This window comes from Schistocerca americana, chromosome 7 (assembly GCF_021461395.2).
Source record: "Schistocerca americana isolate TAMUIC-IGC-003095 chromosome 7, iqSchAmer2.1, whole genome shotgun sequence".
Lineage (NCBI taxonomy): Eukaryota > Metazoa > Arthropoda > Insecta > Orthoptera > Acrididae > Schistocerca > Schistocerca americana.
In genome coordinates, this window is record NC_060125.1 from 592018826 (window position 1) to 592090914 (window position 72089).

The window sequence follows — 72089 nt, forward strand, 5'->3', positions numbered from 1 at the left end:
CCACAATGCAAACTATGGAAAAATGATCGTTTTGTCGAAATAGATGGATTATTGTACAAAATCACTAGTAAAGGAAACCTCCTAGTTATTCCAGAAAGCATGAAAGAACAAATCATGAGAGAACAACACGATTCTTCATTATCAGGACACTGTGGTAAAAAAGCAACAAACATTAAAACAGCTCAAATGTTTTGGTGGTCGAGCCGCAAAGCTGACCTTTTCGAGTTTGTTTCACAATGTGATTCCTGTAACAGACGGAACAATGTAGGGAAAAGTAGAGCACCATTGCAAGAACTGACAGACACAAGTGAACCATTTGAACGAGTAGGACTAGATGTCGTAGGGCGGTTGCCTAAGAATAAAGATGGCAACAAATACATATTGACAATGTTAGACCATTTCGTATATACTTCCTCATGGTACCAATACCTGATCAGAGCGCTGAGACTATGTTGTTGTTGTGGTCTTCAGTCCTGAGACTGGTTTGATGCAGCTCTCCATGCTACTCTATCCTGTGCAAGCTGCTTCATCTCCCAGTACCCACTGCAGTCTACATCCTTCTGAATCTGCTTAGTGTATCCACCTCTTGGTCTCCCTCTACGATTTTTACCCTCCATGCTGCCCTCCACTACTAAATTGGTGATCCCTTGGTGTCTCAGAAGATGTCCTACGAACCGATCCCTTCTTCTTGTCAAGTTGTGCCACAAATTCCTCTTCTCCCCAATCCTATTCAATACTTCCTCATTAGTTATGTGATCTACCCATCTAATCTTCAGCATTCTTCTGTAGCACCACATTTCGAAAGCTTCTATTCTTTTCTTGTCCAAACTATTTATCGTCCATGTTTCACTTCCATACATGGCTACACTCCATACAAATACTTTCAGAAACGACTTCCTGACACTCAAATCTATACTCGATGTTAACAAATTTCTCTTCTTCAGAAACTTTTTCCTTGCCATTGCCAGTCAACATTTTATATCCTCTCTACTTCGACCATCATCAGTTATTTTGCTCCCCAAATAGCAAAACTCATTTACTACTTCAATTGTCTCATTTCCTAATCTAATTTCCTCCCCATCACCCGACTCAATTCGACTACATTCCATTATCCCCGTTTTGCTTTTGTTGAGGTTCATCTTATATCCTCCTTTCAAGACAATGTCCATACCGTTCAACTGCTCTTCCAAGTCCTTTGCTGTCTCTGACAGAATTACAATGTCATCGGCGAACCTCAAAGTTTTTATTTCTTCTCCATGGATTTTAATACCTACTTCGAATTTTTCTTTTGTTTCCTTTACTGCTTGCTCAATATACAGATTGAATAACATCGGGGAGAGGCTACAACCCTGTCCCACTCCCTTCCCAACCGCTGCTTCCCTTTCATGTCCCTCGACTCTTATAACTGCCCTCTGGTTTCTGTACAAATTGTAAATAGCCTTTCGCTCCCTGTATTTTACCCCTGCCACCTTCAGAATTTGAAAGAGAGTATTCCAGTCAACATTGTCAAAAGCTTTCTCTAAATCTACAAATGCTAGAAACGTAGGTTTCCCTTTCCTTAATCTTTCCTCTAAGATAAGTCGTAAGGTCAGTATTGCCTCACGTGTTCCAATATTTCTACGGAATCCAAACTGATCTTCCCCAAGGTTGGCTTCTACTACTTTTTCCATTCGTCTGTAAAGAATTCGCTTTAGCATTTTGCAGCAGTGGCTTATTAAACTGATTGTTCGGTAATTTTCACATCTGTCAACACCTGCTTTCTTTGGGATTGGAATAATTATATTCTTCTTGAAGTCTGAGGGTATTTCGCCTGTCTCATACATCTTGCTCACCAGATGGTAGAGTTTTGTCAGGAGTGGCTCTCCCAAGGCCGTCAGTAGTTCTAATGGAATGTTGTCTACTCCCGGAACCTTGTTTCGACTCAGGTCTTCAAGTGCTCTGTCAAACTCTTCACGCAGTATTGTATCTCCCATTTCGTCTTCACCTACATTCTCTTCCATTTCCAGAATTGTGTCCTCGAGTACGTCGCCCTTGTATAGACCCTCTATATACTCCTTCCACCTTTCTCCTTTCCCTTCTTTGCTTAGAATTGGGTTTCCATCTGAGCTCTTGATATTCATATGAGTGGTTCTCTTTTCTCCAAAGGTCTCTTTAATTTTCCTGTAGGCAGTATCTATCTTACCCCTGGTGAGATAAGCCTCTACATCCTTACATTTGTCCTCTAGCCATCCCTGCTTAGCCATTTTGCACTTCCTGTCGATCTCATTTTTGAGACGTTTGTATTGCTTTTTGCCTGCTTCACTTGCTGCATTTTTATATTTTCTCCTTTCATCAGTTAAATTCAATATTTCTTCTGTTACCCAAGGATTTCTACTAGCCCCCGTCTTTTTACCTACTTGATTCTCTGCTGCCTTCACCACTTCATCCCTCAGAGCTACCCATTCTTCTTTTACTGTATTTCTTTCCCCCATTTGTGACAACTGTTCCCTTATGCTCTCCCTGAAACTCTGTACCTCTGGTTTAGTCAGTTTATCCAGGTCCCAGCTCCTTAAATTCCCACCTTTTTGCAGTTTCTTCAGTTTTAATCTACAGTTCATAACCAAAGTATGTGGTCAGAGTCCACATCTGCCCCTGGAAATGTCTCTTACCATTATATAATCTATCTGATAACTTCTAGTATCTCCAGGATTCTTTCACGTATACAACCTTCTTTCATGATTCTTCAGCCAAGTGTTGGCTATGATTAAGTTATGCTCTGTGCAAAATTCTACCTGGCGGCTTCCTCTTTCATTTCTTAGCCCCAATCCATATTCATCTACTACGTTTCCTTCTCTTCCTTTTCCTACTGTCGAATTCCAGCCACCCATGACTATTAAATTTTTGTCTCCCTTCACCACCTGAATAATTTCTTTTATCTCATCACACATTTCGTCAATTTCTTCGTCATCTGCAGAGCTAGTTGGCATATAAACTTGTACTACTGTAGTAGGCGTGGGCTTCATGTCTATCTTGGCCACTATAATGCGTTCACTATGCTGTTTGTAGTAGCTAACCCGCACTCCTATTTTTTTATTCATTATTAAACCTACTCCTGCATTACCCCTATTTGATTTTGTATTTATAACCCTGTATTCACCTGACCAAAAGTCTTGTTCCTCCTGCCACCGAACTTCACTAATTCTCACTATATCTAACTTTAACCTATCCATTTCCCTTTTTAAATTTTCTAACCTACCTGCCCGATTAAGGGATCTGACATTCCACGCTCCGATACGTAGAACGCCAGTTTTCTTTCTCCTGATAAAGATGTCCTCTTGAGTAGTCCCCGCTCGGAGATCCGAATGGGGGACTATTTTACCTCCGGAATATTTTACCCAAGAGGACGCCATCATCATTTAACCACACAGTAAAGCTGCATGCCCTCGGGAAAAATTACAGCTGTAGTTTCTCCTTGCTTTCAGCCGTTCACAGTACCAAAACAGCAAGGCCGTTTTGGTTAGTGTTACAGGGCCAGATCAGTCAATCATCCAGACTGTTGCCCCTGCAACTACTGAAAAGGCTGCTGCCCCTCTTCAGGAACCACACGTTTGTCTGGTCTCTCAACAGATACCCCTCTGCTGTGGTTGCACCTACGGTATGGCTATCTGTATCGCTGAGGCACGCAAGCCTCCCCGCCAACGGTTAAGGGGGGGGGGGGGGAAGAGGGGCTGAGACTATAGCGAAAGCTTTTGTAAAAGAATGGATTCTCAAGTCTGGATCACCATTAAGTATGATTAATGATCAAGCAACGACTTTTATGAGTGAATTACTTAAAAAGACTTGCAAGCTCATGCAAGTAACTCAGTTAAGGACTACATCAGCACACCCTGGAAGAGTCGAGCGAGTCCACAGAACAATTATTAAAATCATTAGTCATTATGTGAGCAGCAAACATGACAAATGGCTCAAATGGCTCTTAGCACTATGGGACTTAACATCTGAGGTCAGCAGTCCCCTAGAACTTAGAACTACTTGAACCTAACTAACCTAAGGACATCACACACATCCATGCCCGAGGCAGGATTCGAACCTGCGACCGTAACAGTCGCGCGGTTCCAGACTGAAGCGCCTAGAACCGCACGGCCACACCGGCCGGCAAACCTAAATTTAGGCAGTGTTTCTATTAAATGTGATTCCATACAGCATGCAGTGTTGACAACGCCATCGCTTTCCTTCTAATTTTCTGAGTTGTTCGATAAGATATATTAAATACAGTGCATTTACATAATCTGCAAATATCTGTGAGTGACTACACTAAACACATCCTCTTACATTGTCCATGGTAATATAATAAGCTTGTTGGTGGTCTGCCATCTGTTTTACCCACGATTGGTCACTCAACTTCATATCCCACCAAACTGCTTGCTACTCACGGGTATCTAGATGAGTTGGCTCATTCCAGTTGAAGCTCACTCATGTTGCAGTCACAGAATACGTCATTTAGTGAAACGCAGGTTTGCATATCTAAATGCTTGAAGGAAGTTGCTAAATGTTGTATCGTTTTAAAATCATATCAAGATCTTTTTTGCACACTTGAGGTTTCTATTACGCCATCTACCCTAAAATCTATAGCTTGAAACGTATCGCCATACGAATTTCGCGCACGTGTTATAGCTTTCACTTCGGAACAACGTGCAGTTCATCGAGAAACACAGATCCTCGGTTCACTCCCCCGCCCCCACTACCCTGTTATCACCTGTTGTGCAAGTACCAATATTATTCTCTGGGACTCCACACAAAGGATAAAACGCCTAAATTAGAGCTGCACAGCTGTTAGTCATATGTTGTTGTGGTCTTCAGTCCAGAGACTGGATTGATGCAGCTCTCCATGCTACTCTATCCTGTGCAACCTTCTTCATCTCCCAGTACCTACTGCAGCCTACATCCTTCTGAATCTGCTTGGTGTATACATCTCTTGGTCTCCCTCTACGATTTTTAACCTCCACGCTTCCCTCCAGTACTAAATTGATGATCCATTGATGCCTCAGAACATGTCCTACCAATCGATCCCTTCTTCTAGTCAAGTTGTGCCACAAACTCCTCTTCTCCCCAATTCTATTCAATACCTCCTCATTAGTTATGTGATCTATCCATCTAATCTTAATCATTCTTCTGTACCACCACATTTCGAAAGCTTCTATTCTCTTCTTGACTAAGCTAGTTATCGTCCATGTTTCACTGCCATACATGGCTACACTCCATACAAATACTTTCAGAAACGACTTCCTGACACTTAAATCTATACTCGATGTTAACAAATTCTCTTCTTCAGAAACGGTTTCCTTGCCATTGGCAGTCGACATTTTATATCCTCTCTGTTTCGACCATCATCAGCTATTTTTTTGTTTCTTGCTCAGTATACAGATTGACTAATATTGAGGAAAGGCTACAACCCTGTCTCACTCCCTTCCCAACCACTGCTTCCCTTTCATGCCCCTCTACTCATATAACGGTCAGTATTCATGCTGCAGATGGTCAGGGAAGCTGTGACTTCAAACGTGAACAAGTCATTGTATGTGGTAACTGAGATTTGGGGTAACTGAGATTTGTGACACAGTTCAAGCTCACACCCTATCTTCCCTACACTTTCACTGTTAGGCAGTAGTCGTAGGTCATGAACTGCAGCGCCTAGAACCACGTGGCCACCACGGTCGGCGCAAACATGACAATTGGGATGTCTGTTTAACATATTTTATAAGTTGTTACAATGCCAAAACGCACAGCTCAATTGGCCTAAGTCCATATGAGATCGTCTACGGAAGAAGAATGCATTCACCCTTGGACTTTGCACCATCGACTGCCGGAATCAGTAATGAACACGTTAGGGATCTAGCACGCAAGCTAAAGGAAGCATGGAAGGGAGTGAAACAGCGAAATCATCAATCCTTTCTTCAGCAAGCAAGACAACATGACAGCCAAGCTGCAGTGCCACTGTATCGAGTTGGAGATCTTGTGTATCTGAGCAACGTGGTGTTAAAGCAGAGTCAAATCAAAAAGTTTAAGAAGTTTTGGAAAGGACATTATTCAATCTTGGAGGTGTTTTCGCCAATCACTCTTAAGCTTCAACTGCCCTTTCGTTCTATTGTCGTTCATGTCAGTCGTGTAAAGTCATTTCTGGGTAGATTTCCTGTAGCATCGCAAGACGACGAGGACCGACCGAGAGGCAGACCTGCTTTTCTCAAACCCAGGAAGCGAGAATGGTGAAGTCGTGGTCCAGACTTCGAGGCCGAGGCATCGCCACGTTCCGAGCGATCCTGTTCCAGACACCCTTACAATCTGCGTAAACGTGTGTAGTGTGTGAGAGTGCAATGCATAAGCTTATTTCAGCCATGTGAGTATATGAATGTGTAGCGAAAATTTAGTATTGAAGCTATTGCACGAGTGCACAGTGAAACTAAATCTTTTATTCCACAGGGTACCACAAGAAACTCATTTATTTTATGTTTATTGTTAACTCTAGTATTTAGAGCTAATTAACCATGTTCATTTTTATTCTAATGATTGCTGTGATAGCGTATTCTACTAATGCTGTAGTAATCATTCCACAACCGCAATACCAGATCGGATACGTCTAGCACCTTGGCTGTACCTTTACATAACACAAAATCTTTCTCCGTGTCATTCTCCATCTCAGCCATACGACTATGGAACGCGCTCCCCTGTGATCTGCGTCTTATCCAAAACCACTCAACATTCAAGAGGGAACTTAAGACTTACATATTAGGGACGGTATAGCCACCATTGTTGTGCCCCCTCTCATCTTTTTCTTTCTCCTCTCCGTCATAGCTTCGAATTTTACCATTCTATTTCTCTTCCTCTAACCTATCTACCTCTTCTATATCTCTCTCACCCCATTCCATCCTCTTATGTCTCTGCTTGGTGAGAATAACTCACAAGCTGCAAGAATACAACGAGAAAATTCCCAACTAGCAATAGGACTGACACTCATAAAAGAAAAATATGTTTACTTTCATATACATAGTCATTATTATTATTATTATTATCATTATTATTATTATTTTTATTATTCTTGATTGTTATAATTATTTTTTGATTGTTATAATTATCATTGTACTACTTTTATAATCTCTATTTTTTTTCTTTAATATTAATACTGTATAACATGTTATATGTCCTAATTTTCTGTAGACTCTGAAATTTGTTGAATCTGAGTATGCCTGGTTAGGTGTAAGAGAGGGCCTGAAGGCCCTAATCTTGACAGGTAAAATAAATGCATAAATATATAAATAAATAATAGTACCACAGAGTACAGGTGTTTTGTTTGAACCACGATCAGACATGACAGTTTCAACAACTTGTCCTCAAGTACAATCTGAGTGAAATCCAGCTACAGTTCAATTCTGTAAAGAAGCGAATTGATCTAATTCGTTCTGTTAAAGGTAATGATACAATTTTGGAAATGGGTACATCTTGGTATAATAACTGGATCACAGCTAAAATGCAGGTAGAGTTTACATTTGCCGATTATGAGCAAGAGATTTACTGTTTTTAAAGCTTTTGCAACACAAAACTTTAATTTGGCATAAACGTGCCTGGTTTGATTTTGGAGGGAGTATCCTTTGTCCGTATTTGGTAATTTAACTAGTCGAGATCTACTGGAGGTTAAAGGCAAAATATTAGCGCTTGAAGAATAGTCCAGTACAGATTCAACTAACATCTCTAATGAAATTATCGTATTAAAGAATATGCAAAGAAACATTACTAACCACACAGTTCTCATTGAACAGATTGTAAAGCAATTTATCTCACATTTCCACGAATTCGTAATGAAACTAACGAAAATATCCAAGAACTATTCCAAGGATTAAATGCTGTGAGTGCACACTTAGATTTAAACACTCTTTTGTTAAGGATTACTGATAGTTTACCAAATGCTATAATTGATGCCCTTAAGTTAAGAACAGCCTTAGAAAGTAGTTCAAATGATTGTTTGAGCTGTGTACTACTACATCCAGAACAATTTTTACCGATCCTACTATCAATTGAGCGAAAGCTAGATGCAACCTATACTATGATTTACCCTGTTTTAACTCTTACAATTTATACGATTACTATAAGTTAACCACCACACACTCTTTAATGAGTGAAGATGAATTAACTGTTATTGTTTCTATTCCCATTTCTAGATCAAAGCACGATTTTGAAATGTGTAGGATTTATACTTACCCTGTGAAATGGACACAGGCAGGTACTTGTGTAAAGTACGTACTGAATGATTATCTACTGATCAGCAAGGACTGAAGATATTTTGTGTCCCTAAATTATAATGATTTGCTTATGTGTAAATGTAGTCATAAGTTAATTGCCCTGAATCGGCAGTATTCTTAGACAGTAGAGTGTACAGCTGTGGGAAAGAACTGTTTATGAATCATCCTCCAAGAGATGACTGCCCTAGAATTTTAATGCAACTTTATGATCAATTTCTTAAATGATGTTCTGAAGGTATAATTTTCTCATTTAACTCCACCCTTGATGTCACATTTACATGTAAAAATTATGATACACCTGAGCTACCCTTTACACTCAAACTGAATAACAGCGGATTAAACTTGAATGCCACACATTGTGATTTATCATGTGAACTATTTGATATGCCTAGTGTATTTCCAACTACATTTCATGCCACTGGACATTTGCCATTAATGAGAATGTGATCTGTTTATTACAATGATTCATATGCATTAACATATGGAAAGCAATCCTTATCAAGTTTTTTAGAAGACAATAATTTAATTAAGGACATCCATGAAAATGTCATCTCTTCCAATAATGAGTTAAACTTCATTGTAGCAGCGAATAGAATTAAGTCCTTCGATTCATCCAGCAATGTTAATGCATTTTGGATTGTCAGTATAGTGTTTTTATTGCTCTTATTAATTTGTCTTTTGTCAACAACATTTGTCATGTATGAAATTGTCATCCTGAAGGCACGCTTCTCTGTTCCGAAAGTTACTGTGTTTGCAAATGAAATACCAGGTGATCAAAAAGTCAGTATAAATTTGAAAACTGAATAAATCACCGAATAATGTACATAGAGAGGCACAAATTGACACACATGCTTGGAATGGCATGGGGTTTTATTAGAACCAAAAAAATACAAAAGTTCAAAAAATGTCCGACAGATGGCGCTTCATCTGATCAGAATAGCAATAATTAGCATAACAAAGTAATACAAAGCAAAGATGATGTTCTTTACATGAAATGCTCAATATGTCCACCGTCATTCCTCAACAATAGCTGTAGTCGAGAAATAGTGTTGTGAACAGCACTGTAAAGCATGTCCGGAGTTATGGTGAGGCATTGGCGTCGGATGTTGTCTTTCAGCATCCCTAGAGATGTCGGTCGATCACGATACACTTGCGACTTCAGGTAACCCCAAAGCCAATAATCGCACGGACTGAGGTCTGGGGACCTGGGAGGCCAATCATGACGAAAGTGGCGGCTGAGCACACCATCATCACCGAACGACGCGCGCAAGAAATCTTTCATGCGTCTAGCAATATGGGGTGTTTTTTTTTATTCTAATAAAACCCCATGTCATTCCAAGCGTGTGTGTCAATGTTTACCTCTCTATCTACATTATTCCATGGTTTATTACGTTTTCAAATTTATACTAACTTTTTCGTCACCCGGTACATGTTGCAATGCCTTCTGATGCTGCAAATGGCGAAATAGATTCATAACGCCCAGGAGGTCATTTTGAGCCACCTATGGTTGTTCTTTTTCTCTGGGGAGAGTGATGTAAGGGTTTATGTGTTGCGCACAGCCATACGGTACGTAACACGCGCTCACCAGCCGACCTGTCTGGAATGCTGACAATTTGCTTGGTCAGTAGATGAGCGTCCAGCCGCACTGCAAAGCAGAGTACGCAACTGGCCGCCATCTGCAGCGTGCAGTATTAACTAGCGTGCCCTCAGGCCCAAATATGTCTCTTTTCTTAGCTCACCATGGAGCCTTTCGATGCGACCGTAATTAGCCTCTGTTAGGATGTCAGACACAGTGATGATAGGTGCACGTAGCATGCGTGTTTTATAATCCGCCTTTGTTAATAAAACTGTTTAAACTTACTTGTTGTATTCGCATATTGCTGTACCTCAAGCACCCACCACTTACAAATCCTTACAAAATATTAGTATAATTATCATCTGGGGCAACAACACAAACTATCCACTTATAATATTTATTTTCATGTATTTATTCAATTTTTATAATGATGTGGAATGGTATTGGAAAACTGAAACCACAAACATAAGTTTTGAAGAACATTCCGTTGCAACCATGCACCTTTCTCTTGATGTACTATGTTCAAAATACTGGAAGAAATTGTCCTTGTCCTGCTTGTGAAATTGTTTCCGATACACTACAGTTCTTCACAATTTAACAACAGCCTTCCCCAAGTTGTCACCCTGCAGCATACCGGCGAAGGCTTTGGGGGTGTTTTGAAACCCTTCTGTTACAGTCTCACAGTATTTGATTTTTCCCTCTCGGACCCATTGCGTCAGCTGGGTAATGCCCTCTTCCCAGTGGTCGTGCCACCGTGAATACAGGAACCCCTCCATGCGGAGCTGCTTCAATATGGCTGCGGGCTGGATGATGGTAGCCTTCGGGAGATTAGATTCGTTGTATCCAGATATTGAGCCGCACACGGAGATGCGGCAACACTCTCGCATGCTGTTGATGACTGCGCTGCTCAGCTCACCGCCCACGTTGTCGAAGTACACGTCGACGCCGTCAGGTGCCGCCTGCTTCAGCGCCTCTGTGACGTCATTCGTCTTGTAGTTAAATGCGTGATGGAATCCCAACTCCTCTTTCAGCCACTTCACCTGCGGAAGAGAGGCCAGTTACGCAGCTAGAAGCGTGAGTTCTCAATTTTCGTAAATGGTTATTGAAATAGTACTAACTCATTTTGCTTTGTAGGTGACTGTTCAAAATCGTTCGAGGCGAATGTTTGGACTGTTCTTACTAATAGGTCCACAGTCAACACCTTCCCCTTTCTATCTCCATAAATAATACCTCTAAAGTGTGGTAGATTTTTGTACTATATTATTATTATTATTTCCAATTGCGCTTTATTTTTCATTCTGGAATAATAAGGAGCAGTCAAATAGAAATAAGACAGATGGGAAAAAGTAGATCAACTGTTTATTATTTCAAAATCAATCAACGTAACTGTTAACACATTTACTCCACAGTGAGACAAAATCGTCGTTCCTTTCGTGGATAAGCGTTTGCGATTGCCTACAGAATCTTGGTTATACTGAGGTGTGCATCTCTCCATCTGAAGCAAATTGACAGTCAAGAATGTCTTTCTTCAGGGCTCCGAAAAGGTGGAAATCGCATGGGGAGAGATTTAGACTCTATACAGGATGTGTGAGGGTCTCCTAGCGAAACTTCTGCAGCGAAATCGAAGCAATATGTGGGCCTGACCCTTGGCAAGTTGCCAAGTTTTTTTTTTTCCAATGGGCTGCAGAAGTTTCTCTGGGAAGTCCTCACACATCCTCCATACAGTCTCAATCTCTCCCCACGCGATTTCCACATTTTTGGAGCACTGAAGAAAGACATTCGTAGCCGTTGCTTTTCTTCGGACGGAGAGGTGCACGTCTGGTTACAACCAAGATTCTGTAGGCAACCGCAAACGTGTCTCCATAAAGGCAACGACCGTCTTGTCTCACAGTGGAATAAATGTGTTAACAGTTACGTCAATTAATTTTGAAATAATAAACAGCTGACTTATTTTTTCCCCCTTCTCATTTCCATTTGACTGCTCCTTATTTCGCTGAAGGTAGTGACCATCTTTTCCCACAGTGGTCTACACGTATTGGCAGTTACTCCGATTACTTTTTAAGTTATGAAGTATACTTGCTTTTTTCCATTGGAATCATTTTTGCTTTTTTCCATCAGAATCATTTTCATTTGACTAGCACTTATAAAAGTGATATTATTAATGTAGTAGTGTTCTCTATTTTGACTATTTTCTTTTAATAACTTCCGGATATGTTATGATGTATTCTGTTCCATAGGATCAGCATAGATCGTTGTTCCTAAAAAGCCGATAGGGCGGTGACATTCGAGTAGTTGTAGTTGGCTGTACTCTCCAAGATCAAAGACATTTATAACTCTGTAACTAGATCGAGAGAAAAAGGAATTCCGGGTATGTGAAATTTCCGCCCAATAAATAGTTAATCGCTTGAAAATGATTAAAAAATGTGTTATCAATACAGTATACAGTGAGGAAACAAAACACTCTTCATCATAGCTAATTCATCAGTTAAAAAACCTCCATACTCATGTAGACGCTGAGTTTCAAGTTTGTCCTTACAGGGCTATTACAAATGATTGAAGCGATTTCATAAATTCATTGTAGCTCCATTCATTGACATATGGTCACGACACACTACAGATACATAGAAAAACTCATAAAGTTTTGTTCGGCTGAAGCCGCACTTCATGTTTCTGCCGTCAGAGCGCTCGAGAGCGCAGTGAGACAAAATGGCGACAGGAGCCGAGAAAGCGTATGTCGTGCTTGAAATGCACTCACATCAGTCAGTCATAACAGTGCAACGACACTTCAGGACGAAGTTCAACAAAGATCCACCAACTGCTAACTCCATTCGGCGTTCGTATGCACAGTTTAAAGCTTCTGGATGCCTCTGTAAGGGGAAATCAACGGGTCGGCCTGCAGTGAGCGAGGAAACGGTTGAAAGCGTGCGGGCAAGTTTCATGCGTAGCCCGCGGAAGTCGACGAATAAAGCAAGCAGGGAGCTAAACGTACCACAGCCGACGGTTTGGAAAATCTTACGGAAAAGGCAAAAGCAGAAGCATTTCTTAAACAGGAGATTGGAAAACCGATGGATCGGTCGTGGTGGAGATCATGATCAACAATTCATGTCATGGCCTCCACGCTCTCCCGACTTAACCCCATGCAATTTCTGTCTGTGGGGTTATGTGAAAGATTCAGTGTTTAAACCTCCTCTACCAAGAAACGTGCCAGAACTGCGAGCTCACATCAACGATGCTTTAGAACTCATTGATGGGGACATGCTGCGCTGAGTGTGGGAGGAACTTGATTATCGGCTTGATGTCTGCCGAATCACTAAAGGGGCACATATCGAACATTTGTGAATGCCTAAAAAAACGTTTTGAGTTTTTGTATGTGTGTGCAAAGCATTGTGAAAATATCTCAAATAATAAAGTTATTGTAGAGCTGTGAAATCGCTTCAATCATTTGTAATAACCCTGTACTTTCTTTCATGTCTTCATTGATAACAATACATGTCCAATACTATGTGCCTCAGATATTCATTACAGCTCTCAGCCACAATATTCAATTAAGTGCATATCAGATGCTATACCACGCAGCTTCTACATCTGCATGTACATGTATAATCCACTGTGATTGTAGGGCCCTACATTGAGCACAATGCGTTCGTAGATCTACCATATTCTCAGTCAGTACATATACTCGTTTCATTATTTTTTGTCTCTCTTCTAATGAAATCTGGATAAATAACACCCAGCAGAATTGGTAGTGACACTGTATGTTAAGCTAACCCCATCTGGACCTTTTCATCATCATCATTAGTTGGTTCACTCATTACTGATTATCGTCACCTCATTTCGTCATTTATTTCTTAAGTAACTGAATCTTCGACCAGACGTCTCCATCCACCTCGATCTTTAACTCTCTCTAAAATAATGTAGAGAGGTAGAGTGATAATCTTCCTCACATGATCCAACCACCTCTTTCCCGCTCTTTCTCGTAGTCTTTTGCTTACGATTTTGCCTTACTAGACGATCCTCCCTAAACTGCCTGCTTGTATTTTCAACTTCGCCCGCATCTCGTGGTCGTGCGGTAGCGTTCTCGCTTCCCACGCCCAGGATCCCGGCTTCGATTCCCGGCGGGGTCAGTGATTTTCTTTGCCTCGTGATGGCTGGGTGTTGTGTGCTGTCCTTAGGTTAGTTAGGTTTAAGTAATTCTAAGTTCTAGGGGACTGATGACCATAGATGTTAAGTCCCATAGTGCTCAGAGCCATTTGAACCATTTTTTTTGTATTCTCAAAATGTGCCCAAAGACCTAGAAATATTTTTGAATGAGATGGGAAGATAAATTTCTTATGACTCTAAGTTCTTCTATAATGGAAGCATTGGTTCTTCTTTCTGTTCATGATACGTATAACGTCTTCCGCGACCGGATATCGAAGGTATCAGATCGAGTATTGCCACTAGCTTTCACGGCCCACGTCTCACGACTGTACAAGAATGATTCCACCAGACGCATCTTCATTGTTTTGGATATTGCCCGGTTCTGCCAGACCTTAGTGAGTTTAACCGTCGGGACCAGGAAATCCGGTTCCTCACTTAAATTCTTTATCACACTGTCCTGTGTCATTTGTCAGAGACCGTAAACAGATATAGTCATTCAGTACATTCAGATCTGCTAAGCAGCCTGCTAGTTGCATTTGATCTATATCTTGGTGTATTATAACTATTAGTTTGGGCTTTTTTGTGGTTATCTAGAGACCTAAATTTAAACAAGTAGTCTTCACTCTGGAGAACAGATCAATAAGTTCCTCCGCACTTCCAACAATAAGCGCTCTATCATCTGCAAAGCGTAGATATTACATTTTACTGCGCTCAGCATCGCTGCACATTACCGTCGTGACCACAGCAAGCTGTCTGTATGTGAATGGGGAAGAGGAGGAAACTGCGAACACAGACCATTTAAATGGTAGTGCAGTCGCAATGTATACGACTTGCTTTTATATTTCACGTTTCCCAACAACAAAGATCACGAACGAAACAATTTTTTGTGCTTTGCAATTATGTTTGACGCGCTGAAAATATAATATAATTTTTGTGCGGTACAAATTCTCGGCGTAAGGGCAGACACCGACAGATTCACAGATTTTCGCACTCAGGTTGCTGTAAATCATGATTCGCTTAGTTTGATAATAGAAAATATGTGTTTCTCACAATTATGCCGGTCGAAATATTGTAGCACTTTTCCAACCTCATTATGGAGACTTGGAAATTCTACGAGGGGAAAGCAATGTAGACGTCCTAGACAGTTTTAACGCAAAAATATTTCTCATTAGAACGGGAACTACCTTTCAGGTCAGTCAGATACAGTTAATTGCACATGCACAGAAGCGCTTTCAACTGAGACGGCAAACGTCCTCGATAACACCTGTAAGACAGACAGACTGTCGTAGGACACTATCCCTGTGATTCTTTCATAGGCACAATGAATTCTTCAAACCTCGCGTTTTCCTTAACAGCAGCGAGCTTAGGGTTGGTTGGTTGGTTGGTTTGGGGAAGGAGACCAGACAGCGTGGTCATCGGTCCGAGCTTAGGGAATTGGACTGTGTTTGTCTGAATATGTCCCTTCTATAATCCGATCTTCTTTTTGAATGCATTCCCATAAAATCAGAAGAAAGATGTTTCTCCCTTGCAATGTCTTATTGTGGGCAGTGTGCAGTCAAGTCCACTTAAAATACTAGGATGATCCACTTTTCAAGCCTCCTCTCCAAACCCCCCCGTCCTCCTCTTTTTCATAAATTCAGCAATAGCGTATTGACTTAATCGACGTACTTTGTAGTGATATATAAAGTCTCCATACCTTCGATCAGTTCCATGGAAAACTGCTACAACTGAGAGTGGAATAATGTGAGCGACTTCAGCAACTTTACTACTCGTACCATTCATTTGTACCAGTGTGGCATGCCTGTACATGTAGCACAAAAAGCTTCTTGATCTGCAGAACAGTGAATTCCGTCTGTCGATTGTTGTAATTTTTCGCTCTTTCATTGTTCGCTAATTCTTTAAATTGTTTCTGCATGGTATTGTAATATACAAGAAACTGATATAGGCATGCGTATTCAAATAGGGAGATATGTAAACAGGCAGAATACGGCGCTGCGGTGCCAATGCCTACATACGACAGAAGTGTATGGTGCAGCTTTTAGATCGGTTACTGCTGCTACAATGGTAGGTTATCAAGATTTGAGTCTGGTGTTATAGTCGCCGCACGAGCGATGGGACACGGCCTCTCTGAGGCAGCGATGAAGAGGGAATATTCCCTTACGATCATTTCAAAAGTCCATCGTGGATATCAGGAATTCGGTAAAACATCAAATCTCCGACATATTTGCGGCCGGAAAAAGATCCTGCAAGAACGAGACCAACGACGACTGTACAGATTCGTTCGACGTGACAGAAGTGTAATCCTTCCCCAAACTGCTGCAGGTTTCAGTGCTAGGCCATCAACAAGTGTTAGCGTGCGAATCATTCAAAGGAACATCATCAATATGGGCTTTCGGAGCCGAAGGCCCACTCGTGTACCTTTGATAACTGCATGACACAGAGCTTTACGCCTCTCCTGGGCCTGTCAATACCGGCATTGGACTGTCGATGACTGGAAACATGTTACCTGGTCGGACGAATCTCGTTTCAAACTGTATCGAGCGGATGGACGTGTACGGGTATGCAGACAACCTCATGAATCCATGGACGCTGCATTTCAGCAGGGGACTCTTCAAGCTGGTGGAGGTTCTGTAATGGTGGGGGTGGTTGCAGCTGGAGTGATATGGGACTACTGATACGTCTATATACAACACTGACAGGTGACACGTACGTAAGCATCCTGTCTGATCATCTGCATCCATTTATTCCCATTGTGCATTCTGACAGACTTGGGCAATTCCAGCAGGACAATGCGATACACCACGTGTCCAACAGAGTGACTCCAGGAACACTCTTCTGAGTTTAAACATTTCAGTTTAGTTTCACAGCAAATTTGCTGTACCCATCACTTATGCAAATGCATAACACATATTGGGAATAATAATCCCTATCTTCTGTCATCCCCATTCCTTTTTAAAGGCTTGTGACGATGGATTACTAGACTGCTTATTTTGTGCTAACAGCCACTGGACCTGTGAACGTCTGTCATACCACAAACAAATAGCGGACGGTAGACAGCGCTGACACCATGATTCTGACCAGCTGTAAAGAGTCGTGCCGACCAGCTTATGACACACTGCAATACTACGCTACTGGCCATTAAAATTGCTACACCACGAAGATGACGTGCTACAGACGCGAAATTTAACCGACAGGAAGAAGATGCTGTGATATGCAAATGATTAGCTTTTCAGAGCATTCACACAAGGTTGGCGCCGGTGGCGACACCTACAACGTGATGACATGAGGAAAGTTTCCAACCGATTTCTCATGTACAAACAGCAGTTGGCCGGCGTTGCCTGGCGAAACGTTGTGATGCCTCGTGTAAGGAGGAGAAATGCGTACCATCACGTTTCCGACTTTGATAAAGGTCGGATTGTAGCCTATCGCGATTACGGTTTATCGTATCGCGACATTGCTGCTCGTATTGGTCAAGATCCAATGACTGTTAGCAGAATATGGAATCGGTGGGTTCAGGAGGGTAATATGGAACGCCGTGCTGGATCCCAACGGCCTCGTATCACTAGCAGTCGACATGACAGGCATCTTATCCGCATGGCTGTAACAGATCGTGCAGCAACGTCTCGATTCCTGAGTCAACAGATGGGGACGTTTGCAAGACAACAACCATCTGCACCAACAGTTCGACGACGTTTGCAGCAGCATGGACTATCAGCTCGGAGACCGTCACTGCGGTTACCCTTGACGCTGCATGACAGACAGGACCGCCTGCGACGGTGTACTCAATGACGAACCTGGGTGCACGAATGGCAAAACGTCATTTTTTCGGATGAATCGAGGTTCTGTTTACATCATCATGATTGTCGCATCCGTGTTTGCCGACATCGCGGTGAACGCACATTGGAAGCGTGTATTCGTCATCGCCATACTGGCGTATCACCCGGCGTGATGGTATTGGGTGCCACTGGTTACACGTCTCGGTCACCTCTTGTTCGCATTGACGGCACTTTGAACAGTGGACGTTACATTTCAGAAGTGTTACGACCCATGGCTCTACCCCTCATTCGATCCCTGCGAAACCCTACGTTTCAGCAGGGTAATGCACGACCGCATGTTTCTGGATACAGAAAATGTTCGACTGCTGCCCTGACCAGCACATTCTCCAGATCTCTCACCAATTGAAAATGTCTGGTCAATGGTGGCCGAGCAACTGGCTCGTCACAATACGCCAGTCACTACTCTCGATGAACTGTGGTATCGTGTTGAAGTTGCATGGGGAGCTGTACCTGTACACGCCATCGAAGCTCCTTTTGACTCAATGCCCAGGCGTATCAACGCCGTTATTGCGGCCAGAGGTGGTTGTTCTGGGTACTGATTTCTCAGGATCTATGCACACAAATTGCGGGAAACTGTAATCACATGTCAGTTCTAGTATAGTATATTTGTCCAATGAATACCCGTTTATCATCTGCATTTCTTCTTGGTGTAGCAATTTTAATGGCCAGTGGTGTAAATGAAATGTCGTGCTGTACCGGGTACTTCCAGAAAGGAATGATCAAATGCAAGAAGGACCGGACCAAGCCTTGGCCTGCAAAGCAGCCAGCACGAAGTGTGGCAGGCTGCGGCCGGCCCTGGTATAGAACCTTGACTGACTCCATTTGTCACGTCTAAGCATTTAGAGTATTCACCATCCACCTTTATGGTTGCGGTATGACTGCTACGAAGATCTTTCAATAATGACACTAGGTACTTCTAAACCCCAAAATCATTGAGCACATGCCTCTACTCGTCCCACATGACACAAACAAAGGTGTTTTTTATAATCTAGGAAAAAAATTTAAGCAGGGCACAAAATTCACGACATTTTCCAGTTACCTGCCTCAAATTCAGGCTTGTCTCTCGAGTAGTTTTACTTGTGACAGGACCTGCTTGTTCTGCAGAAATCTGAGACTGCAGGAAGAACAGATGCAGTCCAGTTTTAGGCATTCGCCAGTCTGCTTGGTGGCATTCTCGATTCAACTAAACAGAATATCAGGTACCATGTCTGAATTCATGTAAATGTTCTCCTCCTCGAAGTTACGTTCTTTGCAATACAGTGAAGCGAAACCAAAATGGGATAGTGTCTTACCTTAGCGTCTGATCCCGCGAAGCCAATTACTTTGCACCCCTTGAGGCGCGCTATCTGCCCGACTATGGACCCCACAGCACCTGCTGCCCCACTGACTACGGCGACCTCTCCCTTCTTTGGCTTGCAGACCTCAAGCAGTCCAAAGTAGGCCGTGATTCCGGGCATGCCCAGCACCCCCAGAGAGAGGGAGAGGGGCAGCTCCCCCAGGTCTGGCACCAGCATGGCCGGAGACATGAAGTAGGGCGCGTCCGGCCCCACGTCGGCCACGGTGCGGTCGCGCCACCCCCAGTAGCCGACCACGTACCGCCCCACGGGGAAGCCCGCCGCACGGCTCTCCACGATGCGGGCCACCTGTGGGCAGAGGATAATATTCTGTTACCTGCATATCACTGCATAACAACGAATAAACACCTCACCACAAACATCTACATCTACACAGATACTCCACAAGCCACTGTACAGTACGTGGTGGAGTGTACGTTGTACCACTACAAATCGTTTCATTTCCTGTGCCACTCGCATATAGGGCGAGGGAAAAACGGTTCTCTACATGCTACCGTATGAGCCCTAATTTCTTGTATCTGATCATTATGGTCCCTACGTGAAGTGTATGCTGGCGGCAGGAGGATCGTTCTGCAGTCAGCATCAAATGACAGTTCTCTAAATTTTCTCAATAATGCTCTTCAAAAAGAACGTCTCCTTCCCGCCAGGGATTCCCATTTGATTTCCCCAAGCATCTGCGTAACATTTACCTGTAGTTCGAACATACTGGTAACAAATATAGCACCTCGCCTCTGAATTGCTTCAATGTCCTCGTTCTATCTGACCTGATGTGGATCCCAAATACTCGATCGCTATTCAAGAACAGGTTGCACCAGCATACTGATTGCGACCTCCTTTACAGATGAGCCATACTTTCCTAGAATTCACCCAATGAACCAGAGGCTATTATTCGCCTTCCTTACCAAGTCCTCACAGCTCGTTCCATTTCATATTGCTCTGCAACGGTACACCCAGATATTTAAACGAGGTGACTGTGTCAAGCAGGATTTATGCTGCATCCGAACATTGCGGGTTAGGAGTTTCTATTCATCCGCATTAACTTACATTTTCTCACATTTAGAGCTAGCTACGATTCATCACACCAACTAGAAATCTTGCCTAAGTTATCTTGTAACCTCCTACAGTCACTCAGTTTCGACACCATACGGTACACCACAGCAATCTTCAGTAAACAACACCAGATTGCTGCCCACTGCGTCCGCCAAATCATTTATGTATACTGAGAACAATAGCGGTCTTATCACACGTCCCTGGGGCACTGCTAACGGTATGATGAAAACTCGCTGTCTGTTAGTTAAGAAACCTTCGAGCCACTCACGCAGCTATGAATTTAATGTATATGCTCGTATCTGCATTAATAGCCTGCACTGGGACGCCATGTCAAATGCTTTCCGGAAATCTAAAAATACGGAATCTGTCTTTTGGCGTTCATCCGTAGTTCGCAGTATATTACGTGAGAAAAGGACAAGCGATGCTTCTAAAACTATGCTGATTCGTGGGCATTATCTTCTCGGCCTCAAGAAAATGTGTTATATTCGAGATGAGAATATACACAACAATTCTGCAGCAAACGGCAGTTAGGGATATTGGTCTCTAATTTTGCGGATCCGTTCTTTTACCTTCTTATGTGCAATAGTCACCTGCGCTTTTTTCCAGTCTCTTGGCGAGAGATCGCAATAAATGCAAGCTAGGTAGGGGGCCAGTGCCTTAGAGTACTCGCTGTAAATCCAAATTGTGATTCCATCCGGACCTGGTGACTTATTTACTTTCAAATCTTTCAGCTGTTCCCCAACACGCCACAGATACGTATTACTGTGTCGTCCACGCAGGCATCTGTCCAGTGCTCAAATGACGCCACGTTTGTGCGATTCAGCTGCGTGATCGATTTCTCGAATGCGAAATTTGAAGCTTCGGCTTTCGTTTTGCTATCTTTAACTGCCACAGAAAAAACTGGTCAACAAGGGAATAAATGAAAGCCTTAGATATGCTTCGCGATTTTACATGGGGCCAGAAATTTGTCAGGTTCTCTGCCAGACCTTTTGCAAAGGTATGACAGTGGCAGATGTTGCATGCTTCGCGCATTATCTTTTCACAGACCCACGAATCTCTACTAACCTTTGCTTGTCGATATTTGTGCGCTCTCTGACTTAATGATATAATAACATTTATTTCTCTCTCTCCTTTGTTTATTTGTAACATACCTATCCTTTATTGTTCTTAAGTGCTAATTTGTATATCTGGAATAGTCACACCACTAACAGAAGATATATTGTGATGCTCTTCTGTTAGAGATTCACGGCCTTAAATAATATCGCTGCAATAGACAGACTTTCAATAGAACAGATATTGGACTGCCCAGGCCTAGAATAACCTTAAACGTTAAAAGTTATGCCTACTTCAGGCTAAAGGATAGCCAACACTTAAGGATCACGTTTCGATGAAAATCGAGAAAAATATAACTTATACAAATTATTGCGCTTGTCTTACTTCCCAAAAGCATATTTTCTTTAATTTTCACTTCTCATGACGCGTTTCGGTGTCAGCATCATCAGATCTTACTTCGATAGATATTATCTTCTCACTTTGTGAACATTCCTTCATATCACTTCACTTACATCATGAAGAAATGTTTATAAAATGACAAGATACCTTGTATCGAATAAGATCTGAAACACATCATGAGAAGTGAAAAATAAAGAAAATGTATTTTTTTGGTGACCAAAACAAGTGTCATATGAAACTATAATATTCCAGAAGAGACCTTTTCAAGTGTCAAACACACAAGCAACAAATGAAATTTTCTACCAAGGCTGGGGTTTGAACCCAGGTCTTCTGCTCACTAGGCAAATGAAACTAACCACTGTGCACAGTGCTTAGCGCATCTGCCTAGTAAAGCCTTGATACAAATTTTCATTCGCACTTCAGTCTCCATATATATATATATATATATATATATATATATATATATATATATATATATATATAGCATAGATGTTTGGGACTAGGAACCTTGTGGTTTTATTTGATTAAAGCACATATGCCTGGGTTTCAGACAGGTCCTCCCAGGTCGTTTGACACTGAGATGCTGTTCCAATACAGTTGGCGAGCCTCTGCAATCCTCTTCGACTTTAGGGGGAATACCAAGTGAGTTGAGGCGTGAATGGGAATTGTAATTGAGGAGAGAAGCGTGCTGGGGTAGACTGTGCAGTTGTGCAACACCACTGTGCCAGGGTGGCGTAGTTGCTAGTGAGCAGGAGGCCCGGGTTCGAATCCTGGCCCTGGTACAAACTTTCACTCATCGCTTCAATCTGCATATACATACACTGAAAACCCAAATAAAATGGTATAGGGATGCATATTCAAGGAGATATGTAAACAGGCAGAATACGGAACTGCGGTCGGCAACGCCTTTATAAGTCAACAAGTGTCTGCCGCAGTTGGTAGATCGGTTACTGTTACTACAATTGCAGGTTATCAAGATTTAAGTGAGTTTGAACGTGGTGTTACAGTCGGCGCACGAAAAAAATGTGTGTGAATTCCTAAGGGACAAAACTGCTGAGGTCATCGGTCCCTAGACTTACACACTACTTAAACTAACTTACGCTATGGGCAACACAAATACACACCATACCCGAGGGAGGACTCGAACCCCCGGTGGGAGGGGCCGCGCGAATCTTTACATGGCGCCTGTAACCGCGCGGCCACACCGCGCGGCTCGACGCACGAGCGATGGGACACAGCATGTCCGAGGTAGCGACGAAGTGGGCATTTTTCCGTATGACCATTTCACGAGTGTAACGTGAACATCAGGAATTCGGTAACACATCAAATGTCCGACGGCGCTACGGCCGGAAAAAGATCCTGCAAGAACGGGACCGACGAGGACTGAAAAGAATCGTTCGACGTGACAGAAGTGCAACCGTTTCGCAAATTGCTGCAGATTTCAATGCTGGGCCATCAATAAGTGTTAGCGTCCGAACCATTCAATGAAACATCATCGATGTGGGCTTTCAAAGCCGAAGGCCCACTCGTGTACACTTGATGACTGCATGACACAAAGCTTTACGCCTCGCCTGTGTCCGTCAACACTGACATTGGACTGTTGATGTCTGGAAACATGTTGTCTGGTCAGACGAGTCTCGTTTCAAATTGTATCGAGCGGATGGACGTGTACGGGTATGGAGACAACCTCATGAATCCATGGACCTTGCGTGTTCTGATCGTTCTGTGTCGGAGCTCCCGCCCGGTCGCTCCTTTAATACGGTCTTCCGACCTTGTTTAGCGCCGTACGTGTGTGGGCTACGTCACCGCGTTTAGCTCCGCGCCCCGCGCTTCATTGCGCAACTCCGGTTTTGCTCTGCACGGTCATTGTCGAGGCTACGCTGATCGTTAAGAGCTTAGTGACTGGCGTAACGTGCGACACATTCTGGCGGCAAGGGACAGCGCTTGAGGTTACCGAACTAAAATCGTTTAATTTTCACAATCTCGCGTCACCGCCATTCTCCTATATAAAACATTGCGAATTTAAAAAAAATATATTCCGTATTTTGAGAGGTGGCAGTAGCGACCAAAACACGAAAAAATGTCCAGTAAACATAGGCTCTAAACACATACCTTAGGTGCTCTAAGCATTTGTTAATCGTCGCTGCTGTGAAAGACTTCTCTTGTACTGCAAGTTCTTTGCTATTAAGAAAGACATAGCACAGTCTAATACATACGTACCGTCACGACACACTCTGGTGCGAAAATCGTTATCGTTTGACAGTTGTAGCAACGCTAGCGCTCAGTCGGTGAGAAAGCAGTCACATGCGTCGTAAGCATAATGTTTGGTTGTAATTATTTTCTACTTAATTAACGAAAAGAACATATTTTTGTGTACCAAGAGACATGAATTATCATGAAATACATGTATAAACAGCCAATAACACTGCTTTATAGACATAAGCTATAGCTTACTCACGAAGAAATACTTTCGAATATGAGTATACTTGGAGCTTACTCCGCTTTAAGCGAGAGAAATTAAACACGTATTTCATGCAAGAGAAGCATCTATTTCTATTGATGTTTGTTATTATCATACGCACTCTCCTTGATACTTAAAATTTTTCGTGGAGTCTAATGATTCGTCCATTTTTACACTTCGGTCGACTTCCTAATACACGAATATTTTTGTAAATGTTATTACTTTTGCTTCAAAAGCGAATGTGTTGAAGGTTCTTGCCGTTCGTGGCTCAGATTTATCAAGTATGGAATTGGTTTCTTCATTCTTGGGAAACAGTGTTATTGCTTTTGACGATTTATTATCATACCTGTCGAGCTTTCTCTTAAGCTACAGTCCGTGGTGGCTTATTTGGTGCGTTAAATAATGTAGGTATTACATTCTATACAGGTGACCCAGGTTCCACATTCACTGATTTGGATGAGAATGTAGGGAGCAAAACTCCGCTTTGTTTGGTATACTTATGACGTCAACAGGTCCTCTAGAGTTTATTATCAATTTTTTTCTTAATAGAGGAGAACGACATTATTCAGTAAATATCCGAACGTTACAAGAAAATCGTAAGTAAACTGTCCTGTAATATACCGTTTCATACCTCCAAGTATCCTTAGGAAATTTTCTTATCACAATTAAAGTTCGATAACTGTTTTCGATTGCTATCTGCAGCCGTCTTCAGATCGTTCAAAATATGAAAAGACGGTGAATAAGCATTGGAAAGCATCGTCAGCTGTAGTCATGCAACGACATACATTCGTAAGTACCAAAACAATACTTGTACGTAGTTGAAAATGTCACCGTGAAGAAGCCAGGTTGTAGGGACGGTAGTTTCGCAAGTTGACCGTCATATAGAAAATTGTCCAGTTGCGTGAGTAGTAGTTGGGTCAAAAAGCTCATTACTTGCAGTAGTATATAACGGGTATTATCGTGAGAGCAATATATCCGGCGGTTCCAAAAACGATCAACTGTTCCGTAGCCTGGCTTACACAAGACTGATCCTTTGTGGCGTATAACGTAGTCATGTTCATAAAATATGTACAGATTGAAGGATAATATGAGAACGCTGCACAGTACAAGTATGACAAGGCAAGTTCTCTCGTGATTCTTGAACAGAGCATTCGCTATTACAGTGTGAAATATACTGCAAAACTCAATTAGTCTTTCTCCTCTCCCGTTCCTTCTGCCAAGCCCATAACACCACGTAAGTCTTTCTTCTATTCTTTCCCCTACAACGGCGTTCCAATCACTCACGATTATTAGAATTTCATCTCCCTTTACGTAGTGAATTACCCGTTCATATCTTCATGTACTTCTTTATTTGTTGCTGTTGGTATGCTGGCGAATCTGATAAGAACAACCGTATCGCGTAACTGCCCACAGCAGCTAACTCTCTGTCCTTGTTTCCTGTTCACAACGAATCCTACTCCCGTTATATAATTCTCTGCTGCTGTTGATATTACCATATATTCGTCTAACCAGATATCTCCGTCGTCTCCCCTTTTCACTTCCCTGACCACCCACTATATCCTGATTTAGCCTCTGCATTTTCCTTTTACATTTTCTACGTTTCCTGCAACGTTCAGACTTCTGGCATTCATTGCTCCGACTCGCACAATGTTATCCCGTTGTTGGATATTCCATGTGTCCTTAAGGTCACCTCCACCTTGGCAGTCCCCTCCCGGAGATCGGAATGGGGGACTGGACAGAAATCATTTGCCAACGAAGAGACCATCATGACACTTTATCAGCTTGATCATACCTTATTTGCTTTTAATGAAGAGGTTTTCATTGCCTTCTGCATCCTCATTGCTGATTCTTCCGCCGTTTTGGGACAGTTTCCCACGGCAAGGGCAAGAGGGTGCCTGAAACCTCTGTCCGCTCCTCCGCCTTCTTTATTGGCTATGAACAGTCAATGAAAATTGTAGAAAGGTAGGAAACTAAGGAGGTGGAATCTGGATAAGTTAAAAGAAACAGAGATTATTGACAGCTTCAGATGGAGCATTAGCCAACGTTTGACTAAACCAGGGAAAGGAAATAGAGCGGAAGACGAATGTGTACCAAATGAAAAATTAAACAGTGAAGGCAACAGAATAACTGATATGTAAAGAGACAAGACTTAGCAAAAATCCTGCGAAAACACAGGAGATTCCGAATTTAGTTTAAGAAAGAAGAAAATAATAAACTGTAGCAATTAACGCAGGCGAAAAGGAATGTAGACGTCTAAAAGTGAGACATGCAGAATGTGCTAAATGGTTAAGCAGGAAAGACTAGAGAAGAAATGCAAAGCTGTAGAAGCATGAACGAATAGAGCAAAGATAGATACCACCTATAGGAAGAATTAAGATACCTTTGTAGAAAAGGCAAGCAGCTGTATGAATGTTACATAGCAAGCTAGTGGTAGGCAGAGAAAGGGAAGCTGAAAAATGGAAGGAGTGCGTAGAGGAGTTCTAAGAGAGAAATTAACTTGGAAACAATATTATAGAAAGGGAAGAGGAAGTAGATGGATCTGAGATAGGAGATATTATACAGGGAGAAAACTTTGACAGAGCATTGAAACGTGTAAGTCCAAACAAGGCCCCTGGAGTAGACATTTGCTCCGAATTATTGGGATCCGTGGGAGACGCAGCCGTTACGAAACTATTCCATCTTGTGTACGACATATATGAGACTGGCGAAATACCCTCAGGCTTCAGGAGGAATGTGACACTTCCAATTCCATATGAAGCACACGCTGACAGGTGTAAATATTATCGAACTATCAGTGTTGAAGGTCAGAGTTGCAGAATACTGACCGAATTACACGGAAGTGATGAAAGTCGTGGGACAGGAATATGTAGATATACAGATGGTGGTAATGTGGCGTACTCCAGGTATAAAAGGACAGTGCATTGGCGGAGCTGTCATTTGTAGTTAGGTGATCCCTGTGAGAAGATTTGCGACCTGATTATGGACGGACGACGCGAATTAACAGACTTTAAAACGCGAAATGGCAGTTGGAGCTAGACGCTTGGAACATTCCATTTCGGAAACCGTTCAGGAATTCAGTATTCCGAAACCCACAGCGTCAAGAGCCTGCTGAGAATACAAAATTTCAGGCATTATATCTGAACGAAGACAACGCATTGGCCCACTGCCTTCACTTAACGACCGAGAACAGCGACGTTTGCATAGAGTCGTCAGTGCTAATAGACAGGCAACACTGCGCGAAATAACCGAAAAACATATCCGTAAGGATAGTGGGGTGTAATTTGGGGTTAATGGGCTATGGCAGCAGACAACCGACACGAGCGTCTTTTCTAACGGTGCGACATCACCTGCAGCAACTCTCCTGGACTCATGACCATAATGGTGTGCGGTGCGTTTACGTGATCACTGACTGGAAATGGTTATGTTCGGCTACTTGGAGACCATTTGTAGGCATCCGTTTTCTTCATGTTCCCAAACAACGACGAAATTTTTGTAGATGACACTGCACCCGGTCACAGAATCACAACTGTTCACAATTGGTTTGAAGAACGTCATGGCCAATTCGAGCCTATGATTTGACCGCCCAGATCACACAACATGAATCCCACGGATATTAATCGGACATAGTCCAGAGGTCAGATGGTGCACAAAATCTTGGAGTGGCAACACTTTGGCAATTACAGACGGCTACAGAGGCAGTGTTCCTCATTGTTTCTGCAAGGGGCTTTCAACGACTTGTTGAGTGGATGCCAGGTCCAGCTTCTGCACTACTCCAGGCAAAAGGAGGTGTGGCACAACATTAGGAGGTATACCATGACTCTTGTCATCTCAGTCTATTTACGGAAGATTGGGATACGTTGTAGAAGCCATCCTCAGGGAAGGTCAGTTCTTCTTGTGCCACGGAAAAATGGAAATGAGCATATGGCATCATTGGCCGGGAGGCCCCATCTGGAGAAGTTCGGCCGCCAAGTTCAAGTCTTATTTCAGTCGACGCCACACTGGGCGACTTGCGGGTCAGTGATGAGGATGAAATGATGATGGAGACAACACAAGTCCACGAATGGAGAAAATCCCCAACCAGGCCCGGAATCGAACCTGGGCTCACTGCATGGGAGGCAAGCACATAACCTCCCAGTTGAGCAGGCGGACTGTTCCTGGGAAATTTTGGACCATGCGAGGCAACACTGCCCTTAAAACTGCCCTCGCAAGTGGCAAGATAACTAACATTGATGTGGATGCGGACAGGACATCCAACCTCACGAAAGACGGCGCCATCGGCACACGGGACGAGCTAGTAGACGTGTTTTGATCCCTCAGCACTGTCTAGCGGCCGCTGTCGGCTTTATCTGGCTCGCAGACCGCACACTTTCTGTGCGAAAATGGATGTGATTAAAATAACTGCGTAAACTCTGTTAGCAACTGGCAAACAAGAGTCTATAAAATCGCCAAGGAAATTCTGGGTTCTTATGTGGCTTGAACAGCAAATTTCTGAAAGAGGATTGCTACATAACGCTGTACAGCGATCGGAGATACACACAGTAGAAGTTACTCGTTAACTCAATTGAATTTTCAACCCATTTTAGTTTTTATGTTGAATACAGTGAAGGCACAGTATCTAATGTCAGTTTATATGCCAGTGTCACTTGGATTTCCGCTCCTCCCATATTCTATAAAGCCCTCAACCCCTAGAACGCCACACACTCCAATTCGCCTTTCGTATCGTCATTCCGTTCCCCATGTGGATCCTCTACGACCTCCTCCCCTTCCCACATCTTCTTCTTTTCCTCGAACATATTTGCACCCTGTACATCGTTTGCTGACTCGATCCCCCACCCCCTGGTATCTTCTATCCTCTCTACCCCCAGCCTGTCACCACGCCTTTTCCGTTGTGTCCCGCCCTCTCTCCATTTCCACACTCTGCACCTCCTTTCTCAGCGCCTACTCCTACTGCATGATGAGCTTCACACTGACCTCCACCCCTCCTACCAAAGCGCCACCTTCCCCCATCCTACTCCTCAATGCTCCCTCTCCCCTCCTCTTCCCTTCCCTTGAGCGGTTTTCCTCCCTCCTGGACCCCCTCCCTTTCCCGTGCCCCTTCTGTGTCTCTGCACTCACTCCTCATTTACCTTCCCACTCCATCTCCCACCCCGACCGTCTCCTGCCAATCCCCCCTTTTTTTCTTTTTCTCCCACCCCTTCAGCCTCCTCCCCCACTGTACCTCCCACGCCCCTCTTTTTCCCTCCTCTCTGGCCTCCTCTCCCTCTTCAGGTCCCTGCCGGCAGTTTGTATTCTTCATGTGTGCCCCATCGCTTACAGTGATCTTTTAAGTGTCCCTCATTCTGTGTGTTTTTATACTGTAGCTGTCTCTTAACTTGTGCATGTGACTCCAGTATATTTTAAGTGCTTCCCGACTCAGCAACTGTGTTCTTTTAATTTTATGTGTACTTTTTTTAAGCTGCCCCCCCCCCTCCCCCCCCCCAAATGAACGTTCCCATGTCAGTGTATCCTTTACCTCCAACTGTCTCCACTTATTATATTTTTATGTCCCCCTTTTGCCGCCTTTTTCTGTATAGTTTCCTATTTTTATTTCATTGTAACATCACTCGGCTGAAGAGCGGCGGATTGTGCCCATATGGGGCGGGGGAATGAAACCACAATAAAGAAAAAAGAAATTTCAGTTTGCGCATATATAATATCCATATTTTTGATGCTGCACTGACCACTAACACCCTGAAGCAACAAATGTCATCACATAGTTTTCAAGATCACGATTCGTTACGTAATTTCGTTGAAATGTGAGAAGAGATTCTTTGAGAATCTGCTCACCACAGTAAAAAGATATTTATCGGTGAAATACAAAAATTACTCTGTCATAAGCCTAGATATTGGTATATATATTTTACAGAAAGTTTCTTAACAGTAAAAACTTCCAGAGTGGAACTTGTGTCTACTTTCAGACACACACCGGCAGTCACGTTCAGATTTCTGTTCACCAGGGAATCATCCCAGTCGTTGGCCTTTCCAATAATAACTGCAGAAAATAGATCATTTATACGAAATAACATCGCTTTTGAGATAATTTATCTATCAAACGAAAGAAAAAGACCTAAAGACGTAGAACCTTTAAGGAAACATAGGGCGAAAAGATATTTTGGTAGGAGGTAGTGGACAACTAGAACCTGCAACATCACCCATCATCACTCTGAGTGCACGATGTTATCAACTATGCTACAGCCCCGACTTAGCAAGCGTATACGATACGCACTATCTAGACACTGTATCTATAAATGTCATTATTTGAAACTTAATATGTAAATCATACCAAAAATACTCGATTTTGATAAATCATCATTCTGTCGTAGCATTGAAATGGTATACGTTCGTAGTCATTTTATTATAACAAATCGTAGCCAAAACGACGCATTTTCGAGGTATCCTCAATTCGCTGAGGCTTTGAAACAGCTTATATTCGTACAACGTAGTCTACGAGAAAGAAAACTGAACACATACCATGTTTACCGCCATACAGTATGGCACCTCCAGTGCTGTGCTTGTAACATAAAACTAGGTCGCACCTCACTGGCCACATTCTCCTCCACCGTTCAAAAATCCGACATGCCACATACGTTATTTCACGCTACGCAGTGTAGTGGGACGTAGAATTCCATACTGTGACGTCACCAGCTCCTCGGCCGCATGCATTTTCACATCCCGTGGGACGATGGCTTAAGATTTATCTTAGAAGATAGCTTAAAGAAACGCAAACCTACGTTTATATTATTTGTAGTTTTACAGATGTCTTCTGACAGTGTTGGCTTGAATACATTCTTTTAAGTTCTAAAGGTAGCAGGAATGAAATACAGGGAACTAAAGATCGTATACAGCTTTTACAGAAACCAGATTGTGGTTATTTGAGCCTAAGGACATGAAAGGGAAGCAATGGTTGAAAAGGGAGTGGGGCAGGGTTGTAGCGTATCTCCGGTGTTATTCAATTTGTTCATTGCGCAAGCAGCACAGGAAGCCTAGGAGAATTTTGAAAAGGGAATTAAAATTCAGGAAGAAGAAATCTTAACTTTGAACTTTGGCGATGACATTGTAATTCTGTCAGAGATAGCAAGGACTTCGAGGAGCAGCTGAAAGGAGTGGATAGTCCCTTGAAAAGAGATTACAAGATGAGCATCAACATAAGTGAAACAAGAGAAATGGAATGCATTTGGACTAAATCAGGAGGATGTGAGGGAATTAGGTTGGGAAATGAGACACTGAAAGTAGTTCTTAATTTCAAGATTTTAAACATATTATATTTATCTTCACAATAAAGGATGGCAGCCAAAAACAGTTGCAGGATAGAATTTTTTTTCATTATTATTTTTTTTATTATTATTAATTAATAATTTTATTATTATTAATAATAATAAAAAAAAATAAAAAAAAATTCTATCCTGCAACTGTTTTTGGCTGCCATCCTTTATTGTGTAGTTCTTAATTGTTAATATTTGGGCGTAAAGGAACTGCCGATGGTTGAAGTAGAGGGAATATGAAATACCAACTGGCTACAGCAAGGAAAGCATTTTTAAAAGAAGAGGAATTTGTTAACATCAAACATAAATGTTAGTTTTCGGAAGTTCTTTCGTAAGGTACTTGTCTTGAGTGAAACCTTGGAGAGAAGCGGAGCGTGGACATTAAGCACTTCAGACTACTTTTGAAATGTAGTGCTAAAGAAGAATGCTCGAAAAGAGATAGTTGCACCATGTAATTAATGAGAAATACTGAATCGAACAGGAGAGAAAAGAACTTTATGGCACAACACCACTAAAAGAAGGGATCGGCTGTTAGGACACATTCTTAGGCATCAATGAATTGTCAACTTGCTGTTGGAGGGAAGTGTGTGTGCATGGGGTGGGGGAGTAAACATTGCAGAGTTTGACCAAGAGACGAATACAGAAAACAGGATCAAATCGATGTAAGTTGCAATTGTTATTCAAAGGTGGAGAGCTTTGCACAGGATAGACTAGAGACGAGAGCTGCATGAAGCCAGTCTTCGGATTGAAGACCACAACAACTACTTATGTTACAGTCGATTCTGCATAGCGATTTATGCCCAGTTTCACTGCTAAACATAAACATTTGTAAACTCAGCAAGATTTACGAAAAGAGTATACTGTCGTGCAGTGATTTCAAATTAAATAATTTCGTTGTGCATGTGTTGGGAAGTAAATTTTGCTTTTATTAATTTACACTAATTTTCTTTAAAGAATGATGAATATTCGAGCAGTTAGTGCGACGTTTTCCAAGTTAGAAGACTGTTATGGAATTTGCACAACAGACTATACTCAGCCGGCCATAGTGGCCGAGCGGTTCTAGGCGCTACAGTCTGGAACCGCGCGACCGTACTGGACCAAGTTCGAATCCTGCCTCGGGCATGGGTGTGTGTGATGTCCTTAGGTCAGTTAGGTTTAAGTAGTTCTAAGCTCTAGGGGACTGATGACCTGAGAAGTTAAGTCCCATAGTGCTCAGAGCCATTTGAACCAAGATTATACTCTTTACGTGAATTACGATAGGAACAGATGCTCGATACGAAATATCATTGACATCGAGAGATTGTGGAATAAAACACTAGTCACACTCGTGTCTGACAGTTCTGCATATTGTCCATAGCTCCTTGTTTTTACATAACTGTCACCGTTTAATTTTTAATACGAACACTGTTTGCGAAAATTACATAAAACAATTTGATATCTTCCCATAAATCGAGAAGGTTGGACAATGTTCAAAACAAAACGAAATGTTGTTACTGTCACTTCGGACTCTCATTTCGAAATTTGGAAATTTGTGGTAAGTGCTACGGGACCAAACTACTGAGATCATCCGTTCCTCAGCTTACACACTACTTGATCTAGCTTAAACTAAATTACGCTAAGGAAAACACACACACCCATGCCCGAGGGAGTAATCGAACCTCCAACAGGGGTAGCCACGCGAACCGTGACAAAGTGCCCCTGGCCACGCGGCTACCCCTCGCGGCACTCTCATTTGAATAATGCTCATCCTTATTGTACTTTCACCGTAGAAGTTGTGTTTGATTGCTTTTGCGGCATCGTTGTAGTCGATGGAGCTGGAAATAATATGAGGGTCGCTCGAAAAGAAATGCACCCTATTTTTTTAAACCCATCTTTTATTCTACATGTTTGAAAGTTTTACAGTGTGTAGATACATCCTTAGGAACAATATTTTCATTTCTCCACATAATTCCCACAACTCTCAACTGCCTTACGCCATCTTGGTCCAGCGCCATTATACCCGCACGGTAAAATTCTGGACCACCCTGTTGGAGCCACTGTTTGGCAGCGTGCACAAGGGAGTCATCATCTTGAAACCTTGTTCCACGAAGTCTTTCAGTTTCCCAAAGAGATGATGGTCACATGGAGCCAGGTCAGGATTGTAAGGCGGGTGTTTCAGTGTTGTCCATCCAAGTTTTGTGATCGCTTCCATGGTTTTGTGACTGACATGTGGCCGTGCATTGTCGTGCAACAGCAAAACATCCTGCTTTTGCCGATGTGGTCGAACACGACTCAGTCGAACTTGAAGTTTCTTCAGTATCGTCACATATGCATCAGAATTTATGGTGGTTCCATTTGGCATGACGTATACATGCAACAGTCCTTCGGAATCGAAAAACGCCGTAGCCATAACTTTTCCAGCAGGTGTGGTTTTGAATTTTTTTTCTTGGGTAAATTTGCATGATGCCACTCCATTGATTGCCTCTTCGTCTCTGGTGAAAAATGATGGAGCCATGTTTCATCACCTGTCACACCGCACCCGTGTACTCCGAGCTGATAGTCCATGCTGCTGCAAACGTCGGCGAACTGTTCGTGCATATGGTTGTTGTCTTGCAAATGTCCCCATCTGTTGCCTCAGAGATCGAGACGTGGCTGCACGATCCGTTACAGCCATGCGGATAAGATGCCTGTCATCTAGACTACTAGTGATACGAGGCCGTTGGGATCCAGCAAGGCGTTCCATATTACCGTCCTGAACCCACTGATTCAATATTCTGCTAACAGTCATTGGATATCGATCAACGCGAGCAGCTATGTCGCGATACGATAATCCGCAATCGCGATAGGCTACAATCCGACCTTTATCAAAGTCCTAAACGTGATGGTACGCATTTCTCCTCCTTACACGAGGCATCACTACAACGTTTCACGAGGCAACGCCGGACAACTGCTGTTTGTGTATGAGAAATAGGTTGGAAACTTACCTCATGTCAGCACGTTGTAGGTGATGCCAACGGCGCCAACCTTGTGTAAATGCTCTGAAAAGCTAATCATTTGCATACCACAGCATCTTCTTCCTGTCGGTTAAATTTCGCGTCTTAGCACGTCATCTTCGTGGTGTAGAAATTTTAATGGCCAGTAGTGTATTATTGTTATTATTGTTATTACTACTGAAACATCGCGGCAGATTAAAACTGTGTGCCAGATTGGGTTAACCTAAGCGTTCAAATGTTCAAATGTGTGTGTGTATTCCTAAGAGACGAAACTACTGAGGTCATCGGTCCCTAGACTTACACACTACTTAAACTAACTTATGCCAAGAACAACACACACACCCATGCCCGAGGGAGGACTTGAACCTCCTGCGGGAGGGGCCGCGCAGTCCGTGACATGGCGCCTCAAACCGCGCGGCGAACCTAAGTGTCTTGCCGGCGAATGCGCTTCACACTGAGACATCCAGGCACGACTCACGACCCACGTCCATAGCTTTACATCTACCAGTATATGCTACTAAAGTTTTCTTTATGATTTTCTTGCTGGAATATGAAAGTAAAATTAGTGTGACCCATAGTTTTATATTTATAACTATTGTTTTTAATAATGTCTGGATGTACTCTGAGGTATCTGGTATCTATTGTTATTGACACACTGTTCCGATGACCCAAAAGTTAAACTTTTTTTTTTATTATTTTAATACTGGAATGTGAAAGTATAACTAGTGTCCCACAGCTTTATATTTATAACTTTTATCTTTTCACTATACCTGGATGTATTTTGATGTATCTGTTACCTAGTGTCATTGAGACTGTGTTCGAATAGCTCAAAAGCTAAATAAATGTGTATGTTATTAAAACGTGTTTTTTAGAATATCGGAAGTTTAGTTTGCAAAACATTCTGTTTACAATATTCTTCCGGGTATTTTCCAGCTTTATCAAGCTTTTATATCGAAGACTGGCAGTGTATAAATTGCCTCAAAAACAACAATCAATAGGCAAAACTGATAGAAATAGTAATTACTACCTTTTTTGTTAGTTTGTAAAGTGATCCGTACATCTTATTCCACCATCTTTCGAGCGTATTCGGAATAGTGTTAATTCACGTCTGATATCGAGGCTGATAACCGTAGCTGATAGCCATGACTGATAGCCATCTTCAAGGTGAGTCGCTGGCAGAATATAAACCACTTGACTTAACACGTGGAGTAGGATCACGAGTACGACTGAGATGACTATGCTAACAACAAGAGTGTCAAGTCATAGATAAAACTTCATGAGTCTCACAAAGGGACCGCGCCTCTTCGTCATCACCGTTTTCGTCTAAATTTATGGTACATGCAGGGCTCGGCCAAAAATGGAAGTGACAGATGTGGGTGCTACAGATGGCCAAACGCTTAGAAAAGAGTAGCATTTTTGGCGCGGATCGGGTGAGACACGAGCTGTTTATGTTATCGTACTTTCTCCGCAGCAGTTGGCGCAGCGGAAAAGAGTACTGAACAGTCAGCCGAGGGCCGTGGGATCGTCTCTCTGTGTAGGAACTTATTTTTATTTTTAGTTTTTATGTTCCTTACACTGCAAATAAACCTAAACAATCACTCACTCACACACTCGAGAGTCCGTTACCGCAGCAACGTATTATCGCCATCTGTCCCTGTCTTGGGCTATTTCCTTCCACTCCGCTTCAGTACCTAGGCTCCTCAAATCAGCCTTCACATTGTCCTCCCATCTACGCCTCGGTCTCCCCACAGGACGTTTTCCCTCTAAGTGCCCTACCAGTACTCTGCTCGCTGCCCTGCCCTCATCCATTCGAGCTACGTGACCCGCCCATCGCAACCTACGTGATTTAATAATGCTGATTATGTCAGGGCTTGAATAGAGTTCGTAAACCTCTTAGTTACGCAGGTTTCGCCACTCTCCGATAATGTCATCCCTTTTTGCTCCGAATATTTTCCTCAAAATTTTGTTTTCAAATACCCGAAACGGCTTTTCATTTTGCACAGTGAGAGACCAAGTCTCACACCCATACAACATAACTGGTAGAATAATAGTTTTGTATATTCTAATCTTTAAATTCCTAAACAGTATCCGTGATGAAAGTAATCTATTCAGTGAGAAGTAGCACGCATTTCCCGTCCGTAATCTCTTCTTCAGTTCGGATTCAATCTCATTTCTCGAAGCCACGCCTAGATACTTAAATGTGTTAACTTTTTCAAACTGCGTGTCTCCCACTCTTAACATTTCCTGATCTACTGGTGTTGGCATTCTAGTAGTAGGCAGGTATTTAGTTTTGTCTTTACTTATCCTTAGACCTACACCTTCACTAGCCTTGATTAACGCATTCGCATTTGCTGTAACAAATTCTTCCCTATCGCTAATGATGTTTAGATCATCTGCAACTCGCTTCTATAAGTCTAACATACTTCTTTGGTATTCCAAGTTCCAAAAGAATTCTGTACAATGTTGATTGTAATACTGAATCATATGCTTTTGTAAAATCTATGAAAAGATTATGAACTGGTTTATTGTATTCCCATTTCTTTTCCAAAAATTTGACGCGGGGTGAATATTTGGTCTATAGTTGATCTGTTCCTCCGAAAGCCAGCTTGGTAATCCCCCACATTTTCATCTGCATGTGGGGTAAGCCTGCTTAGCAGAATATTCGAGAAAATTTTGGAACATAATGGCAATAGCGAAATTCCTCTATAATTACTACAATCCGTTTTGTCGCCCTTCTTAAAAATTGGGATCAGAATCGACTCCTGCCACTCTTCAGGTATCATCTCTGAGTTCCATACTTTAGTTATCACTTTGTGAACTACTTCCAACAATTTCTGTCCCCCATTTTTAACTAATTCTGCAGTTATGCAATCTGATCCTGGTGCTTTATGGTTTTCAATTTGTTGATTGCATCTCTTACTTCCTTTAACGTTGGCTCAGGTATCTGGGATTCTGCTGTATGTATTTCGTACGCCTGCTCATTTCCTGCTTCCTGGTGTACATTTAATACATGCATCCCCTCGAAGTGCATTTGTCCTAGCCTTGAACCCCTTCCTATAACCATTTATGTCCAGGTAAAGTCCCCTAGTGTTTTTTGTTTTACTGTTTGTTTCCGTTTTTTTTAATTTGATTGTTCAAATAATCCCTCTTCTTTGCCCGTAGCCTACGACCAACTTCCCTTCTCATGTTCAAGAACTCCTCTCGTTTTCTGTCTCCCATTCTATTCCAATCTAATCGCGCTTTTCTCCTTTCCTCTACCAATTTCTTGCATTCCTCACCAAACCACGATTTCCCCCTGTTCTTAATTGTACCTATAGTGACCTTCGGTACCTCTTTGATATTATTCCTCACAGTGATCCACAGTTTATTTACATCCTCGTCTTGATCTTCGTGTGTCCTGAGAGCATCAAACCTATTTGAAATTTCTATAATGTACCTTCTTCTAAAGTTTTCATCATTTAGCTTCTCAGTGTCGAACCTAACATGTTCTGCATTGTGACACCTTGATGTTGCTGTAGATAGCCGTTGGTGAACGTTGGCAACTACAAGAAAATGATCAGAATCGCAGTCTGCTGCCCTGAAAGTCCTAACATTTTCTTTACTAGTGTGCCATCTCCGATCTACAAGAACATGATCAATTTGGTTTCGGGTGTGTCCATCCAGACAGACTCAAATTGCTTTATGAATGTTCTTCCTTTTGAAAGATGTGCTCTCAGCAATCATGTCTTTTGAAACAGCATAATTAACCACCCTTGTGCTATTATCATTCGAAATGTTATGCAAACTTTATTTCCCAATTGTAGGCCGGAATGCTTCCTCCTGCACTATCTTCGCATTAAAATCACCTATGATTAATTTTGTGTGGTACGAGGAGAACTCATCAACCTAAATAATGCTCACTGTATTGTATTTGTTGATATTTTCATAGAACAAAGGGCAAAGGAAAATGTGGGATTGCAATTAAATTTCCAGAAGTGGTTGTAAGGCGTGCACAAAAACTTCGTATATAAAATTAGACACTTATTTTTTTTTTTGCAGTTGATGATTTCCACATACTGGACTAACGTTCATCGTAAAAACAGGGAAATCAGAAATTTTCGCGGCGTCTTGCACTCCTTATAAAGCCGTTACATTGTTATTTTACAGTTGCTATAAAAAAATACTCGGCTTACATTCATAAAAGTTTGTCTCTCATCGCGTAGTTCGTCGGCAAACCACACGTAGCGCATCATTTCGCCAAATATTCTTGAGAATAGCTAGTGACGTACAGCGGAATGTATTTTGAAGCAGTCTGCTCAGAACGTGATTTTTTTTTCTCTGGACGAGATAAGAGCAGTTTTGATGCTCTTTGGTCAAATGTTTTAGCAGACGATAAAATTGGATATCGCAGGATGGCTCTAGCGGAGTCCATTTGGAGGAGAAGGGGGGGGGGGGTGGGGAATTACTTTTCCAAAATCCTCGTCGTATAATTGTGAGTTTGATGCCCTCCCCACGAGTCATTCAATAGAAGAAATTTGTTCTCCTGCGCGTAGGGTTTCATCACATCAAATACACTATACTGAGCGTTATCTCGATTTGCTTCCGGTGTAAGTAACGTAGAAATTGAAAATAAAAAGCAGTTACCGGACAGGGAATCGATGCCAGGATCCTCAGATTGCCGTTCTGTACTCTTCCCGCTGCTCTAACTGCCCCCTGAAAACTACGCCAACACAAAGGGCTCATGTCTCGCCCGACCCGCGTAAAATTTCTATTTTTTTCATACGCGTGACCACCTGGAACGTCCACTTCTGTCTCTTTCATTCCTAGCCGAGCCCTGAATGTGCAGCGAATTCGGTAGAAATCGGTGGTGACGAATTGGCGCGGTACCCTAGTAAGAGTGAAATAAAGCAGAGTCAGCAAATCCACAGAGCTCACTAATTATGAGCATGATTATTAAAATGGACTGCATTTGTTGGAATGCCTGGCAGTGAAGACTCGGAACAATATTCCTCCAGCGGCGCAGACGTGAAATAAAGGGTTTCCATGATTTGTCGAACTGGAAACTCTCCTCTCGGTTGAGTAGGCTGTCTGCTAATCGTGTTTGCGCAGCTTCCTGAACTACTGAGTACCGATAGGATGAGGCTGTGGCCTGTACCTATACGTCCCCGTAGTCCACCGAATGGCCAGTGCGAGTACAACGTTGAGCCGCTGCAGAACGCTGGTGTGTCGCTGTTGACCTGTGCACCGCTCTCGCGTGATGCGTATTGTTTGTCCTACGTACCTCTTACCACAACGACAAGGCATTTTATTTGTACCCGCTTTTGTTGAAAGTAGACCATTTTTCACAGATCTCAGAAGAGATGCTATCTTGGCCCGTGGCAAGATCATATGTACTTTATGTACTTTATCATTATTCTGGCAGTTTGGGTAAAAACATTTCCCACAAACGGCAGAAAAGCCGTAGATTTTTCCATCTCTTTCTTCTTGCTTTTTCTTTGGATGGTCTGACGTTCTCGCTTGTAGAATCCTATAAATTTGACGGTTAGTGCCTCCATTTTAAATGAGTACGTTTTTGAAGGGTACCAGTTCATCCTATAGGCTGTCAGCGTCGCACATTACATATGCCCTTCAGCAGGGTTGAAAGTTTATCATCCGCAATACCATAAGAAGAAATAATAATATCCCAGACGCTCCCCTGCAAGATGATGAACTATTCTATCCGCTGGGAAAAGTGCAAGTAACGCATTGTCATTACATCGTTTGCACGAAGTATTATAGTAATACGAACTCCTGAAAAACACTGGGGAGAACATAATATACACAATTTATTGCAAGCTACATTAACGATCCTCTAAAATGAATTTTCGATCGTATACAAAAGAAACTCCGCCTGAACAGTCCAAGAAGGCCCAACAGTACCGACCGACCGCCGTGACATCCTCAGACGGCCTCAGTAGCCGTGCGCTTCTAGGTTCTACAGTCTGGAGCCAAGCGACCGCTACGGTCGCAGGTTCGAATCCTGCCTCGAGCATGGATGTGTGTGATGTCCTTAGGTTAGTTAGGTTTAAGTAGTTCTAAGTTCTAGGCGACTGGTGACCGCAGAAGAAAATGTATTGTGAAGTGGTTTTTTAAGTTTGATAATGCCGTTGAAGTGCAACGCCAATGGAGACGGGAGTTTGAATCAGAACTACCAACCTGCTTAACAATTAAACGTGTCACTGTCAAGATTTAATTGCATAGGACGATTTGCGATATCCACAAAGGAAGATCAGGAAGACAGCATACAGCTACAAGTCCTGCATCGGCGGCTCTCGTGTTGGAAACGTTTGTTAATTTTTCACAGAAGTCTGCTACGCAATGTGCACATGAAGTGGGGGTTAGCAGTACTAGTCTAGAATGAGATTTTCACTCTGCAGCGGAGTGTGCGCTCACATGAAACTTCCTGGCAGATTAAAACTGTGTGCCGGACCGAGACTCGAACTCGGGACCTTTGCCTTTCACGGGCAAGTGCTCTACCAACTGAGCTACCCAAGCACGACTCACGCCCCGTCCTCACAGCTTCACTTCAGCCAGTACCTCGTCTCCTACCTTCCAAACTTTACAGAAGCTCTCCTGCGAACCTTGCAGAACTAGCACTCCTAAAAGAAAGGATATTGCGGAGACATGGCTTAGCCAGAGCCTGGCAGAAGTGAAGCTGTGAGGATGGGGCGTGAGTCGTGCTTGGGTAGCTCAGTTGGTAGAGCACTTGCCTGAGAAAGGCAAAGGTCCCGTGTTCGAGTCTTGGTGCGGCACACAGTTTTAATCTGCCAGGAAGTTTCATAGCAGTACCAATGTACGAAGAATTCTGAAATCTGCAAAGTGGAAAGTTTACATTCCACGATTACTGCACGCGATTAATGATGACGATCCTGATCGCCGAATCCAATATTGCGAAGGGCATCAGCAAATGGTGATTAATGAGGAACAATTTGTGACGAAGAAGAGTGGAGTGACAAGGCACAATTTAAACTTAATGGAATCGTGAAACGGCATAACAGTTTGTACTGGGCACCGGAAAATCCGCATGTTTATGTGGATAAAACAGTCTCTCTACCGGGCGTTCACGTGTGGTGTGGACTATCATCTAGAGGCTTAGCAGGACCCTTTTTCTTTTATGCTACTGTCACTGGAAAAGGGTACCTGGAAATGTTATGCACCTCAATTTTGCCGGGTATACGTGCGCTTTATGGAGCTGATGAAGTGGTCTTCTTCACGGTCGCCAGATCTAACACCTATGTACTTGTGGGAAACTCTGAAAGATAACGTCTATTGATACAAGCAACGCATGCAGGAGGAACTTCGCCAGGGGATTACAGCGACATGTGCAGCGGCTTCCACTGACGTAGTTGCCGCGACCGCTCATCGTTCTGTTATTGCGTATAGCCGCCAGCGGTGAACATTTTGAATATTTAAAGTAACCATGTGCTAAACTAAAGGTTATACAACATGTGCGATCAATTATTATATGTAAAATAAACACATAAGTAATAATTTTCCTTTCTTACAGTGAGTATACATTTTTCTGGCGGACTCGATATTTTGGGATTTTCCGCAAAGCTCGATAGCAACTCGGTTTTCGAATCATCGTTATATCATAATTCGGCAGATTTTTTTTTTTGATCGCAGAAAACCATTTGATTAACAATTACATAAAAAGTCTTTGTTTTTACCTTAGACCTTATTCCGGGCACGATTTTACATCATCCTTAGCCGTATCTTCCACGCCGTACTCTGACAGCTTACATACGACTGCCATGCTATGTACTCTGGCCAGAGAGTTTCGCTTTCTGTTCTGAAACTGCTAGACTTCTGCGATGCCGCTACTCTTCTCTAAAAATCTTGCGTACAAGTACATTAATACCGTGCTTCCAAAAATCAGGTCACTACTCTGAAACTCCAAACAAACAAAAACCATTATTACTTTATTTTGCAGGATTTGTCCTTGTTCTTGATAGCAGAAGTATTTGTTCATTAACACGCGGACATATAAGAATTTCAAATTCTTAGCAGAAATATTGGCAACTGTCATCGGTTGGTGGTTAAACATTCGTCAGCTTATGATACTTCCGTTTTACCATTAAAAAATACCTTCTAAAATGCGACTGTGTTTCACGTACAGAATACGGTTTCAGACTCTTGCTACAATTCATAATAAAAAAACTAACATTCCAGTCATTCTGCATTTTCACTTTTCTTCCCCACTCGAGATACAACGTGAATTCTATTGTAGTTGCTTCCAACGTTACGAATTTCTAGAACATAAGAAAAAAACATGAACCTCATTTTACCAAAATCACGAAGTTAACAATATATAATTATCACAGATAATTCTGTACAAGGAGTAAACAGCTAATTCATGCAACGGAGAGCTCATCTGAATAAAATTAATTCTATGGTACGTAGACTAAAATAAATTGTTGTTCCTTCTCCATTGTTAATGAAATCTAAAAAGGTGCTTAGATTAAATATTTATGATTAATTAAAATTTTCCCATACCAAGCGTTATGATCTTCGAACTTTGTCTTGAAGAGACGTAATCAGCTTGAAATTATCCTTTCCATTTGTCATTGGATCTGATCAAATTTCGGGGAATTTTAAGATTCGTGAGCAAAATTATTTCAAGCTGGATTTCAGTACATTGTGATTTTAGTGTGACCGAACGATCTTGCACAATGATTTATCAAAATAGGTGTAATCTCAGGCATCTGTACGACCACTCCAAGATCACATAACGAATGTGGAGGTATTGAATAGAATTGGGGAGAAGAGGAGTTTGTGGCACAACTTAACTCGAAGAAGGGATCGGTTGGTAGGACATGTTCTGAGGCATCAAGAGATCACAAATTTAGCATTGGAGGGCAGCGTGGAGGGTAAAAATCGTAGAGGGAGACCAAGAGATGAACACACTAAGCAGATTCAGAAGGATGTAGACTGCAGCAAGTACTGGGAAACGAAGCAGCTTGCACAGGATAGAGTAGCATGGAGATCTGCATCAAACCAGTCTCAGGACTGAAGAACACAACAACAACAATATTTGATTCTCGATGGATTTTACAAAGCACGAATGTATTCTCATTTCTGAAAGAGTTTTGATTATTATCTACGACTTTGATTGCGCCAAAAGAGGAAAATCCCAGTCTGTTTTGTTTGAGTGGCGTTATCTGTTGTGTCAGCACATATGCGGCACACAGCCGGGGAGCGAATTAGCGCGGCTAACAGATGGCACGGGTGCTACGTCATCGTTCTCTCCACCTGCACGACTTGCAGTAATGGACGTGGTGTACAACTAGAGTACCGTCTGCAAAACCTACTTTTCGATTGCGCAAGAACATGTAACATAGTTTGCAATAAGCTAGTATCTCGTCAGTTCGACATAATATAGAGGTGCAGAGGAATTTTAACACCCTCGAAACAAATATCACATATACCGAGTTCATTTGTTTGAGTTGTTTCTAAAATAATGTTACTTTGCACTTGTAACATTAAACCTGTAGAAGTGTTTCGATGCACTACTACGTCTGAAATTGCTGTGCTGTTCGGCTGATGTTTCGTAATGTCCGCTAAAGCTTCCTAACCGTTTATCGCAAATTCGTGGTTGGATCCTTTGTAAACGGCCGACCTCCTTTCCTACTCTCCACCAACATGCGCACCAAAGTTCTCTTGTCACCTAACGACCTCGCCGTCTGCCGGACGTTAAAATATAATCACGTTTCTTCTTTAAGTCATGTTCCGATTACAGATGTTCATCGGGAAATGAGAACGGGTACTCGCTTAGCGAGATCTTGACTACCCGACACCAACACGCTACATGTATCAACAGCTGGACCTAGTGTCAAAGGCACAAGGAGAGTTCTGCCGCCTCCTACCCATGATAGGGCAAGAGAAACCAAACTACATCTACATGATTACTCTGCAGTTCACTGTTAAGTTCCGCCCAGAGGGTTCACCGAACCACATTTAAGCTATTTTTCTACCGTTCCACTCTTTAACGGCGTGCGGGAAAAACGAACATTTAAATCTTTCAGTATGAGCTGTGTTTTTTCTTATTTTATTATGATAATCATTTCTGCCTATTTAGATGGGTACCAACAAAACATTTTCAAACTCTGGGGAGAGAGTTGGAAACTGAAATTTCGTGGGAGGATCCTGCCACAACGAAAAACGCCTTTGTTTTATTGATTGCTATTTCGATTCGCGTATCATACCCGTGGCACTCTCTCCCCTGTTTGGCGACAGTACGAAACGAGCTGCCATTGTTTGAACTTTTTCGATGTGCTCCGTCCCTGCTACCCGATGCGGATCCCAAGCTGCTCAGCAATACTCCAGAAGACAAGCGTAGTGTTGAGCGGTCTTTTTAGTAGACCTGTTGCATTTCGTAAGTGTTCTGCCAATAATTTGCAGTCTTTGGCTTGCTTTCTCCACAACGTTATCTACGTGATCGTTTCAATTTAAGTTATTTGTAACTGTACTCGCTAAGTTACTTCAATTTACAGCCTTTAGATTTGTGTGACTTATCGTGTAACCGGAATTTAACAGATTTCTTTAGCACTCACATGGATGATTTCACGTTTTCATTATTTAGAGTCAGTTGCCAGTTTCCGCGCTAGCTTATATCTTGTTTAAATCATTTTGCAATTGGTTTGGTCATTTGATGGGTTGACAAGACTGCAAATGACAGCATCACCTGCAAACAATCTAAGAGGGCTGCTCGGACTGTCTCCTAAATAGTGTATGTAGATCAGGAACAGCAGACGGCCTATAACACTTCTTTGGAAAACGACAGGTATCACTTCTGTTTTACTGAATGATTTTTCGTTATATACCACGAATTGTAACCTTTCTGACTGCAAATCACAAATCCTGTCGCGTAACTGAGACGATACTCCATAGGCATGCGGTCTGACTAGAAATCTTTTGTGAGAAACAGCGTTAAAAGCCCTCTTGAAATGTAAAAATCCGAAGTCAATTTTTCACCCCATGTCGATAGCACTCATTACATCGTGAGAATAAAGACCTAGTTGTGTTTCACGTGAACGATGTTTACTGAATCCGTTCTGACTAGCCGGCCGCGGTGGTCGAGCGGTTCTAGGAGCATCAGTCCGGAACCGCGCGACTTCTACGGTCGCAGGTTCGAATCCTGCCTCGGGCATGGATTTGTGTGCTGTCCTTAGGTTAGTTCGGTTTAAGTAGTTCTAAGTTCTAGGGGACTGATGACCTCAGATGTTAAGTCCCATAGTGCTCGGAGCCATTTGAACCATTCGTTCCATTTGTCAATAAACCTCTTTCTTCGAGGTAAGTAATAATGTTCGAACACAGCATATGTTCCAAAATCCTACTGCAGATCAACGTTGGTGATATGGATCTGCAATTCAATGTATTACTTCCTTTTTTGGGTATTGGTGGGACTTGTGCAACTTACCAGTCTGTGGATACGGAACTTCCTACGAGCGAGTGGTCGTGTGTGATTGCTAAGTATGGAGCTCTTGTCTCAACGTACTCTGAAAGGAACCTGATTCGTGTACAATTTGGTTAGCATGCTTTGCGTTCATTAAGTGACTTGAGCAACTTCGCTACACCCACGACATCTACTAAGTTACTCATGTTGGCAGTTGTAGGATGTTTGACATTAGAGCGGATTATTACAACCGTGGTTACTCGCGGTCAACAACAGGATGTGCTGTGCAATGTGTCCATGGTTGATACTATAGCAATGTGTAGTAGACTAATAACCTGTTATCAGTGTTATTCTACGTGTAACTAATGTTCATAGTGCGTTTTAGCGGCAGAACGCATGTCTTGTACCTTAATTCATATACAGGTTTAGAGCGCAGTATTACGGTAATTCGCCTCCATCTCTTCTGTGGCATCCGCCGAGAGGTCGGACATAGACTTGTCTTCTGTGGGCTCGTGCCTATTTATAGTTTATGTTTTGGGTATTACCAGGATAATACGCCAAATACGTGTGCTAAACCCTCAGTAGCAAACGTATTGCAACCCTGGGCAAGCCACTGTGGGGGCTGTCGTATGAATTCCATATTATCGTACATACACTGGTTAAATGCTCAGCATTCAGGAAAAGTAAGCACATTGCAGAAAATACCGTTCTTGTGCAACACAACTAGTTCTTTATTCTCATGAAGAAATGGGTGCTATCGACAGGGGATCTCAAATTGACAGCATATTTTTAGATAGGTTTTTGACACCGTGCCTCAGAAGAGAATTCTAATCCAATTGCGTACCTATGGAGTACCGTCTCAGTTGTGCGAGTGTCTTCGTGATTTTCTGTGAGAAAGGTCACGTTTCGCAGTAATCGACGGAAAGTGATACAGTAAAACATAAGCAATATCTGGCATTCCCCAAGCTAGTGTTATAGGTCCTTTGTTGTTCCTAATCTACATAAACCATTTAACAGACAATGTGAGTAGCGCTCTTAGATTGTGTGCACATGCAGTACTCATTTACCGTCCAGTAAAGTCATCAGAAGATCAAAACCAATTGCAAAGTGCTTTAGAGAAGGAATTTGTATGGTGTGAAAAGTGGCAATTGACCCTAAATAATGAAAAGTGTGAGGCCACCCTCACGAGTACCTGCTAAAAGGAATTCGTCACTTTTCGGTTGCACGATAAATGACACAAATCTGAAGGCCGTGAATTCAAGTAAATACTTAGGGGGTACAATTACGAACAACGTAAACTGGAACGATCACATAGACAATGTTGTGGGGAAGGCGAACCAAAGACTGTGATTTACTGATACATCATTTAGAAGGTGCAATAGAAGCCTACATCTCACTTGTCCGTTCTGTGCTAGAGTACTGCTGTGCGGTGTGGTCATCGAAAAAATTCGAAGGGCAGCTCGTTTTTTACTGTCGCGAAATAGGGGAGAGTGTATTATGGCTAAGATACACGAACCAGTGGTGGCAATCATTAATACGAAGGCATTATTTGTTCCGGCGAGATTTTTTTCACGAAATTTAAATTACCAACTTTCTCCTCCGAATGCAAAAACATCTTGTTGACGCCCACCTACATAAGGAGATTATCGCAATGAAACAAGAGGAATCAGAGCTCTCAGGGCAAGATTTTCGTTTTCTTTTTGCCCACGCGCTGTTCGAGAATGGAACGGCAGAGAAATAGTGTGAAAGTGGTTCGATGTACCCTCTGCCAGGTGCTTAGTTGTCAGTTGCATGGTAGTCACGTGAATATAGACGTATATTACTATGAGAACCATTTTCAATGAAATCGGTTTTAATCTGTAGATCAACTTATTATTAGCTGCGAGAAAGCCTCGTTTCTTCTCGTTCGCCTACGGTAGCCGTTAAAAACTGGTTTTAGAATTGAAAAACCCGTCAAATACTAAATCCGTTATAATAATAAATGAAAAGCACCAGTTTGCTTTTGTTCTACAATATTACTTTTATTGCTAACCGGTTCCCGGCTTACAAGGCCATCTTCAGACATTTACTTGTAAGCCGAAAACCGGTTAGCAATAAAAGTAATATTGTAGAACAAAAGCAAACTGGTGCTTTTCATTTATTTTATAATGTTGTTATACCAAAAACCGATGGAAGATTCTGTCAATATGACTAAATCCGTTCTATAATCGTGTTCTTAGTGGCAAAGAATCTCAAAGCTAAAGATACCAATTGCGAAATTTGTACTGTATACTTACGGAATCTCGTCGTCAACATCTTCCTTAACAAGGCACAGCCTACTGCCTTTACCCACCTGTTTTTCTATTCCGCTTGTAGTTCAGGATCTAGGTGAATTCTACGACTTGTGATTCTCATGAGGTGTTGTCTCCAATTTTCATGATTCTTTTGAATCTTTTTAGTGCTGAAAATATATAATTCTGTTCAGATATCTTCATTTATACATAACTATGTCTCTTCACGTGCAGCCCTTCGTCCACCCGAGGCGGAATTCTATTGCATTTTTTCTTAATTTTTTGGTAACGCCGTTTTCGCTTCCGTAGGATAAGACAGGAGCCGCCATCACTTCATAAATTTCTTGGTGATCTCTTATTGTGGTTTATGGCTTATTGCTCTGCTAATTGTACCACTGGGAACTTGAAATCTGTTATTTTCAATATTGGAGTCAAAATCAAAACGTAAATTGCAGCCCAAGTACGAGAGTCGAGAGACTTGTTCTCAAACTGAATTATCTAAAACAGTTTTTGATCTGACTGTATATTTCCCTTGCATTGCCAATACCTTCGTTTTATTACCATAAATTTTAAATTGCTTGCATATTTCTTTCAGCTGGTATACTGATCATTGTGCGTCTTTCTCATTCTTGTGAATGATAACGATAACATCAGCGAACAGAAGAACATTTGTGATCTTAATTCCTTTGTTTGTATTACATTTTCATTTACAAAGAGTGAAGCCACTGTAAATATCAGAATGAATAGCAGATGGCACGTCCTTTTCTTACACCTTCGTTAATACCTATTTCTTCTAATACATACCTACCTATGTTTGTTACAAAGCGTGTATTTTTAAAGACTTTTCACTACCTCTGTTAGGTGATAAAGGTTATCCACATTCAGGAGCAATCTTCCTTTGGCTATCATGACTGACGTGGTCGAAAGTCTGCTCAAGTCCAAAATGGCCATATGTGTTTCTCGATTAACATCACTGTGTTTTTCTAAAATCTTCTTAATTACAAACACATTGTCCATGAATGTATGATATGATATAAATCAATTTCGTTTCCCAGAAATAACAGCTTCTGTAATATTTTTCTTGTGGTCATTAACTATCGTTGAGTATAGCTAATAGCCAGAGTTGAGAAGAATGACGCCACGATAGTTTCCGTAGATATGTTGTGCATCATTGCTGTCCTTCGTGTAGGAGTGATAACACGGATGTTCACAGCGCTGACAGAAGTTGAAGGCGGGCTGTGCTATTTGCCATGACGATTTTCTGGAAGTTTTGGCCCTAAATGTGAATGAAGTTACGAATTTGATAAATGTATTCAGTCTCTGTAATATCGATAAAATCATATTCTTTGTAAGACTGTGTTTGACACCGGCGATGTCGGTCAGAGAAGTTAACTTTGCTTTGTCAGAGTACGTCGGAAAACAGCAGTTGCAGAGTGTGTTGAATAGTCACGCAAAGTATTTGATTTGAAAAGGATGGAAGCTGGTCTGCTGTGTTGTGGAGGCAGCATTATTCAAAAAGGATTTTGTAATAATATGTTTTAAGGAAAGATAGTGAGTAAATGAAATTATATTGATGAAAGAATGATAAAAGTCAACTTTTAAGGTAATTTAGTTTTTTATATTTGTAACTGTGTAGCTTCTTGTTGCTAGAACATTGCGTATGGTTGAAGTTTGCTGTAGAAATTTTGTAATGGAGTATATGGTCCTGTCTTATAGTTGAAACAAGTGTCAGGGGAGGCAACAGTACACAGGGGAGTTATTAAGAAATATTTTGCTAACTTGTCTAGACGTGAGGACCTTACGAGAAGGTGTATTGTTGTTGTAACTTAATGAAGCAGAGCTAAACTTGTAGCCTTTCTTCTCATTTAACACTAGTTAAGATTAGTTTCCCATTTTCATTTATGCTACGGTCGCAGGTTGGAATCCTGCCTCGGGCGTGGATGTGTGTGATGTCCTTAGGTTAGTTAGGTTTAAGTACTTCTAAGTTCTAGGGGACTGATGACCACAGATGTTAAGTCCCATAGTGCTCAGAGCCATTTGAACCATTTTCATTTACTTGCTCAATCGCATTGCACATCGCGAACTGTGAACTGACAAGCGGTTATGAAAAATGGTAATATACTATCTTGCACTGCACATAGCAAGTATGATTAAATAAATTTGATTTTTAACAGTCACACCATTATTCCTAGTAGCAACAAGTTGCGGAGCAGATGAGCGTTCAGTGCCCACATGTAGGCCAATAAATTGAAGTACCACCAAAGTTCATGTTCCAATGTAAGGCACGGTGTTTGCCAGAGTGTATTTGTGAAAATAATATCAGTATCACTTCAGAAGTTTTGCACCAGTAAAAGATCTTGTGAATTTTCATGCAGTTTTATCAGAAAGTCAGATGCATTAATTTTTTTGTTAATTTGCTGTTTAATTATAATAACAGTACCGGTACAGTGAGTTTTTGTAAGACTAACGATAAATATATTAGCAATATTCAGGGCCAACATTTTTAAATGAGTAATTTTGTTTTGCACTGAGATGGCGTATGTAAATTTCATTGAAAACGGATTGCCCTCTCACAGACCAATTGTTTGATGTACGGGCTAGTGTGTATCTTGCATCGTGTAGCGTGAGATCCTCAAATTTCCCTTTAAAAATAAATTTTCACATAGTTACGAACTTCACATTGACGAACACGAGGTTCAAAAAATAAGTTGCTTCCAAAAGTGATCGTCCGTTTTCCGTGACCAACGAAATGATGAGGAAAACTATCCAAACAATTCGTGGTAACCGTCTTTTCAGGATGTATCATTTGTTGGACAACTATTTGCATGTTTCTCGAATTGTAAGTAGTTTGTTGCCAATAGTTCTGTGCTCGTTGGGTTAACAGTCATGTGGTAGAATTATATTCAGAGGGAGTTAAGTAACTCATGAAGAGATATGATAAATGCTTAAATCTGACCGGTGATTATGTAGAGAAGTAATGCAAACGTCTATAGTAAATCCCCACTAATTCCTTCCCTTCCCGACAAAAAAATAAACAAATAAAAAATTGAAATGTATGTGAATTCCTAAGGGACCAAACTGCTGAGGTCATCGGTCCCTAGACATACACATTGCTTAAACTATCTTACACCACACACACCCATGTGGGAGGACCCGAACTTCCGCGGTAGGGGCCGCGCAATCTGTGACATGGCGCCTCAAACCGCGCGGCCACTCCGCGCTGCTTCCCTTCCCCTCCTATTCACCTGTAGGCCGGAAAGGTTCCGGATGGTAAAACCATGAAAACATTGGTATAGGTTTAAATGTTGATGTGTCACTTAATAATCGTTCTTCTGTTTACACTCTTGAAATAGCTAACTAATTCGTATGAGCATGAAGATTTATTACGTAACTGTCTACAGATGTGCCTTCTGAGCGGATATTTAATTCACACTCAATCTTTTTCCAAACATGTTTAAACATCCGATGACTCGTGACTTCATCTACTCCGAGGGTCCCCTTAAATCCAAGCGCTGCGCCCCGCTCAAGAACTGCCTCAAAAAAACAACAATATAACACAAAACAAATGTTTGACCATATAAAAATGTCGTTTGCATTAAAATGACTCTTTCATGTATTTTTTAAACATCATTAACATTATTATAATATTCGCTGTAGAAACGTTTTTTTTCCATTCATATACGGCGACGAGGGTTCTAACTAATAAAAAAATTGTTTTTTTTTTTTAAATTTTACTATTCACGCTTAAATATTGTACGTGGTGGGAGATTATGATTACTTTTACATAGCTATAACAATGAAATCCTACACGAAGCTGAAATGCGGTCGTATTGCACCTTTTGTTCATAAATGGTTATCAAGAATACTTTCTTTCGTATGAAATGCTAATGACATAAAACACTGCAATATACCATAATTTACTATGTAAAAAGTCTTAAACTTAAGAAAAGAGGGGCCACAGGCTACAGAAACTTCATACGCCTAATGATTACACGACTAATCCAGAATTACATTTCGCAAAAAATTCTGTATCTTCACACGCCGACAACGAATAACATACGTATCTGTGTTGCGTACAGGGACACAACAATTTAGAAACCTGCTCAGTTTGCTTTCTCAAGCTTACATAATGAGTTACGCTAAATTCTATCTCTTTGATCGCTTAAATGGATATTAAAATGCGGTAGTGTATTCATCAAGTTTGTTAAATGTTTGAATTTGCATTGCAAACTTCAACGCATTTAATCCAGTCGCACATTTTTGTGATATCATTACATATCTTCTGAACTCTGGCTACTAGCTATACTCAACGATAGTTAATGACCACAAGACAAATATTACAGACTAAAAATACACGCTTTGTAACAAACATAGGTAGGAATTTATTAGAAGAAATAGTTATTAACGAAGGAGAAAGAAAAGGACGTGGCACTCTGCTATTCATTCTGTTATTTACAGTGACTTCACTCTTTGTAAATGAAAATGTAATATAAACAAAGGAGTTAAGATTACAAATGTTCTTCTGTTTGCTGATGATATCGTTATCATTCAGAAGAATGAGAAAGACGCATAATGTTACATTTCAACTTAACTACTACGTCCACGGTTTGTTAGATTCATTATTACAGCTGCAGATAACTATTTTAGAAAACATTTATGTGATCCCGACTTTCTATAATTCGGACTAGGACTGGCCCCAATTATACAGGTTTCGCTGTAGTTTTAAGACTTTTCTACTAAATTGGCTGAACAATTTCAATATTTCATTTATATCTGTAGTTCTCTGTAGGGAGCTTCCGATAAGTATCGTCGTTCAGTAGCGCACAGATCTTCGTGTCATAGTCCTCGAACTCCATAATTACGGCGGCATTGCCCTTGTCAGCGGGAAGTACCACAATGCTTTCATCATTACGTAGTGCTCGAAGGCCGTTGCGCTCAGCCCTGGTCATGTTGGATGCTGGTAACTTCGCCTTTGTCAGTATAAAGCTGGGTTCTCGCCGTATTTTGTCCGCTGTTTCATGTGGGAGGTTGTGGACTGCCTGTTCAACACCGCTTATTATTTCACAGACAGGAATGTCCCTCGGGGAAGGTGCGAAATTAAGTCCTTTCTTAAGTGCCGACATTGCACCCGCGTCTATATCTCTCGCCGTCAAGTTGATGACGGTGCGTTCTGAAGATCTGTGGTCCGCACCATGTTGTTGTTGCGAAAGGCGGCCGAACTTTCCTTTCTGCTTCTCTGTAGTTCGTTTCTGTGCTGACGTCTGTTGAGATACCGTAGCAGCGTCGACCCATTCCCAGTCCAAAGCTGTGAGTGTTTTTGATAACTGCAGGTGCAAGGCCATAATAGGACGTCCATTTGCATCCAGCTGTTGCCTTGTGTTGTGAATCCTTTCTCGTAATAATGCAAAGCTGGCACGACGAAAAGACACAAGATCAAATCAATCTTCAGGCCTCCAACGAAAATCAGCCAATTACTGAGACCAGTTAAAGACGCTGTAGGTCTCAGAACACTTGGAGTCTGCGAAATACCTTGTGAGTGTGGCCAGAAGTACATCGGACAAACAGTGCGCACTGTGGAACAACACAGGAAAGAACATGAGAGGTATTATCGCCTACGCTATCCAGAGAAATCTGCGTTAGCTGAGCATGCCTTAAAAACGGTCACCATATAAAATTTGGTGATACCTCTGTCGTGGCTCGCACTAACGGCTTCTGGGACAGTTTAATAAAGGAAGCTATTGAAATAAAAATTACCACAAACACCCTGAATAGAGACGGTGGCTTGCAGCTCAGCGCTGCGTGGGATCCAGCGATCGCGCGGTTGAAGAGGGCACATCGAACGCTGACTCAAAACATGCCCATATATGGCAATTTCACGGGCACCAGCGACGTCACAGCCGGCAGCTAGCGTATATAAGGGCACACCAACAGCCGACTGGCAGTCATAACGCTTGACAATGGCCAAGGAGTGCTTGGCCGAAAGCTCGTGTGGTTTTAAGCAATTGACGTGGTTGGAAACCCGAGAACATTTTATTCAATGTTATCGCCGCGATACTCTGCATTCATACAGCTTCAAACACCGGTTCTCTAAATTTTTTCAATAGTGTTCCCCAAAGAGAACGTCGCCTTCCCTCCAGGGATTTCGACTTGAGTTCCCAAAGCACATCCATAGAACTTGTGTGTTGTTCGAGCCCACCAGTAACACATCTAGCGGCCTGACTTTGATCCGGCCTGGTGGGAATCCCAAACACGCTAGCAGTACTCAAGAATAGGTCGCATTAACACTTTACCATAATTCTCCCAGTAAACTGAAGTCGACCATTATCCTTTCCTACCACAATCCTCATATGTGCGTTCCATTTCATATCGCTTTGCAAGTTACGCCCAGGTATTTAAAAGATGTCACAGTGTCAAGATGGACACTGCTAACGCTGCATCCGAACATTACAGGTTTGTTCTTCCTACTCCTTCGTATTAACTTACGTTTATCTACATTCAGAGCTAGCTGCCATTCATCACACCAAGTAGAAATTTTTTGTAAGTCATCTTGTTTCATTCTATAGTTTTTCGACCACGACAACTTACCTTACACACTGTATCATCAGCAAACAACTGTAAATTGCTCCCCACCCTGTCCGCCACATCACTTATGTGTATAGAAAATAATAACGGTCCTATCACACTACCCTGGGGCACTCCTGACGGTACCCTTGTCTCTGATGAACACTCTCTGTCGAGGACTTCATATTTGGGTTCTATTACTTAAGAACACAAACATTAACCAGCTACATGAATATTTTCTATCGTTTCATGCTCTTATAGTTGTTGGTGTGTAGCACTTACGTATGTTGTTTTTGCGACAACTACGTGCTGGGACATACAATCTGACTGTGGAGTTAAATAATGGACACAACACACAAAAGGTTTTCTATAAAATTTATTTCTTTTTAGTTTACAAAAGTGAAAGCACAAACAAATTCTGAAAGAATATTCTGTCCCAGTCATCCAGCTACCTTTTGTAATTCACTGCACAAAATACTGTAACAAATTGTCTTTGGCCCTGCTCATGCGCCCAAATCTAGTACGGAAGTATGCTTCACGCTTCAGACTTTAACAACAGCTTTCCCTAGGTTCTCTCCTTGCAGCATGCCAACAAAGGCTTTGGGAGTGTTCTGGAAGCCATCGGTAACAGTCTCGTGGTACTTGATTTTCCCCTCCCTGATCCACTGCATCAGCTGTCCGATGCCCTCTCCCCAGCGGTCGTGCCATCGGATGTACATGAATCCCTCCATGCGGAGCTGCTTGAATATAGCTGCGTGCTGGATGATGGTAGCCTTCGGGAGATTAGACTCGTTGTATCCAGATATCGCGCCGCACACGGAGATGCGACCGTACTCTCGCATGCTGTTGATGATTGCGCTGCTCATCTCGCCGCCCACGTTGTCGAAGTACACGTCGACGCCGTCAGGTGCCGCCTGCTTCAGCGCCTCTGTGACGTCATTCGTCTTGTAGTTAAATGCGTGATGGAATCCCAACTCCTCTTTCAGCCACTTCACCTGCGGAAGAGAGGCCAGTAATATCGCTACAAGAGGACGTTTTCACATTGTGTAAATAAGTTACAGCTAATTACTATAATGACATCCACTCCTGATTCGGCTGGCTGGCTCTGAGCACTATGGGACTCAACTGCTGAGGTCATTAGTCCCCTAGAACTTAGAACTAGTTAATCCTAACTAACCTAAGGACATCACAAACATCCATGCCCGAGGCAGGATTCGAACCTGCGCCCGCAGCGGTCTTGCGGTTCCAGACTGCAGCGCCTTTAACCGCACGGCCACTTCGGCCGGCTCCTGATTTGGATTTTCACTCGTTTTCCCAAATCATTCCAGATGAACGACACAATTTTTGCTACAAATAGGTCATAATTAGCACTTCTCCTCTGCAGCTTTAATAGATATCTGATTATGGTGGCATATGTTTATCATACAACAGTTTTTGCCTTGCTTTTCATTTTTACTGGAACGGTAAAACTGCGTTGTTTAGTGTCTTATTATTTCAACTACATTCTTCCTTTATTAACTTCTGAATAGATTAGTTTTTGGAGGGGGTCCACCTTCACAAACACCCAGTCTTACCTTTTCTTCTGTTTACCACATATGTTTCGCTGAATATTGAGAATCATCAGTGGGCCTTTATTTTATTTCTATTAAACAGGAAAAATTGCTCTTTACTATGTACTTGTAAACATATAAATTTGGGTTTTGAAGACAGTATTTACAAATTTGAAACACAAAGTATTGTTTATATGCAGTGGTTTTCCTGGGTTTTTATGTTTTTTTTTTTTATTGCACTTGTTTTCTTTCGCAGCTTGTCTTTTGCCACCATATAGATCTTAATGTGGAAAAGTTATTTACTTCGAAATTTTATGCCTGGGATGTTATGGTCGACCTAACATTAACTAATTGTATTTGGAAGATTTGTGTGCGTGCATGCATGTATGTGTGTGTGTGTGTGTGTGTGTGTGTGTGTGTGTGTGTGTGAATGGGTGTGTGTTTTATTTATTTACTTACTTTTTTATCTAATTATTTATTTTATTTTCATTTATTTCTATGTATTTTCTTTAAAAAGATGTGTGTGTAAGGGAAAGGGGTGGGGGGAGGGGGAGCTTATAGGTCGGTGTTGTCCGATAGTTCTTTGAGGGCGGGGAACACACTTCCATTATAGAGAGCTCTGTATACATGTATTATTTGTTTGTAAACGAACACAGACAGAAGAGCTTCAACCTCAAGATGACAACTTCTGGATTTGTTACTCGACGCTCTATTCAATAGCTAACAACAGATTCCGGTACATCCTTGTAACTAACCACTTTTGTTTATATTACCCCCAAAAATTTCGTATAGGTGGCGATGAGATCAGATGATTAATGCGGAAAAAATATTGCGTCGCTGCATGCTTCCCCGTTCTGTATTACATTTCTATTTTGTATATTTTTGTCGATATTTTAATTTCAAAGAAAGACAGTAATAAACATAAGATCTCCCGTTTACAGTAGACGTTTGCAGTGCAAGAACACACAGACACAGCAGAAGTACGAGTACTGTGACATAAGTCAAGCCTGCAATGAGTACGTACAATGAACTGTCTGTCGGGGTTTTGAAACAACCACAGAGTGTAATTTTTCTGAATTTACTTACGTAATTATCGTTAATGAAACATAACTATTCATTTTTTTCTACTGTCCTTAGCGGGTCAGTGTTACACTGTGGCTTTGAAACAATGATAATGCGCCAAGACTCGACCAGATAGTACGTGGTTAGAATATTCGTGAAGAATGAGTTTTGAGCTTTAAAATTAGCTGTTGTGCTTGAGAGACTGAGTGCAAACGGTTTATGGTTCATCAGTACAGTACGGAGTGAAGACACGTGAGTACTGCTCATCAACATCTATCCTTGAGACGTCTCCAGAGAAGAGTGGAGGCTGTGAACGCATGCCCAGTTTCATTCTCTTTTTCTTATTTTTCATATGTATATTCACCGATAGTAATACAAATACGACACTTCATCTCTCAAGCTCTCTTTATACCGGCCAACCAAACAATATGCTTTTGTACGAGTGACACATCACACAATTTTTTGAAAATAGCCAACATAATCTCGTTGAATGGAGGTGCGACCTTAAACATCTGATCAAAAGCATCCAGATACCTATTAATGGACATTAATATTGGAGGTGTCCACCCTCCGCCTTTATGACAGCTTGAAACCTCCTAGGGACACTGTTAGTGAGGTGTGTGTTTGTGAAGAAACGCTATCCCATTCTTCCTCAAGAACCGAAACGAAAGAAGATTGATTGATTGATTTTAACAGGATAGCTAAAACAGCTTAGGTCTAACCCGCCACTGCCCGCACCGAAACTAGGTTTATCGTGAGGTATCGCTCCCTGTATATCTACTAAAGCCAACCAGTGCCCTTAAATAGTGCAAAGAGTGCCTCTACCAGTTTTTTGCTATACACAATTTCTTCAGGTCTAGTTGTCCCGAAGATTCTGTATCTTTTACTCTCCAATGCCATGCATTCAAAGATTAGGTGTGATGCAATTTCTTCACCCTCATCACAGATCCTACATTTAGGGTCCTCTTCCATTACACCCATTGTGTGTAGGTGTTTTTTGAAGTTCCCATGGCCGGTCATCAGTCCAGTCATGAGTTTGATCTCTTTCCTGTTCAATCCCAGGATTACAGAGCTTCTTTTAAAACATGGCTTGGGCATCATTACCTTACCATGTTTTTGTTTATGGACCTTGGTCCAATATCCTACGTGCTGTTTCCTAAGCCACTTCAGTAGTTCTACTTTGATCATAGCCTTGGTGATTTTCAGGACAGGTTCCGGTCCAATAAATGGAGTTGTTGCCCCCATCCTAGCCAATCTATCGGCTTGTTCATTGCCACAGATCCCTGAGTGGCCAGGGACCCCACACTAGGTTCACCCTATTGCTTCCCCCTAGCTCCACCAGAGCCCTGTGGCAATCTGCAACAATCTTAGATCTTGTTGCAGGAGCTGCCAATGATTTCAGGGCTGCCTGGCTGTCTGAATAGATGTAGATGCTACGCTCATTGTAGCACCTACGCATATTCTCCTCCTCACATGCCATGACTGCAGTAATTTCGGCTTGGAATACAGAGGCCAGTTTCCCTAGAGAGATGCTGCTCTCCAGTCTTGGTTGAACCCCTTACAACCGTGCCCCAACGCCTTGATCTGTTTTCGACCCATTGGTGAACCAAACGATGTCCCCCGTACGGTGTCGAACTGTTTTCTTCCACTGCTCCCTACTTTCAATTATTATGTTGTAAGGCTTGTCGAAGCAGTACGGAGCTATTATATAGTCGGCGGGCATTTCCCCGGCCATACCTATATTTACCTCACTCACTATGTTAGTGTGTGATTCTGGATATCCGAATGAGACCCAGTTTTGGCCAGTTTTAAGTCTATATGCCCCAGCTACTGCCTCCATCTTAACCCAAAGGTGAAGTGGAGGCACATCCAGCATGGCTTCCATTCCAGCGGTTGGTGTGCTGCTAATTCCGCCTGTTATGGCAAAACAGGCCAATCTCTGCACATTAGCAAGCTCTTTAGCAGAAACCCACTGTTCTACCTTCTTTCACCACACTATGGCCCCATAGGAAATCCTAGGTGTAACCACTGTAGTGTATATCCAGTGCATACCCCTGGGGCTTAGGCCCCAGTTTTTGCCACAAGTCCTCCTAGTAACGAAAGAAGATAGTGAAGTTGGACACTGGGATCTGGTGCGAAGTCGACGTCCTAATGGTGATTCACTAAGTTCAGATAGGGGCTCTGGGTAGGCTAGTCAATTTTAAGAACGTTATTGTACACAAACCATGGGCTCACGGACGCTGCTTTGTGGCAGAGTGTAGTGTCACGCTGATACAACATTCATCGTCTCCAAACTGTACCTCTACTGTACACAGTATGCAATATTGCAGAATGTGTTCGTATCCTTCTGCATTTAGTGTTTTCTTAAACCCAATAAGGGGACCACTCCATAACCATGACAAACAATCCAGTAGCATAAAATCAGTTCCTCCGCATTTTACTGCTCACAGGAACGTTCTCCAGGCATCCAGCAAACCGGAAACTTCCCACGGAATCGTCACAAGGTATAGTGTGATTCATTACACCAAATCATCAGTTTCATCCACTATCCAGTGATGTTGTTGTTTACAGCTCTCCAAGCGTCGCTTTGTACTGACTGCAGAAACGTGTGGCCTATAAGCAGCTGCTCGATGACTGTACCCCATGTTTGTTAACTACCTGTGCACAACCAATGTGCTGGCCGTACTGCTGGTAGCACTTTGGACCTGACGAGTGAAATCTATCGCTGATTTCACGCGATTTTTATAACCACATTCCGCAATATTCGATGGTACCTGTCTCTCAGTGTGTGAGCCCTGCCTGGTCTCGGTTTACTGTGGCTGTTCCATCGCTTTTCGACTTCAAATTCGAAGTAACAGAGCTCTCCTGACTGATAAATCCTGCTGTCGCTGCTTCTCTCCCCACTTCCTTTTATACTGGCACGTCTGCCTCTAGCGACATTTAGTCGTCAATTTCCCATTACATAGAGGTGTCCGAATACGTTTGACCAGGTAATGCACATGTCTTTATTTACACTTTGTACGAGGGTTGCCAGACATTAATGCACCCCATTTTTTTTCTTCAAGAATTTTTTTTGGACATAATGAGAATTACACGCACGAATGAATGGTGTTTTATCTACATACCCTATTTTTTCACGTAATCTCCATCCCGTTCTATGGTCTTCCTCCAGCGCAAAACGTCCTGTCGGTACCAGTGCTTGTCCTGGTGACGGAGCCAGTGCTACCCTGTGTGAATCACCTCCTCATTGTCCTCAAAGTGTCTTCCACGAATGGCATCTTTTATTGGCCCAAACAAGTGTTAAGCCCGAGGGGGTAGGTCAGGGCTGTAGGGTTGATGGAGTATCACTGTCCAACCCTGTTCTGCGATGCGTTCAGCAGTCCTCATACTTGTGTGGGGCCGAGCGTTATCGTGTTGCAGCAAAACATTTGCTGGATTGTTGTGGCGCCTAAGTCGCCGGAAGCGCGTCTTCAGTTTTGTTAATGTGTTGACATATGCTCCTGAATTAATGGTACCGCCTCTTGGTATCATATCAATGAGAATCACACCTTAACAGCCCCAGAACACGATGATCATGATCTTACTGGCGGAAGCAGGTGCTTCGAATTTTTTCTTCTGCGGGGAAAGAGAACGGCGCCATTCCATCGACTGTCGTTTTGTTTTGGGCTCAAGATGGTGAACCCAGGTTTCATCACCTGTCACAATCTGGGACAAGAAGGCCTCCCCCTCAGCTTCAAAATGTTGCAGCAAATCAAGACAAAATGTTTTTTTCCGTGCGATTTGTGATCCACCGTTAGACACCGCATGACCCATCTTGCACACGCTTTTGATCCAAAAATGCGGATAATTGCATCCACACTTCCTTTGCTGATTGACAGATGCAGCGCCAACTGCCGAGTCGTAATGCATCTGTCCTTGTGAACCCGGCCGGTGTGGCCGAGCGGTTCTAGGCGCTTCAGTCCGGAACCGCACGACTGCTACGGTCGCAGGTTCGAATCCTGCCTCGGGCATGGATGTGTGTGGTGTCCTTAGGTTAGTTAGATTTAAGTAGTTCTAGGTTCTAGGGGACTGATGACCTCAGATTTTGAGTCCCATAGTGGTCAGAGCCATTTGAACCATTTGTCCATTTGTCCTCGTGAATGACTACATCAGCTCGCTGCAACATGTCAGGTGTGACAGCCGTGGATGGTCTCCCCGACCGCTGCAAATCGTCGAGCTCCACCGAACCACCTTCTGATGACCTCACCCTCCGTGCCCAGCTACTAACTGTACTCCTGTCGACAGCAGATGCTGCATAGACTTTGCACAAATGTTTGTGAATATTCCCCACTGTTTCTCCTCTACAGTGAGAAATTCAATGGCGGCACGTTGCTTGTAACGTGAGTCACCCTCAGACGCCACTTTGAAATGCAGCTACGCTATCCGTCGGAAGTGACAGATACTTGGCGCGCTCACTCAGGAGACTTCAAATAATACATACGTAACGTTTCCCATTCGTAGCATTGTTTTCAGCTGAGATAAAAATGGGATGCATTACTTTCTGGGCAGCCTTCCTATGTCTGAAGAATGTAAGGATTTTGAGGAAAACTCAGCAGTACTTACGAACAAGTGTCACTGATCTGATGAGATTATGCTGCACTGACCTCACCTGCGTCTGTTGTGTACATAGTTCCACGTAGTCAGCGCATACACAACTTTCCCACTAGAGCGCGCCCCACTAAGCACAACAGCGCAGGCGCAGCGCTCGTCCATCTCCGCACTTCGAGATGGCGCTGCCATAGAGACGGACCAAGTTCTGCTTCCGCAGATCCGTGTATTAATATGTAACGCAGCCAATGAGATTGCTGCTAAAGTAGAACTTTTTCTCCTCGCGGATCACACTCCCGCAGTGATACACGAATGCGCGTGGTATTATAACGAGTGTACAGACCTCCGATTAGTCAGTCTGCATTTGTCTGCACCAATCTGCACCAGTCTGCATTAGTCTGTACCAGTCTACATTTGTCTGTACCAGTCTATAGTCAAGTTTCAGTCTGCGCCTAATAAGATTACCATATTCCTGTACATAGCCATGAAGATAAATGTATACACACTTTTTTCAAGTATCACAGATATATGTGAGAATAAGACTAACGTACCAATACCAAAGGAACTTCAGATTGTCAATTGTAACTAGCATCCAGAACCAAGTTAAGTAATTTTTATGTTTGTTATTATTTCAATAAATGTGTGTGAAAATTAATCAAGTTCTGTTTTAGGTTGGTCACCGTCAATCTGCTACTCTAAGCGTGCAAGTGGCATTTCTATCGTCCGACCTAACGGCAGAAGATAAACACGCCACGATAAGACCACGAGACATATTGCTGACACTCAACTACTTCGTTAAAGCGACATGTCAAATAATCTGATGGTGTGTGTACTGAAGGTCTTACAGTACGCACACCACAGCGTCATATGTGCAGGAATCGCAAATGGAAGCGGTGTCTTACCTTAGCGTCTGATCCCGCGAAACCAATTACTTTGCACCCCTTGAGGCGCGCTATCTGCCCGACTATGGACCCCACAGCACCTGCTGCCCCACTGACTACGGCGACCTCTCCCTCCTTAGGCTTGCAGATCTCCAGCAGTCCAAAGTAGGCCGTGATTCCGGGCATGCCCAGCACCCCCAGAGAGAGGGAGAGGGGCAGCTCCCCCAGGTCTGGCACCAGCATGACCGGAGACATGAAGTAGGGAGCGTCGGGCCCCACGTCGGCCACGGTGCGGTCGCGCCAACCCCAGTAGCCGACCACGTACCGCCCCACTGGGAAGTCCGCAGCACGGCTCTCCACGATGCGGGCCACCTGTGGGCAGAGATTAGCACACATACCTTTAGAGACAGCGTAAACTGTGACTTCCTGGCAACAGTGATTTCTGTTAATTGCAATAACTGGTATTTTTAGTAGTGTTTTGTTACGGTTTTGCGAATTCACAACCTGTATCCCTCCACAATGGAAGTGAAACGTGGACGATAAATAGTTTAGACAAGAAGAGAATAGAAGATTTCAAAATGTGGTGCTACAGAAGAATGCTGAAGATTAGATGGGTAGATCACATAACTAATGAGGAGGTATTGAATAGAATTGGGGAGAAGAGGAGTTTGTGCCACAACTTGACCAGAAGAAGTGATCGCTTGGTAGGACATGTTCTGAGGCATCAAGGGATCACCAATTTAGTATTGGAGGGTAGCGTGGAGGGTAAAAATCGTAGAGTGACACCAAGAGATGAATACACTAAGCAGATTCAGGAGGATGTAGGTTGCAGTAGGTACTGGGAGATGAAGAAGCTTGCACAGGGTAGAGTAGCATGGTGAGCTGCATCAAACCAGTCTCAGGACTGAAGACCAAAACACATCCCTCCACAATCCACCAACATTAAAATATTCCTGCTGCTGTCGTCTCACCTATTACATTGTGATTAGTAACTTGTAAGGACTAACAGTCACTGACAAGTGCGTTGCTAACTGGTATACCTAGCCAGGTGGATTGTAACAACGTGACGGAAGCCATATGTTCTCGCTTGTAAAGGCGATTACTTGTTTAGACCTAACGTTAGCGTTTTCGATAACCGAGGAGACAAAATGTTAGGTGAGACGATATTGTTAATGCTCGTATTTAGAACCATTCATCCTCAGTTGTTGCTGACAGGCTAGAGTGTGATATTAGAACTCCACAAAATCTTGGTTGTAATGACAGACTGAGACAGACTGATCTCTAGCGTAGACTGATGTTTGAATTTGGTTGGAAGGCGATAGTTTGCTTGTGAATTGGCGGAGCTAACGAATGAAAATGGCAAATAAAAGTTGTGGTAAAAGATTGACCTGCAGCGTAGCCTGATGTTTACGTTCACCCAATTTTCTACGTTTATCGCACTTTTCATCACAAAATCTAAAACTGCAAGGTAAAGTCGGAAAACGTTTCTCAGATAATGGACAGGACTACTACATAACTTTTACCACATGGTAAACAAAAGTTACTTGAGAACTGGACACGACTGTGCACAGAGAAAATTTTGCCCCAACGAAACTGTCTATAGTAAGTATGGATTAAATGTATTCTTCTTCAGGCTTTAAATTTTTTAGTATTGAAACAAGTGTGAATATATTAATGGTGGATGTTGAGAATAACACAATTTGCCATACACTACAGTTCGAGTTTGTGTTTAGAATACGTGGACCACTTCTTCGACCATAGACAGTTTATACATCGATAGCCTGAGACACAAGACTCTCAGAAAGAAGTACGAACGTCGGTCAACAGATGGCGTATGACGTTGAAAGTTATAATGCCTCTTTTAGTAGAATAACTTTGCTTTTAGTTGTTACTTGTGACTTATATAATAGCCTGCGAGTTTCATGATAGTGTGGATGCTATAAAACAGGTGGCATGCAGTCTGAATGTAACTGAAATCACAGCCAAATACTGATAATTTGTTACTGTCTTAGCCATGACTTATTGATCATTTTATATGTTCCGGACATTGTATCAGCTTTATTAGCGATCTTGGCGTTTGAAAGTTTCTTCAGAGTTTTCAATCACTTGTTGATTTCTTGCCACCCAAGTTCTCTACAAAGCGCTCGAGAAAGATCTACTGCAGACTGCATAACAGAAAGGAATTACAGCGTGAGAATTATTGAACTATATGAAAAAAACGTAAATTAGTTACAAACTACAGCGTGCACACACCTTATTCAACATTTAAACGGTACTACATATATTCGGATATAGGTTATGACATGTTCGATAAGACTGCCTTCATTGGCGTTGATGTGGCACAGACGAATAGCGAAATTCTGCATGACCTGCTGAAGTGTCGGAACATTGATCTTGTCGATGGCCTCTGGAATAGCTGGTTTCAGCTCAGCAATAGTTTTGGGGTTATTGCTATACACCTTGTCTTTAATATATCCCCACAAAAAGGAATCGCATGTATTCATATCCGGAGAATATGGCGGCCAATCGAGGCTCATGCCAGTGGCCCCCAGACACCCCAAAGCCAGAATGCGGTCCCCAAACTGATCCTCGAGGATGTCAAACACTCTCCTTCTTCGATGGGATCGAGCTCTGTCTTGCATGACCCACATCTTGTCTAAATCAGGGTCACGTTGGATAATGGGGACGAAATCATCTCCAAAGCCTTCACGTACTGTTCGGTAGCCACCTTGCCATCAAGGAATATCGCACCGATTATTCCATGGCTGGACATTGCACGCCACACAGTCACCTGTTGAGGGTGAAGAGACTTCTCGATCGCGCATTGTGGATTCTCAGTTCCCCAAATGCGCCAATTTTCCTTATTGACGAACCCATCCAAATGAAAGTGGGTTTCTTCGCTAAACCAAACCATGCATCTGAGTACTAATTCCCACCGTGCCCTGCGGCCAACCGTACAGTTTGAACGTGCTAACGCAAACCGTTCAGAAGTAATGACGATTTCATTTCATACAGTTCAATAGTTATCACACAGTACTTTCCATCGATTTACATTCGTAATATTAACGTCACACTGTAGTGTATGGTAAAATATAGTCTGCCAACACAGTAATATTTAATGATATGCTGTTTCGTGGTCTTCATTCCAAAGACTGATTTGATGCGTCTGTATCTGCTAGACCTTCTGATTAAGTCTCATCATCTCTGCATACCTAATGCAAGTTTTGTCCGCATGAAACTCCATAGCCGAACACTGGCCGCTCTCTAGTATTTGTAGCCCCACAGTTCTCCGAACTACCAAACTGACTATTGCTTGATGCCTCATGATCCAATCTTACAGTTAAGTTGTGCTCATGCACTTTTTTCTGCTCAACACGATTCAGTTTCTCTTCATCAGTTATCCAGTCTACTCATCTAATGTTAAGCATTCTCCGTAACATCGGACATAAAAGCTTCTATTTCGTTCATGTCTACTATGTTTATTCTACACGAATCGATTACAGATAAGGCTACTACAATCCAGCAAATACTATCGTCTAAGACATTCAGACTTTTAAATTTGTACTCGATATTACCGTTTTTCTTGCATTGCTTGAGGTTTACTCGACGGATTACTAGGTAAGGTTGTCGGAAGAGAGGTCGATTGTCGTGGTGAAATATCCATAATGTTTCATTGACGCAGCTGATTGACATCTGCAGGTGCGTCGAACTCACTGCTGAGTTATGACAGTCATAACATTCATTACTCAGCAATGTATTAGTCGCACATGAAGGTGTCATTCGGTTGCGTTTGATGAAATATTGTCGAAATTCACAACGACATTCGACCTCACAGCCGACAACTGTTTCCACTCCCTATTTCTTATTTTTAGAAAAGATTTCATTGCTACTGCTAGTATGCATTTTATATTCTCGTTACTTCTGCCATCGTAAGTTATTTTGCTGTCCAAATAGTAAAAGTCATCTATTACTTCTAGTATCTTGTTTCATAATCTAATTCCCTCATCTTCGCCTGATTTAATTCCACTACACTTCATTACCTTTGCTTAGCTATTGTTAATATTCATCTTACAACTCTTTTTGAAGACACTACCCATTTGTTCAAATAACCTTCCAAGTTTATGCACTGTTTGGTAGAACTGCAATGCTGTCAGAGAACTGAAGCGTTTTTTATTTGTTCTGCTTCAACTTTAATTTCCTTTCCAAATTTCTCCTGAGTTTCCTTCATTGCTTGTTCGGTGTACTGACTGAATAATATGATGGACAGGCAGTTACTGATTTCCTTTTCGTATTCTTCTTGGCAGCTGCAGTCTGGTTACTGTGCAATCTAAATACATTTCCCTCGCCGTATTTTATTTTAGATAACTTTTTAATTCCAATGAGTGTATTCCAGTCAACATTGTCATTGTTTTTTTCTAAATATGCAAATGCTATAAATATTGTTTTGCCGTTTTTGAATCTATCTGCCAAGATAAATTTTCTCGTATGATCCTACATTTCTCCAGAACCCAAAAATATCCCTCCCCCCCCCCCCCCAGGCCATGGATACCTGTCGTTCTATTCGTCTTCAGGTGAATTAGTGATCTAACAATGCTTTTTATACGTAGATATCACATCAATTAGTACTCTTCTGCGTTTGTACAAGCGGGTCAAAGCTGTAGTGTAAGTTAGAAGAAACTAAACCTTGAACCGAAGGGCTGCTATACTCTTATCAACTGCTATGTATTCAAAAGAGTGATATGATTCTGTCGACAACACGTCTTCTAGGAAAATGCAAGATGTCGGTTCAGAGAAATAAAATATTTCTTGTTACATAAAGCTTATGAAATATGTCGATGGACAAGGAGTGATTGAACTAGTGTCAGTTAGTCACAGCGAATGGTATAACATAAAGTAACTGTTGACTAAAGATCGTATAACGCACTTTCCAGTTGTCAACGATATTAAGAATAACGTAAATACAAGTCAGGCTATTCCTATTTTTCTAAACACACGGAATTTGGATATTTCTGATAGACGATAAACATCTGCAAATGTCGAATTAATGTGTGTGATAAGTAGCAGTTCACAACAAGATGACTTTTACAGTAAAACAGTAATGGCAACTTTCTTATACAGTGAGACTGATGGTTTACTTAACGACATATGAATTGATCGTGTACTGTTGTAGGGAAGAGAGTCATGGATCCTTAAAAACGATATAAAAGCAAACCACAAGCAGCAGAAATGAGATTTTTTTTAGGGAAGTGAGAGTTGTTCCCAGTGAAGACCACATAAGAAATGAAGTTGTTAGGAACGAACTAAATATTTATAACACTAATGAAAAGACTGAACAAAATAAAACTGTATGCTAACATCACCCACAAAGAAAGAGTGGCCACGCTGTACCAGCCAAGAGGAAGAAGGGACGTACGAAGGCCCAGAAAGAGGTGGCAGTAAAAGGTGAAGCCGGAAGAGGCACAAACGACTCAGCCTTGAAGGACAGAAGAAGGAGAAGATAAAATTGATCGTAACTAAAGGACCACGGCAAAAATCGCATTCAGTTAACGATAGATTTATGTCTATCATTTTATGATCAAGTAAATAAAAAAAGGCGTACACCAACAAACTAATTATTCATAATGTTATCATTTGAGATTAATACCAACTCACAAAGCAGTTTCAGTATCTATCTGATTACTTCAGCTTTGTTACTTATTATAAATAAGCATGTGATAATATTATTCTCATTCATCATTGCCTGTAAGCAACTTAAATCTGCCACGGTTCGCGCCGCTGCCCCCGTCGAAGGTTCGAGTTCTTCCTCGGGCATGGGTGTTTGTGTTTGTCCTTAGCGTAGGTTAGTTTAAGTTAGATTAAGTGGTTTGTAAGCCTAGGGACCGATGGCCTCAGCAATTTGGTCGCATAGGAACTTACCACAAATTTCCAAACTTAAATCAAGTAATAAAAAAAAAAAAAAAAGTGAAATACGAGTGTCTGTCAAAACGCCTGAAAAGGCTTTTATCTTTCAAAAAATTGAACTCGTTCATGTACGACATTTTTTGCAAAGTTTTATCATCTGTCATTACCCAAAAGTAAATTGATTCATTGACTTCAGCACAGCAAATTGTTTTTATTTTATTTTTGCATCAGTGGTGAACAGAAACAGGGGGTGCCAATGGAAAGTCAGTGATGTTATTTGTGAGCGTGTGTGTGTGGACTTGTGTTCTTCAATATGGCGTACCTGTAATAATTTTGTCATTCGCAATGGTGTTCTTCTGTCAGGAGAGTAATTAGTGCGAGATAATTAGAATTGGTTAGCAACGGAGGCATATGACAGCAACTTCACCTGCGAGCCGATCATGGTGTTGCCGACGTGGTGCATGTTCTTGTACGCCCTCTGGTAGGGATCGACGCTGATGTAGACTGCCTCGGCGAGTATCTGGCCATCGCGGAGGGCCGGCAGGTCCTCCTCCTCGATGCGGAAGTCTTGGAGCCGCGGCTCTCCCTGGAACACGCGGGCGATCACGATCTTGCGCGCCTTCACCATGGCTGCCGGTGTCCTACTGCAAGCGCGGTCGCTGCACGCCGCTTATATAACGCGGCCGCGCCGCGAGGCCGTGGCGCGTTGTTATCGCTATCTGTATTGGGTCCCAGATGGAAGGTCGTCAGACTCACTGTGCTGAATCACTGTGGGTCTGAGAGGCGATGAGATGCAAATTCCACCACTGTCTTGCAATTTAACATCCGTTTGTTGTGTAAATTAATAGCTAGTTCTCTCTACAAATGTACGAGGTGCATTCAAGTTCTAAGGCCTCCGATTTGTTTTCTAATTAACTATTCACCGGAAATCGATGAAACTGGCGTTACTTCTCGACGTAATCGCCCTACAGACGTACATATTTTTCACAACGCTGACGCCATGATTCCATGGCAGCGGCGAAGGCTTCTTTAGGAGTCTGTTTTGACCACTGGAAAATCGCTGAGGCAATGGCAGCACGGCTTGTGAATGTGCGGCCACGGAGAGTGTCTTTCATTGTTGGAAAAAGCCAAAAGTCACTAGGAGCCAGGTCAGGTGAGTAGGGAGCATGAGACATCACTTCAAAGTTGTTATCACGAAGAAACTGTTGCGTAACGTTAGCTCGATGTGCGGGTGCGTTGTCTCGGTGAAACAGCACACGCGCAGCCCTTCCCGGACGTTTTTGTTGCAGTGCAGGAAGGAATTTGTTCTTCAAAACATTTTCGTAGGATGCACCTATTACCGTAGTGCCCTTTGGAACGCAATGGGTAAGGATTATGCCCTCGCTGTCCCAGAACATGGACACCATCATTTTTTCAGCACTGGCGGTTACCCGAAATTTTTTTGGTGGCGGTGAATCTGTGTGCTTCCATTGAGCTGACTGCCGCTTTGTTTCTGGATTGAAAAATGGCATCCACGTCTCATCCATTGTCACTACCGACGAAAAGAAAATCCCATTCGTGCTGTCGTTGCGCGTCAACATTGCTTGGCAACATGCGACACGGGCAGCCGTGTGGTCGTCCGTCAGCATTCGTGGCACCCACCTGGATAACACTTTTCGCATTTTCAGGTCGTCATGCAGGATTGTGTGTACAGAACCCACAGAAATGCCAACTCTGGAGGCGATCTGATCAACAGTCATTCGGCGATCCCCCAAAACAATCCTGTCCACTTTCGCGATCATGTCATCAGACCGGCTTGTGCAAGCCCGAGGTTGTTTCAGTTTGTTGTCACACGATGTTCTGCCTTCATTAAACTGTCGCACTCACGAACGCACTTTCGACACATCCATAACTCCATCACCACATGTCTCCTTCAACTGTCGATGAATTTCAATTGGTTTCACACCACGCAAATTCAGAAAACGAATGATTGCACGCTGTTCAAGTAAGGAAAACGTCGCCATTTTAAGTATTTAAAACAGTTCTCATTCTCGCCGCTGGCGGTAAAATTCCATCTGCCATACGGTGCTGCCATATCTGGGACATATTGACAATGAACACGGCCTCATTTTAAAACAATGCACATGTTTCTATCTCTTTCCAGTCCGGAGAAAAAAATCGGAGGCCTTAGAACTTGAATGCACCTCGTACTCTCGCCAAATTCTGGGGCAACTCTTCACAAAGTGGTGCTACAGTACAGTACGGAAGGTAAATGAAAGAAATACCCAATGAGACGAACAGAAATTATACTTTTATTCACAGACAATAATTACACTAAAGTCAGCGCGATTTGCTCTGAGGTGACAAAAGTCACAGGATACCTTTCAATATGGTGTCGGACCTCCTTTTGCCGGCCGGCAACTCATCGTGGCACGGACTCAATAAGCCGTTGGAAGTCCCCTGCAGAAATACTGCGCCATGCCGCCTCTATAGCCGTCCAGAATGCTGAAGGTGTTGCTGGTGCAGGATTTTGTGCACGAACCGAGCTCTTGCTTATTTCCCATTAATGTTCGATGCGATTCATGTCGGGCGATCTGGGTCGCCAAATCATTCGATTGAATTGTCCAGAATATTCTTCAGACCAATCGCGAACAACTGTGGCCCGGTGGCATGGCGCAGTGTCGTCCATAAGAATTCCATCGTTGTTTGGGAACACAAACTTCATGAATGGCTGAAAATGGTCTCTAGGTAGGCGAACGTAACCATTCCAAGTCAATGTCCGTTTCAGTTCAATGTAAACACAGCCCACACCATTATGGAACCACCACCAACTTGCACATACCTTGTTGACGACTTGGGTTCAGGGCTTCATGCACTCTGCGCGACACTTGAATCCTACCGGCAGCTCTCACCAACTGAAATCCGGACTCGTACGACCAGGTGACGCTTCTCCAGCCGTCTTGCCGATATGGTCACGAGCCCAGGAGAGGTGCTGCAGGCATTGTCGTGCTACGGTCGCAGGTTCGAATCCTGCCTCGGGCATGGATGTGTGTGATGTCCTTAGGTTAGTTAGGTTTAAGTAGTTCTAGGGGACTGATGACCTCAGAAGTTAAGTCCCACAGTGCTCAGAGCCATTGGAAACATTGTCGTGCTGTTAGCAAAGGCACAAGCGTCGGTTGTCTGCTGCCATGGCCTATTAACGCCAAATTTCGCCTCACTGTCCTAACAGACATGTTTGTCGTACTTGCCACATTGATGTCTGTGGTTATTTCACGTAGTGCTGGTTATCTGTTAGCACTGAAAGCTCCACACGAATGCAGCTGCTCTCGGTCGTTACGTGAAGGCCACTGCGTTGTCTGTGCTGACGGGTGATAACTGAAATTTGGTCATATCGCCACATTCTTGACACTGTGGATCTAGGAATACTGAATTCCCTAACGATGCCCCATGTGCCTAGCTCTAATTACGATTTCGG

At 42.4% G+C, this 72089-nt stretch overlaps 2 protein-coding genes and 1 non-coding gene across 3 annotated transcripts; all 3 read right to left on the reverse strand.

The window, feature by feature from the left end:
- Positions 1-10430: 10430 nt before the first annotated feature.
- Positions 10431-53435, reverse strand: LOC124623120 (prostaglandin reductase 1-like). Its single transcript, XM_047148909.1, has 3 exons — positions 53241-53435; positions 19112-19462; positions 10431-10883 (listed from the first exon to the last, which is right to left on the reverse strand). The coding sequence occupies exons 1-3, from the start codon at positions 53433-53435 to the stop codon at positions 10431-10433; spliced, it is 999 nt and encodes a 332-aa protein (XP_047004865.1).
- Positions 40850-40924, reverse strand: Trnas-uga. The gene has a single exon. It is a non-coding gene; the product is annotated as a tRNA-Ser (tRNA).
- Positions 53436-55012: 1577 nt separating the features above from the next.
- On the reverse strand, positions 55013-69276 carry LOC124622313 (prostaglandin reductase 1-like). The gene is made up of 3 exons (XM_047147991.1): positions 69063-69276; positions 62756-63106; positions 55013-55649 (listed from the first exon to the last, which is right to left on the reverse strand). The coding sequence occupies exons 1-3, from the start codon at positions 69261-69263 to the stop codon at positions 55197-55199; spliced, it is 1005 nt and encodes a 334-aa protein (XP_047003947.1). The 5' UTR covers positions 69264-69276; the 3' UTR covers positions 55013-55196.
- Between the last annotated feature and the right edge of the window lie 2813 nt (positions 69277-72089).

Coding starts and splice junctions, on each gene's coding strand:
- LOC124623120 (XM_047148909.1), bottom strand. CDS start 53,435: ATGGCCTTGCACCTGCAGTTATCAAAAACACTCACAGCTTTGGACTGG. Junction 19,463..53,240: donor GCACCGTCATCAACTTGACG/GCGAGAGATATA, acceptor CTCTGCCCACAG/GTGGCCCGCATCGTGGAGAG. Junction 10,884..19,111: donor TCGCGGGATCAGACGCTAAG/GTAAGACACTAT, acceptor TCTCTTCCGCAG/GTGAAGTGGCTGAAAGAGGA.
- LOC124622313 (XM_047147991.1), bottom strand. CDS start 69,263: ATGGTGAAGGCGCGCAAGATCGTGATCGCCCGCGTGTTCCAGGGAGAG. Junction 63,107..69,062: donor ACACCATGATCGGCTCGCAG/GTGAAGTTGCTG, acceptor CTCTGCCCACAG/GTGGCCCGCATCGTGGAGAG. Junction 55,650..62,755: donor TCGCGGGATCAGACGCTAAG/GTAAGACACCGC, acceptor TCTCTTCCGCAG/GTGAAGTGGCTGAAAGAGGA.